The sequence below is a fragment of the Malus sylvestris genome, chromosome 11 (assembly GCF_916048215.2).
Source record: "Malus sylvestris chromosome 11, drMalSylv7.2, whole genome shotgun sequence".
Lineage (NCBI taxonomy): Eukaryota > Viridiplantae > Streptophyta > Magnoliopsida > Rosales > Rosaceae > Malus > Malus sylvestris.
In genome coordinates this window covers 12,236,698-12,308,786 of record NC_062270.1, presented here as the reverse complement: position 1 = coordinate 12,308,786, position 72,089 = coordinate 12,236,698, and the positions used below count along the sequence as shown (strand labels likewise).

The window sequence follows — 72,089 nt, the reverse complement described above, 5'->3', positions numbered from 1 at the left end:
GGGTCTACAAAGTCAAAAGAGAGATCAACATGGTGTGATTTCCAGGTACAAAGCAAGGCTAGTTGCTCAAAGGTTCAGTCAAGAACATGGGTTTATGAAGACACATTTAGTTCTGTGGTAAGGCATAGTATAGTTCTACTTGTGTTAGCTCTTGCTGCGTCTCAAAAATGGATTCTTAGACAACTAGATGTGAAGAATGTCTTTCTTCATTGGAATTTACAAGAAGAGGTGTTTATGAAGCAACCACAAGGTTTCCAAGACTCTGAGCATCCTGATTATGTTTGTAAGTTAGTGAAGTCTTTATATGGTTTAAAACAGGCACCTAGAGCCTGGAATTCTAAGTTTACAACATATCTACCAACATTGGGCTTTGTTGTTTCAGAGTCAGACACCAGTCTTTTTGTTAAAACACAAGGTGTTGATGTAGTGATACTTCTACTCTATGTAGATGATATCATTATTATTGATTTAATTCCTCACTGGTGCAACAGATTATTGATTCTTTAGGAGAGGTTTTTGATATGAAAGACATGGGTAAGCTCACTTTCTTTATGGGCTTGCAAATTACATATCTGGAAAATGGAGGCCTGTTTATATCTCAGTCCAAGTATATCAAGGATTTGTTGAAAAAGGCTGGTCTAGAATCCTGTAAACCTTGGTTTAGTCTACTTCCTGTAAGCCTCTCACACAACTACTCAAAGATGAAGGCACACCATTATAAATAGTGAGTTGGCTCACTTTCTATTATAATGAACATTCTCTCTCTAGAAATACAGACAAGCTTTCGTTTGCTTCTCTCTCTAAACTCTCTCTCTACATTTCCTTGATTTCTGCTACCATTGTTATGAGCTGCTACTAGCCTGCTAGAGCACAATTTATGGACATGAAAGAATGCAATGTCTCTAACAGTTCGCTTCCACATTACAATCCCACAATTTTTTGTTTGGACTACAAATCTTTGTATTAAGAACTTCAATTCTCATTACAGTATGTGGATTCAGAACTTCTAGTTCTTACATATAAACCACATATTTTTTTAAAGAACTGTTATTGGCATTCTAAAAATCTCATTTTGCACTCTTCACAAATATATATTTTTTTCTAAATATAAAAAGTTGGAGTGCAAAATGAGAATTTTGGAGTGCCATAATAATTTTCTTTTTTTAATATCAAATATTAATGGACAAAGAACTGAGAAAACCTAACTCTTATCATCATTGGACCATTTTCTTATCTAATTTAATGGTTAGAAAGCATTTCCTTAATTCTTATTAAAGGTTTTGTACACCTTATGGGACTGAAGCAGTCCTGAATTCAATTTAGCCAGATCCCTTCAAAATCCTCCTCTTTCTTTAGGCCACGTGAAATACCTCGAGAAATCTGTTAGGTGTTACTCCACTTACATGTACAAAAGCCCACTAATTACGACCAAGAATCATCACACATTGACTAAGAGAAAGGACAAATGACGTAGGGTACAAGGGTACGTACGCTTGTAATTAAACAAAGAACGTGCACACACATGGAGATTCTTAAGACTTTCATAAACTGCAAATTTCTTTGGTATTGTTAGGTCACGTAAAACTAGCTTCTATTCTTGTTAGGGTCTACATTTTATGTTAGCTACTTGCGTAATTTAGTGATTTATCCTCGACGATATCATGTACATATATAAATCCAATGCAAGGTCGTGCTATTTTGGACTTGCATGCATGGTTTTTAACTCAAAAAAAAATCTCAATGCAATCTACTGAGTTCCACTTAATCTATCATTTGTAAATAATCGATCTTCTTATGTGAGACATTGTATTTCATCCATAACTCTTTACAAATTTGAGTTGATCAGGTTATAAAATCATTTGTAAAGAATCGAACTTCTTATGTGAGACATTGTATTTCATCTAGAACTCTTTACAAATTTAGTTGATTAGCTTATAAAACTAGTTAAGTTATAGTCCAACTCAATTTTTGTACATTTTGCTTATTTAGCTTCCACTAACTATATTTTTGTTTCCTGTCCAAATCTGATACACCTCATTCATACATGGCTGGAGTCAAAGAAGCGTTTTCTTCTTCAAGATTCCATACTGACAACCACTAAGGCTGACTTTTTTTAGTTGGTCTAATATATAGGGTTTTGACCTTGGATCATATATATGAAACAATGAAAGGGGGAGGGGGGGGGGGGGGCGGTGATAAAATATGCCTAAAAGTGTCAGAAGTTGGTGTATAAGTTTTGCTAAATTTGAGGTTAAGATCTAATCTAGTGAGAGTCAAATGCATGACGGTTAAAATAAATAAATAAAAATTGTCAGGGGCTTGTGCACGTCTGTGAGATGCTTAATTATATCCTCCGAAGAGCAGCAGATGGTAATTGATAAGACTGATCGAAGATAATAATATATGGGTGCTTTAGATTTTGGCCCTTACAATTCATTATTTCTAAATAAAAACTCATCTATCTTTAAAGATCTAGTTTAAGCTCAAATTTAAAATTTGCAAACATATGGGAACACTATTGATCTATTAATACAATTTATTTACACTCATGTCACTCATACTTTATGGTCTCTTTTCCAAATTCCTAAATTTATGCCAAATTAAAAGTAGTAGAAAACGTGAAATAAAATGTAAAAAGTGTTTGCATTAACCGTATCCATGTCAAACTAGAAAAGTTTTTTTTTTTTGGTGATATATTTTGTAGCAATTTTACCCATATTAATTGGTAGGTAAATTAGTTTGTTCCAATTATTTTTTAAAAAAAATACTACACCTATATTATATATTTTGAATCAAATAACATTCCTCTAACTTGTAGGTAAATTATTTTCTATTGTTATATATGTTAGACACGTTTTGTTGTTGTATAAACATGAGTGGAACATAATATTGTTGATTTTATACATCAAACTGCATTTCTTTTGTTATAGGTAAATTATTTTCCATGTACAAGTACTTATGTTAGGCACGTTTTGTTGTTGGTACATACAATATTTTGTATCATTGTAAAGAAAGATATTACATTACACCCATGGTATAATTGTTGTAGGTAAATTATTGGAAATTAATTTGTAGTTAGGTAATGAATATTTTGCATCATTAGAAATGAACATTTCAAATAGTAGGTAGGTAAATTAATTTGTTCTATATATATATATATATATATATATATATATATATATATATATATATATATAAATTACACTACACCTAGTTATATTTAATTTTTCCAATTATTAAAAAAAATTATACTACACCCAACCAAATAACATTTATCTAATTTGTAGGTAAATTATTTTTCATGTTAGGCACGTTTTATTGTTGTATAAACATGGGTGTAACATAGTATTTTTAATACTATGCATCGAACTACATTTCTTCTTAATATAGGTAAATTATTTTCCATGTATTAGTACATATGTTAGGCACGTTTTGTTGTTAGTATAAACATTATTTTGCATCATTGTAAAAATATTACACCCATGGTATAATTGTTGTAGGTAAATTAATGTGCATGTAGATAAAGAAATACAATGTTCTAATATATTAATAAAAAAAAGGATAAATTCAAAAGTATTCAAGAGTAGGGTGAAAAAAATTGAATCGAATAGTTTTATGAAAATTCAAAGCCTTTCTAAAAAAAATTAATATGCAATAAATTTTTAACATTAATGTCTTTTTTTCTTGTTGCAAAATCATTTACTCTCTCCTTACAATTAATTGTCTACATCAAATATGTAATAGGGGTATTTTAGGCATGTGAAAAATGTAAAATGTGTGAAGTAGTATGAAATTAATGAATTTGCTTATGTGGATCCTAGTCATTGGGTTTTCTTTGAGTAAAAAAGTTATATAGGGTTTTATATGAAGAAAATTGAGTTGGAAGGCTAAAATCATATTTTCAGTAATATTTATGTCCATTTATGTGTGTGTTTAGTTCTGGAAACAAAACTAAAGGGACCATGCATGCACGTTATACGTATCATTTTCAAAGTCGAATCATGCCCTTTGATGAGAGCGTAGAGAGAGGGAGAGGGAGAGGGACTAGGTTTTTTTATCATTAGTGTACTGATGGTTTGACAAAAGGGCAAATTGTGAACAAGCACAAATTTGAAAACTTTTTTGACAAATAAATATCAAGAATTTAATATATATATATATATATATATATATATATATATATAGGTTTCTCTCACTAAGGAGGGGAAGAAGGTTTGAACTCAAAACACAATGCATGAAGGAGGAAAGTTGTATCCATCAAGGCAATCCAACACTTGCATTATTAATAATTTTTAATAGAGAGATTTATCAAGAAAGTGAAGTCATATTATTGCCGAATAGTTTCATATTTTAATCAAGTTATAAAATACTAACAAGAAATTGATGAATATATTGGAAATTATAATAGGATGCATGTTTTACAACGTTTAAAATGAAAGCCATGATATTACAAAACTTGTCTTATTAATCACATAAAAAATGAAGAAAAATCTCAAAAATCAATAATTGATTTTAGGTTTAAGTGAGGCCAAAAAGAAAAACAGAACACCATTCCATTCTTCCTATTTTAATGTGAAGGTGAAGGTGAAGATAAGGTACTTAAATCTCAAAAATCAATAATTTGATTTTAGGTTTAAGTGAGCTCCTTATGTATCTGTAATTCAAATTTTTAAGCTTGTGCCAATAAAAAGAAGTGTAAATTAATTTTATATTGTTTCTCTTATTTGGCATATAAGTTTTGACCATAATTCACTCATATGTGTTATTGAATCGCGTTTATCTAATGAGAAAATTGCTATTAGTTGTTATTGGTCAGCTTCCACGGAAGAGGTCATCCATTTTGCACTCTTCTTATTTGCTTCATATCATATAATCTTCATATATGGTAGGTGATTAATTTCATCCTATTATACAACGTCGTGTACCTCAATTATACGGAGGAAGCTCTACCATGCCCTAATTTTTATTTTTTTATTTTTTATGATTACATAAGCAGATATTTCATTTTTCAATAGATAACATAATAGGGACACAATGCAAACTTTTTTTATTTTTTGGGGCCAATAAAAACACGGAATAAGTTTTTTTTTTTTTTTTCTTTTGGAAACAACACGGAATAAGTTTAAACAAAGAGGAAAAGAACAAATAATCTAGCTGGCTGGTGTCATATCCTCAATCTCTACTTAATAAGCGCCCCCCCCAAAAAAAAAAAGACCACCAAGCTCCAAAGCAAGCAGGGTTTATTATAGGGAGTTTTAACATAATTTCCTTAACTGAGAAAAAATAGACTTTCGAAAATATTCATTCTTCTTTCATCTTTATTTAGGGGAATAATTCGATAGTCCATTGTTGATCGTACAAGGTCAACCACCAATTACACGATAGTGGAGAAGAAATATTTCAAACCTAAACATATTATAATTGCCACCAGAGGGGTTTCTTTTTGGTAAATATGGTTTTGGTTAAAAGTGAATGAGTTCGAGTGTTTCATACTTTTATGTTATCTTTTTTAAGTTCGTTGGTACAGATGTTTTATGTTATCTTTTGTTTTTTTTTTTTTTTAACGAAAGTTGAGAGTGTTAGTCAATCAATACAGGTTCACCGTAATAGCCGCATGTTAACCTGCTCACAAACATCAAAGCGTCACAAGAGTGCCATGTGTCCAATTAGTTAGTCTTTTTTTCTTTTATTTTAAGTAATACTACTAATAAAAAACAACATTAATGAAATTTTCTTTATCAACTAAAAAGAGGATGAAAATATATTTTTATTTTCTATCATAACAAAAAAATTAAGGACAACAACGTAATTTCACAAGACAAAATTTTACTTTTAAAAAAAACTCACCTACATGTAATTTTATCATCTCTAATTTTTTTAAATTAAAAAAAAAAAGAAAAAAAACAATATCTCTTTCTCCTCACTCCACATTCTCTCTCACTCTCTTCCTCTCTCCTTCAATTTTATCAACAAAAGAAAAAAAAATTAACACACTTTATGTGTGGACATATACTAATTTAAACTAAAATAAGAAGAGGAGAACACTCGAGACGCAGTGGATTGATTAAGAATGCTCTATAGTCTAATTGTTAAAGAGATTGTAAGATGTGTAATGCTAGAAACATTTTAAAATTCTATTTTATATAAGGGATAGGATCAAGGGACAAATATTTTGACAAACATTTTTACACTTCCTTGTAGCTTTTAGATTTTATAACATTCAACGGTCTAAATTAAGAGTGATGCGGAGAGTTTTAAAATTAAATGACTTGGATGATGATGTGGATTATAACTAATAAAGAAAACACTAATCTAAATTAAAAATTAATATCTAATAGGATAAAATTGAAAAAAAACCAATAATCAAACTTTGAACCTAGCATAAAAAATAAAAAAAATAAGAAAAACAAAAACATAAAAATACTATAACCTCCATCTCCCTCCTTGCAATGCCTTGGATGAATTCTCCTCTTTCATTTTATAAAAAATGAACCCTAATAAATAACAAAAAAGGAATGACCAAAAGATTGATTGCCAATAAATAATTCAACAAAGCCATGAGTTAATTAATGAATTTGTTTCCACTACTTATGGTGATTCCCCTTCAACTAGACCTATACTCTCGAGTAAAACATCAAATCTATTAAAAAAAAATCTGAGAAAAGAACTACTTTGAGTCTACAATTGTAGAAGCAACACCGAAGGCAATACTGCAGATGATGGGTTTGGATGGATTAACCATCTTTCATGTTAAAAGTCATATGCAGGTTTAAAGGAATCCATTAAAAAAATTCTTTTTTTTTTCCTTTTCTAAAGTGTGATTTATTTTCCTCTCTCCTTTTTAATTTTATTTTTAATTACCTTTCATATTTTATGCTTTTTGAATTTTATTTTTATGTTTAATATTAGTTAAAATCCACTTAAGCATTCATGTCATTTAATGAATGAATATGGACCTTTGGATATTTTGTAATCTAAAGGTTTATAAGAAGTGTAAAAATATTTGTCAAAATGTTTGTCCATTGATCATATCCCATATATAATGGGGTAAGTAATATATACAATGAACATCCAATAAAATAAACTTTTTTGTTTTTTTTAGTATGTGCACATCACTTGCCAATGTAGTACAAAAATGCAGTTACCCTTTCTTATTAGAGTGTTACAAGGAAAACGTAAAGTAAAAATATGAAAAGTCCGTAATTATTATTTAAACAAAGAAAAAATGAAAATTGACTTTAATATTTTCTTTCCCTAAATTTTCATGCTCCCAACCCCTATTTTCTTGAGGGTTCTTATAAAAAAGTGCTAAAACTTGCTCTAATTACACTAAAAGAATAGATAATTTTTATTACATCCATTTTTTATCACCCGTTAATTTTGATAAAGCGTTACTCCCTCTTAAAATCGTGACACGTGTTTTTTTTTTTATTTTTTGAACAAATGATATTATCTACACTAAGGAAATGAGGTGGATTTAGCCTCATAATAGGCTAGCAATAATGTGGTTCAAATTTATAATTGGCTAGAATTGAACATAAGATATCTCACTTAAAATCATGACACGTGTTTTAAGGTCTAACAATGATTAGAATCTATATATTTAATATTATGTATTAAAATAGATTTTTATGGAAAATAAAAATATAGTAAGTTTATTACTTAACCAATTAATTATTGTTACGTTTCATATATATAACAGTATTGTTATAATGGTGTGAGTTTGATATATGTGAGTTCGATTGTGTCACCCATCTATTTTTGTTTCTTTCCCTAGTCTATGATTGGTTAGATCAATATCTCATTTGTTTAATTAGGTTGTCAATGGTAACTCTTCTTGATCTCTTCCTTCTCTTTGCATCCCTATTTCAGATAGTGGTCACTTGCTCGATTTGTCAACCTTTGTGGTTATGGTCGCTCTCTCTTTCTATTGAGGAGAGCCTTTTGTAGCAATTATGAATTGCTAGTCAATCTTGAATTTAGAGCAATGATAGTTGTTCAAATCCGAGATGTTTCTATGATTTGTGCTCTTGGCAAAGGTCTATGAGGAGGAAACTCGACATTTGTTAGAGCCTTGGAGGTGCACTCATACCATGGTTTTTTTCCCCCATTACTCAAACATCATCAAAGGTTGGTGCAGTTTTTCCTCTTTGGTGTCATTGTGGTGGCTTAAGGGGATTCATACCGTTCGGGTTTTTTTGTTGGTTAGTTTGTGATTTGGCATATTTTTTCCCGGCAAAGGACTGCGAGGACCTCTTCATTATGTCTCATAGCACGACTTCTTTGCCTAAGAAGCATCGTCTTTTACATGTTCATCAGAAAGTAATGTAAGGTTTTGTTCTCATGAGCGTTATCATTTGGTTTGGTTGGATATGATTACATACACTAATACAAAATTATCTATAACTGGCGGTTCAAAAACTGACAAAAAACGTATATTACTGTTGGATTTTAAGCAAAATCCGACAGAAAATGGATGCAGTGGCGGATATAATAAGCGACAGAATTGCCAGCGTCAGGAAATGAATTTTCCGACAGAAAATACTCTAAAACCGACAAAACTTGTGTCGGATAAAACCGATAGAAAATATAATAATAATAAATAAATAAGAGCATTTATATAGACTAAAACCGACAGAAAATACTAAAACTGTCAGAACTTGTGTCGGATATAACCGATAGAGAATTTATTAATAAGATTAAATAAAAGCATTTTGTCGAATAAAACCGACAGAAAATATATTAATAATAAAAAAATATAAACCATTTTCTGCATCATAAGAACCCTTCAAAGAACATTGGAGGGGAGAGAGACGATAGATTCAGAACAGCCCATCTTCCAAAAGCCATGGATTTCTTCTGCAGTCTGGACAACCCTGTTTCAAAAGCCATCTACCAGTAAGTGAAACTTCACACTCGAACTTTTTTTTTCCGCCATTTGTGTAATAATTTCAAGCTTCATTTTCCATATCAACACAAAGTTTTGCATTCAATTCATAGCTAGAGAGAGAAAGACATAAGTTGCTCCACAAATTTGTAAGATTATTAGAACCGAAATTCCCAAATCAGCAGCACTCACAAGTCTCGTAGCAGCAACAACAGCGGATCTAGAACCTGCTCAACAAATTTGTAAGAAATTGCCCTGCAAAACACAAATTCCCAAATCAGATACCTTACAACTGAAACTAAAGATTCCGACTTTACAAAAATTGCTCAACAAATTTGTAAGATTATTAGAACAAAACCCAGATGATTCATCTCGAGATATGGAATGCACAAGATTGAGCTCGAGTTTGGGGAAGGAGGCCTTATACATTTTCTTGCAGATCTAGAACCTCGATTTTTCTGCTTGTATCAGGCGGATTTGAAATTCTGCAGTCACTTTATTCGTGTTCTTGACCATTCCGCTGATTGTTGAACCTGCATTGAAAGCACACATGCACGAGGGTTTCGTCTATTTTCTAATAAAAAACGAAACTGGAAATGGAGATGTCTAAGAAAAGGAGGTTGTTTACCTTTGTGCATATGTATCGATTTAGATCAGTTTGTGGGTTGCTTGACTCTCTGATCTCTGAGCATATTTCTGCTCAAATGCGGCGCGGACAATATTGTGGGCTTGCATCGGTGATGGTTAAGCTGGGTTTTGGATTTCAGAACCGCAGGTACAAAGAGTACTTTCTCTCGGTTTCAAGACATGTTCGACGAAGCGAGAGGTCGAGATTTGCAGAAATGGGGGTGTGGATTGTTTTGGTTTTAGGTTGCAGGCCGAGAAGATTAGAGGGGAGGGATGACATATGAGACTGAAGATTATAGAGAGAAATGAAGAGAGAGGAAGAGAGCTCTCATGGCTTTAGGCTCGAGGCTAGAGAGAAGAGGGGATGAGAGCTCAACGGCAGAAATGGGAAATGAAGGAAGGGGGAAGGGAGAAGGCATTTATTTTGGAATCTTTTCATTAGTGTCGGTTAAAACCGACAGAAACATTTTTTAAAATTAAAACCGACAAAAACATTACAAAATGGTGGCAAAAATCCCACCAAAATTTCGTCCCAAAATTTTAAATTCCCTTCTAAAATTTTAAATTATGTATTTAAATTAAATACGTTTTTAAAAATTAAATAAATAATTGTTTGGTTTAATAGATAATAACTCATGTAAAATATGCGATAAAGAAACAAAAAGATAATTGTACAATGAAAATGTCATCACACAAACTAAATATTGTCTAATAAAAAAGTTAATTGTACAATGAAAATGTCATCACACAAACTAAATTGTTTGTTTAATGGAAGTATAATATTAACTCTAAGTGTTTGTTTAATCTACCGTTTTGATGCGATATGCATTCTAGGAAACTTTTTTCAACGATCCAACCGTCAAACTTATTTGTACATACTTCGAGATTGCATACATAAAAAATCGTAAAAAACAAACATTTAGAGATTACGTAACGAAACCAAAGTTTTCGACGGTTATAAACGAAAAATCACAATTTAACGGTTATTTTAGCTTCGATTTAAATGATTTTTTACAACTACACTCCTCGACCCTGTAAGAATGCAATGAATAAATTTGATCTTCAATTTAAAATATTTACACTAGTGGATACTTAATGGAAGTATAACATTAACTCTTAAGTGTTTATTTAATCTACTGTTTTAACGCGATACACATTCTACGAAACATTTTTCAATGATCTAACCATCAAACTTGTTTGTACACACCCTGAGATCGCATACGTAAAAAATCACAAAAAAGCAAACATTTAGATATTAGGTAACAGAACAAAAGTTTTCGACGGTTATAAACAAAAATCACAATTTAACGGTTATTTTAGCTCCGATTTTGATGATTTTTTACAGCTATACTCATCGACCCTATAAGAATGCAATGAATAAATTTGATCTTCAATTTAAAATATTTACACAAGTGGATACCACAAAATCTTATTTTATACTTAATGGAAGTATAACATTAACTCTTAGTGTTTATTTAATTTACCGTTTTGACGCGATACACATTCTACGAAACTTTTTTCAATGATCTAACCGTCAAACTTATTTGTACACGCTCCGAGATCGTATACCTAAAAAATCACAAAAAAAACAAACGTTCAGAGATTAGGTTACAGAACAAAAGTTTTCGACGGTTATAAATGAAAAATAACAATTAACGGTTATTTTAGCTCCGATTTTGATGATTTTTTACAGCTACACTCCTCAACCCTATAAGAATGCATTGAATGAATTCGATCTTCAATTTAAAATATTTACACTAGTGGATAATTTTTTTATACTTAATGAAAGTATAACATTAACTCTTAAGTGTTTGTTAAATCTATCAATTTGATAGGATATGCATTCTACGAAACTAATTTCAACAATCCAACCGTCAAATATGTTTGTATATACTCCGAGATAGCATGTGTAAAGAATCACAAAAAAAAAAAAAAAAACATTAAGAGATTAGGTAACGGGACCATGAGTGAAAAAGAAAATATTACGAAAAAGTGCTTAACTCGTTTGATATTTAGGTGAATATTGTATGGATTTACTTGCTCAATCACATAACAGATTTAAACGGATAACTCATATGTTTTCTTGCATAAACTTGTATGTATTGTATTTATCGAAATTCTTGCATAGAAAATCATTTTACAAGCTTCAAGAATCTGAGAAATTACTTTCATAATATTCTTTGGATTTCAATTAGATGATGTGTAATTTTGTGAGTATCTGATTAATGGGATCTTGTTATTTGTTCTTGTTTGTTTGTCTAATTACCTTGTTTTAACAGTTCTTGTTGGCAGGTATTAATAGTATTTTTGGAGGTGACATTTGAAGAAGAGACAAGATGGTACGATGCTCGTTTTGCTATTTTGGTTCAGTGGGTTGCTAAAATTCTTCATTGTTTGCATATTCTTAATTGAGAGACAATTTTTTGTATGTGCAGGTGAAGTTCACAGCTGAGGAGCTCCGTAGGATTATGGACTACAAACACAACATTCGTAATATGTATATTATTGCGCACATCGACCATGGTTTGTATTATATTGCACTTATTTTACACACTATTTATTTATTTATTTATTTATTTTTAATCAATATAACATTGTAAAATATGAAGCAAAAGAATTGGAAAATTTACAAATTGAGGGGAAGAGAAGATAAAGATTGAAGATGAAGAGAAAACGAGTAAAATGAAGATGAGGAAGAAAACGAAATCTGAAAGAACAACAAATTGAAAAGCGCTTGGCGCAAAGTGAATTTCTATCGGTTATAATCGACACAATACTAAAATAATAACCGTCAGAATACTAAAATAATAAAATAATCAATTTCTGTCGGTTATAACCGCCACCAGTAACTTAAAAACCGCCATAATCTGTCAAAAATATTTTTTTTTTTAAATTCAAAAATACTGTCGGTTATAACCGACAGGAGTTTTATAATATCCGCTAGTAATTATCTGCCAGGAATTTATGTCGGATATAACCGACAAGATTTTTCTAATATCCGTCACTAATTAAATAATGTGTCGGATATAATTTATCCGACAGTATTTTTCTAAATCCGCCACTATCATCCGCCACCTAAAGCTAATATTGTAGTAGTGATAGTTGAGATTTTGTATTACCTTTCCATTGTGTTTGTAATCGTGAAATTGTATTTCTTCATGATGATGTTCTACATTTTATTTGATTAATGAAATGTTTCTGAAGTTGGTGTATAAGTTTACTAAATTGAGGTTAAGATCTAATCTAGTGAGAGTCAAATGCAATTTTATTTTAAAATGTGCTTAATTAATAATTATGTCCTCCTAAGAGCAGCAGATGGTAATTAATAAGACTGATCGAAGATAATAACATTTCTTTGTGTGTTTAGTTTTTTTTAAAGGGACCATGCATGCATGTGATACGTACCATTTTCAAAGTCGAATCATACCCTTTCATGATGTTCTACATTTTATTTGATTAATGAAATGTTTCTGATTAAAGAAAATGTTTATGATTGAGACTCGTAAATTTAATATAGGGTGGTGCTATTCATACACTCATTCTTACTTCTTACATATCCTTTTAATTTCATGTTGTCGAATAGAATTAGATGTAAAAGATTAATGAACAAATAGTGTGTGAGAGTAAAAAAGAAGTGTGTAAATAACACTACCCTTAAAATACTAAATTCAAGAATTGAAATTCTTTCTTTAAAATTCAGATTTTCCGATTGGCTTATTATATTAACACCCCACAAATTGTTAAATAAACCCCACATTTTCTTTTTCAATGAAAAATTATCTTAATACACCCTACTTACTTCCCCATAATACCCTCACACCTCACATTCTCAATATACACCTTACATTTTCTACATGCACCCCATATTTTCTATATACCCCACATTTTCTATACACCCCACATTTATCAAATCTTATAAAGCTTTTAATTTGGATAAAAAAATGCCGCCTAGAATTTTGACAAAAGATGCCTCCTGGGATTTAAAGCATATGTGGTTTTCCACCATTAAACCCATGTCGTTTGTTTTTAATAATTGGTGGTAATTTTAGGTTTTTAATTCTTCATCTAATCTCTATGATCCCTAAAAGATGAATACGAACATAGAAGCTTGAATAATGCAGCAAAACCAATATTAAATAATTATCGATGTCGTTAAAATCACTAAAACAATAAAGAATATGAAGTCTTACCTCATGTGAAGCTTCCGAAATATTGATTTCGTGCTTCATTCGTCAAAAATAATTGTATTTATCTACCTATATTACAGATTTTTATAATCAACCTATATTACAGGTTAATTGTATTTATCTACCTATATGACAGATTTTTTTCATAATCTTCTACCTTTTAGTTAGGTTTCATATCTCACTTATAGGTATAATATACATTCATAAATTTGCTACTTGAGTTAGGGTAGAATGTTTTGTAGATAGATTTATGTTAGTATATTAGTATTTTTATTATAAGATATTAATTAGATATTTTGGAGTTGGAAAATGCATAATATTAAAAGATTTTAATTGATTTTTAATATTTTTAGAAAACATTAAATGAGTATAACAGAAATAAATACATATAATTAGATAACTGGACTTACTCATAAAATCACTCTGTGATTTTGGACCTGGATCTAAAAGCCTCTAAATTTTAATATGGGATGCTAATATAAAAAGCATTTCCACTTTATTGTAGGAGTTTGATTTTTATAAAATTGGATCAAGACTAATTTTTTTGGGCCCAATGGGAATGACTTCAGACAGAGTGAGCAAAAACACTTTTTTTCTTTACTGTTATTTTTTAAAAGACTTCCGTATGCAAAAGTAAATTTTGTCTGAAGGACTTCCATGTATTGATTAGGTATTTTCTCAATATAACTAGTTTATTTTCTCAACCCTTCTTCTTAACCGAAATGCTCTTTTATCATTTCCAAGCAGTAAATCTATTTTGTAGCACATTGAATGACCAGTGACCAACTTTGTCAAGATGTGTATGAGCAAACGTGTAAGCATAGCTTTCCTCGTTGCAAATGTTATGAAACCTAATATCCCATCTTCTTCTTAATTATTCAGCTTCCGCAATTCTAATGGCAATTCACCAACAAAAATACGACTTGACCAGTTTATGCAATACAGGAAATTTCTCTCTCTCAATTCATACTTTGCCTTCTAATTTCTAATTTTCCTTGAATAAAGGGTACAAACCCATTTGGATTATCCCCACTGCAAGCAAAATTCGCAGGAATAAAGGTTTCTTGCATTCAACTTGTCAAAGTTTGGCAAAAACCCATCAACAAATTACAGCTTGCTGCAATGTACAATTAGGTATCTTCATATGGTCAAAGTATATATATTTCAAATGTACATAAAGATTTGTTTAGTTATTTATGAACTAATTATCTCTATAGTACTCGATCTTTATGCCTCTCATGCACATGCATCATTCTCTGTAACCCTATGCGGCAGCTCTCGTTCAGAGTGTATGGTGGTGGTGTGAATTTCAGGTTTAGCTTTCGCCTGTTTTGCTGAAGGAGAAAAGCTGAAAGAGGAACTTCTCTCTTACCTCTACTCATTTCCTTCATCATCAAGGTAGCTTGTAGGAGTCTTACCTCTACGTTGTCTTCATTTTCCTTTGGACAAATATCAAATAAAAAATAAAGCACTGACACATTAGTTTGTATCTTATAAGTTATTGTATCTAGTACTGCTTTTTATTTATTTTTTTCATAATCAAACTAGGAAGTATGAGTACCAACATTTGTTACTAAATGATGTGCAAATTTCCAATTTTTATTTTTTGTGAATACATAATTTTTATAACCGACTAAGACCGAAAACAAATAAAATATTGCCACATCAATTTGTATCTTATAACTTGGCGTATGCACTACTACTTCTTTTTCTTTCCTGGTTCATGAACTCCATGTGTGGACCGTCTTAAGACAAAATCAGATACCAATTTTTCTTGGGAATTGAGATTTTGACAAATTTAATCTCATTAGTTTAGATGTTCTCTGCTATGTGAATTTTTGGGGATTTGGCCAATTGGGTTTCTATAATGTCCGTTAAACAATGATTATAGACTTCTAAGGTTCAGAATTTAAGGGCTTCGATTGTCTTGTGGGGTCTCAGTGGGCAGTAAATATGAGACAGAGAGAGAGGAGAGTGAGAATTTTTTGTCACATAGCAGTGCCGAAAACGCAGGAGGAGCCCTTATCTGCGGCAGCAAAGCCGGCTTTCAACGGTATGGGTGGAAATGTAAGGGTTGTAGTGAAGGGAACGCGGCTAAAAAAAACAATCTTCTTATAACTTAATCCTTACCGTCCCTTTAAATTATATGCGTTTTGCCCCATGTGACCTTTGCTGCATTTTCCATGGGGTGCTTCCCCTTCACTTTTCTTGTACTTTTCCTTCTAAACATATACATACATATGGATACATAGATATATATAAACACATGACCCCTCAAAGCTTGTCAACACAATTAGGACCAGCTTACCTGAAAGCCCCTTTGGCCTCTCCTCAAAACCTTTTCTCCTCAAGGTGGTTGGTGGTGGTGAGGTCCAAGTGTTTGATGAAATTTCGTTAATAATCTCAACCTCTACTTGTTTCATAGCTAGCACTCCAATAATTTCATATTTGTTGTTTTTGCTCATTTGGGTTCTTGTTTTTGGTGAGTTTCAAACTTAAATTGCCTCACAAGTTTTTTGTAGCTCAAGATCCAAGGCCGATGACCGATTTATGAATTGTTTGTTGATGATATTTTTTTTTCTTTCAGGTGTGAGATTGATCTGGACTTGAACTCAAATGATGGAAATGGCTCGAAATTCAAACACGAGAAGTGCGGACTACTTGGAAGGAATGCTAAATGATTATGTGGGAGGGAAGGCCAAATTGAAGTCTCTTAAGAGCACTTCTTCTAGGCTTGTAACTGCTCTCACTTGTCTCCAATTTGCCTTTGCAGTTTATGCAACATTCCTCCTTTACTACATGAGCCCTTCGATCGATTTACGAACCAAACCAGACTTTGCATGGGCTACCAAGATTGCACAGCAATGGAAACACTATATAATCCAACCCCACATTCTCAACCACTATCAAGAATCCGCTTCTCTTGTTCAAACCGAAAGCCTTCCAATCACACCCTCATTAGTTTGCGAGCATGAAAAGATTGATTTCATGCAGAAGAAGTCCAACGATGCCCAGATGATCAAGCTTAAGACAGAGCTTTACAATGAGGTTTTGGACTTTCAGAGAAAATCCATTGGCACGGAAACTCTTGCTCAGTTGATGGCAATGAAATCGAAGTGGGATTTGAAAGGCCCCAACAGACCAAAAGTCACAGTGATCTTAAACCACTTCAAGAGAAAAACACTTTGTGCTCAGCTGGACACCTTGCTTCAACAAACCCTTCCTTTCCACCATGTTTGGGTGCTTTCATTTGGTAGCCCAAATGAGCTTTCATTGAAGAGAATTGTCGAAAGCTACAACGATTCGAGGATAAGCTTCATAAGTTCAAGCTATGACTTCAAGTACTATGGAAGGTTCCAAATGGCTCTACAAACCGAAGCCGATCTTGTGTACATTCTTGATGATGACATGATTCCTGGGAAGAAAATGCTGCAGATTTTGTCACATGTAGCGGGAACGGAGAAGTACAAGAATGCGGTTTTGGGAAGCATAGGGAGAATTTTGCCATTCAGGCAGAAGGATTTTACCTTTCCAAGCTACAGAAAGTTCAGGTCTAAGGAGGCAGGGCTTTATTTGCCTGACCCTGCTTATGATATCACACTGGATAAAATTGTGCAGGTGGACTTCCTTTCCAGTTCTTGGTTCTTGTCTGCAGAGCATATCAAGACACTTTTCATTGAGAAACCCTTCACCTTTTCGACTGGCGAAGATCTACACCTCAGGTACATTTTTGACTGATTTTCATCCGTTTTTTAGAAAGCGATAATATTAACTGCTCTAATATACGGGGTGAGCACACTGCTCTACCCAACTGAACTAATCCGCTTGATTATTTTCATCTTAGTAGAGAAGTTTTTACCTTGATATAGGCTTATATTCTTAATTACTACAGAAAATTACTGTTAAATCTGCACGAAATGTTGTTAATTTCAGCCAAGTAGCCAGCACTTCTAAGTTTTTAAATCAGAAATTGGATTGGCTTAGCTGGAAACTTTAGACTCAAATCCTATAAGTCATCATATGTTTAAAAATCAAATTAATTCAGGCATACATTAGAAAATTGATTTGGAATAAACTGCGAACACAAAGTGTAGAAAAGGTTGAAGATTGACTCTGTCACCATTTGGCCCTTTCAAGTTTTAATTCCGTACTTAAATCAGATTTTCTTTCTAATTGGGATTACTTTGTGTGAAGGAATATAAACACTATTGCTCTAATAATGTGGTCAACTTGTCTGTTGTGGATATACATATTAATTATTTTATTTTAATATTTGGTATTTTTGTTTCCTTGTTTCCACTAATTGATTTTCTGCATCCACTTGCTTGTGTCTTGTACTTTACTTACTCCCACGTTGCGCATGTCGAAATTTTCCAGATCTCTTTTGCATTGTGGGGTTATTATTTCATTGCATTTGGCTTGGGAGGACATTGCCAAATTCCCTTTTGCATTGTGGGATTATTATTTCATTGCATTTGGTTTGGGAGGACATTGCCAACTACAGCAGTCGATTCTTTTGTATTAGGCTGATCAAACCAACAACTAAAATTTCAAATATTTCTTGCAAAAACATTGGAACATTGGTTACAAGTTAAACTCTGAATACCATTCTCCATGTAATCTAGGAGTGTTTGTGGCACCGAGCCTAGAGTAGTGGATTAGTAATTACGTAGGGCATTAAAGTGACTGGTCATATATGGAGGGCAGCCCTGTAGTTTAGTTCACACACACTAAGGCATTTATTTGTGCCTACAAGTTGTTAAGAGTTGTCCCACATTGGTGAGGGACAAGGTTTGCTATGTGCTTATATGATCTTGGGCTACTCCCCATATTACCAATTGGTTTTATGGTCGAACCTCAATTTCATCATGGTATTTTGAGCTACTCCCCATATTACTAATTGTTTTTATAGTGGAACCTCAATTTCATCCAAAGTCTAAATTTTGTAATACAAGAGAGGTAGTTAGATTTTCATCCTTCGACAAAATTGAATTTCGATCAAACCCAAGTGTTAAAATTTTACTGTTTTCAGAATTTTTTCTGAGTAATCTGTTATCAACTGGATATACAATTCTCAAATTGGATTATATTTAGCCATTTGGAATAGTTCTAATGGTTACTTTTTATTTTGGTGAAAATGCAGCTATCAGCTTCAAAAGTACAGAAATGCAGGATCATTTGTTCTTCCAGTTGACTCAAATGATAAGGAAACTTGGGGCGACAGTGAACATAGGCTTGCTTATGTGTCAGAAACCACTGTAATTTTCAAGGATATCGTTCAAGTCCGAGATGATCAATGGTGGAAAGCACTATCTACTGGTTATATCACTCAGTGGGCTGCAATGTATCCTCAAAAGGTTGATGCTCTCTTTTATGCTCATTCGGTTGATGAAGTTAAGGCACTTGCACCCCTTCTTGAGAAATTCAGGTCTACCGTTGGCAAGAAAGCTTACATTGCTGTCTCGGGCGGAAGTTACTGCAGTTGTGAAGACGCAGCAACTGCTCTCAAGTGGCCTATGTTGGTCTGTAAAGAGCGAAGGTTTAAGATATTCGATTTGGCTGTGGGAGCTCTTTCAGGAGTGTCAAACTCGGAGGTGGTAGTGCTGCAAGGAGTGTATGCTAGCATGAAAGGATTGATCAAGATTCACAACCCAAGTGTAGTGATCACAGTGGCTGACATTGATCCTAATGTGAAGAAAGCATTGAAAATGGCGACAGAAACAAATACGAATGCTACAACATTGGTTCATTTACCAAGGCCTTCGATTTCTAAGGTTCTTTGGATGGCTGATCTTAGAACAACCGCACTGCCAAGTAAGATAAATTGATAGCTTTTAACTCCAATTAAGATAACAAATTTTCTTTAAAATGTATCACTAACTTTCCGTACCCTTTCATACTTTCTTTTAGCATGCATCTTACCTACGAATTTCTCGAATGCAGATTGGAACCAAATGCGGTTATCCATCAACATCATCACCCAAAACAGAGTTCACTCACTTACAAGGCTGCTCAAATCTCTCAGTGATGCCTACTATCTTGGTGATGAGGTACCTATCAGCTTTAACATGGACAGTAAAGTGGATGAGGCAACTATTAAACTAGTAAGTTCCTTTGACTGGCCTCATGGCCCGAAAACCCTCAGAAGACGAATCATCCAAGGAGGGCTTATTCGAGCTGTCAGCGAGAGTTGGTACCCTTCATCCGACGACGATTTTGGTCTGTTACTCGAGGATGATATTGAAGTCTCTCCTTACTACTACTTATGGATCAAATACGCCCTCTTAGCCTATCACTATGACCCCCAAGTGTCCCTCCCAGAGCTCTCCTCAATCTCTCTTTACACCCCTAAGCTGGTTGAAGTGGTGAAAGAAAGGCCTAAGTGGAATCCAACCGAATTTTTCAAGAACATCCATCCAAACACACCATATGTCCATCAGTTACCATGCAGTTGGGGTGCAGTCTTCTTCCCCAAGCAATGGAGAGAATTCTATGTCTACATGAACATGAGGTTCACAGAAGACGCCAAGAAAAACCCGGTTCAAATTCCCAAGTCCAGGACTAATGGCTGGCAAGCTTCATGGAAAAAGTTCCTCATAGACATGATGTATCTCAGAGGGTACGTCAGTCTCTATCCAAACTTTCCGAACCAGGCAAGCTTTTCGACTAACCATATGGAACCCGGGGCACATATCAGTGCCAAGGACAATGTTGTGAAGCATGACAAGTCAGATTTTGAGGTGCCATTGTTGAAGGAAGACTTTAGAAACTTTTTGCCAGGTGGGAAATTGCCTCCAGCCTCAAGGCTGCCATCTTTGAACCTCTTCAACCAGCCAGTCTCTCTGAAAGGCCTAAAGGCAGCTGGGGCAAAGTTGGGGCAGGATGTAATTGGATGCAATAATGCCACAGAGATAGTGATGGTTGACCATCAAACAGGTCTGCCATCAAGGTGTGCCAAATTTTAAAAATTAAATTTCTGTTAGTTGATTATTCTTTATTTATTTCTGTAATTTCTGTTTTTATTTTTCTTTCGAACTTTATGTGAGTGGGGTTGGTGCTGAGAACAATTTGGGTGAGTGGAGGAAAAATAATGCTGAATTAGGTGGTGACTGGTGAGGATAGATTTTTGGCAAGGGAAATTGGGATTGTGTTGCTAATGTTGTAATGCAGCCGAAAGTTGGCTTGTAATTAACTTTGTAAGCAAAGGAAAAGATTGTTCAATGAATGTAAACTCTGCTCTCAAAATGGTTTGACGTCTCACATTTTCATTTCTCTTTTTGCCTTTCTCCTTATCCCAGATAAACACCTGATAAATACCTGATATTGTTTTTTTTATCTTTTTCTCCTTATCCCTAAACCCTCAATAGTAAAGAAAACAGCAATAAAGCCGCATTAAACATAAATAACACCAAAGAAAATAGGTAGATGGAAGATTCAAGAGGCCTATAACAATCAATATATAGACAAATGAGCTGACTTGATTTTTTGGCATTATAACCACAAAGAAGAGCTTTCAGATTTTATTCTTTAGTACTTTATATTTCACACATCCATTAGAACTAGTATTTAGGTGTTTCTGTTTGAGCCATACGAGATGAAATTTTCATAAACGGTTCTTCAGCGAGGGGGGGTTGTCCCCTTGATTTACCTATCTCAATAAAATCTATGATTGATTCGAAGAACGTCCTGAGATTTAGGCAATTTTGCCGATGATATAACTTGTAAATATGTTCCTCCTCACGTCAACATATGTTATTGTCTATGGGGAATTAGGCTTGTTTTTCAGTACAAGTAGCTACCGGGTTGTGTTCAATATATAATGACTGAAGCTAATTTAGGTTGGTTAATCTGATCAATTCATCGATGATCGGCAAGTATGATGGTCCTAATGATGATCCTGCACGTATTTAGCGTGTATCTCATCAGCAGCTGTAAAAAACCTCGTGAATTGACTTGGGTTACAAGTGTGGTTTTTGATGTATTGACCGTATCTTTTAGTGTAACTGGTTATTCCTTACCTCAAGACCAAATTGGTTATTAGGCAGTAAAAATTGTAACAAGCGTACCAGATGCTATTCTTGTAATAGGCTCGCCTCTGGTAGAGTTGTTACGCGGAAGTGCTAGTGTTAGACAATCCACTTTGACTTGTTTTTATAGTTTACACACTTTTGTAATGATACTCTAAGGGGTGGGTGGGGAAATAAATTGGTACCAAATTAAATATTCACGAGAATCAAACCTAAAACCTCTCACTTGCAAGTGAAGAGAAATATCACTAGACGATAGTACTAAGTGGGGATGTTGATTTCATTCAAGTTCCCACATTTTTTTACTTAAAAACCTATTGGAACAAAAACTAGTGCATATTTTGGCACACAGCCATGTGATATAACTAATTTAAGTGTTATAATATGTGTGAACATGGACCACTCTAGTTCCCCGGGTCCAGATGGTTTTGGCGGGTCTTTCTATTTTAGGTGTTGGCCCATTGTGGGTAATGACGTGGTTCAAGCAGTGCAAAGTTTTTTCTCCCAAGGGAATATTCTGCCTCACTTCAATTCTAACTTAATGATTTTAATTCCAAAGGTGGATGGAGCGAATTCGGTGAACCATCTTCGTCCTATTGCTTTGGCTAATTTTTCATTTAAAATTATCACTAAGATTTTAGCAGATCGTTTAAGCCCTATTGCTGCTCACATTGTCTCCCCCCAGCAGAATGCTTTTACGAAAGGACGATCTATTGTGGATCCCATCATTCTCACTTCTGAATGCATGAACCTCCTTGATAGACGTTGTAGGGGTGGGAATATTGCAATCAAGTTTGATATTCGAAAGGCGTTTGACACTTTGGATTGGGGTTTTCTTCTCCGGGTTTTGGATGCTTTTGGTTTTTCAGCAGGTTTTGTGGATTGGATTTGTTCTATTCTAACTTCAGCTCATCTTTCTGTCTTTATTAATGGTTCAGTTGAAGGTTTTTTCCCTTGTTCTCGTGGTGTTCGTCAAGGGGATCCTTTGTCTCCTATTCTCTTTTGTCTAGCTGAGGAGGTTTTCAGCAGGGGTTTAACAAGGATGGTGGAAGCTGATCTAATTGACACTTTTTCAGTTCCCATGGGTATTGCTCCACCATCTCATGTTCTTTTTGCAGATGATATTATGGTTTTCATGCGTGGAACTAAGCGATCTATGCGTAACCTAATGCGTTTTGTAGAGGAGTACAGCTTAAATTCGGGGCAATGCATAAATAAATTAAAATCTTTAGTTTTTCTTGGGAAATATGCAAGCAGTCGGCATGCTATTATTCAGAAGGTTCTTGGTGTAAGTCGGGGAAATCTGCCTTTTACTTATCTAGGTGTCCCTATCTTTCAGGGTCGTCCCAAAAGGATCTATTTTCAAGCCATTGCTGACAAGATTCGTTGCAAGTTGACGGCTTGGAAGGGTTCTTTGCTTTCGCAAGCAGGAAGACTCCAACTTATTAATTCAGTAATTCAGGGAATCTTGGTTTATAGTTTTCAAATTTATGCTTGGCCTACTAATTTGCTACGTGAAGTTCAAGGGTGGATTAGAAATTTCTTTTGGTCTGGTGATCCGTTAAAACGAGGTATGCCTCTAATAGCTTGGAGTTCTTGTTGTAAGTTGAAAGATGAGGGTGGTTTGGGTATCCGAGATCTTTTTGAATCCAACCGTTCTCTCCTTCTTAAAAGATGTTGGGATGTAATTTCTTCTTCCTCACCGGCTTCGGATTGGTTACGTAACAGATTTCTTAAAGACAACTTTCATTTGCTAAAGTCTTATAAAAAGTCTTCCATTTGGTTGGGGCTTAAACAATTATGGCCCTCCTTTTATAGTTCCCTTCAATGGAGTGTTGGTGATGGCCGTAAGATTTCTTTTTTGTATGATAACTGGCTTGGAACCACTTTGCTCTCTAATATTGGTGAGGTTGACATAATTCCCTTGAATTCGAAGGTAAAAGATTTTATTCAGGATGCAAAATGGTCTCTTCCCATTGTCTTTACTTCTTCTTTTCCTCATCTTTCGGAGAAGATTATGAAGACTCCATTGCCAATTGCACACATGGATGATGCGTTATTTTGGACAGGTTCATCTTCGGGCACTGTTTCAGCTAAGGAGGCTTTTCTTTTTTTCTCATCTCATGCTCCACATAAAAAATGGGCTAAAATGGTTTGGCATCAATCTATTCAGCCACGCAAAAGCTTAGTAGTTTGGAAAGCTTGTCATGGAAGATTATTGACTGATGATTTATTGCAACGCCGAGGTGTGGCTTTAGCTTCTTGTTGCGCTTTTTGTCATAATGCTAGGGAATCTTGTGACCATCTTCTTCTGCATTGTCCTCAAACAGTTGCTTTATGGAAATGGATTTTCATTCTTTTTGGCAAGCCTTATGATCCTTGGCAATGCATTGAAGATATTTTTTATGGTTCTTTGGTCTCATCTTTCCCCACATCTGTTCGGAAACTTTGGTTATTGGTTATTTGCAATTTCTTTTGGTGGCTTTGGCACAAAAGGAACAAGATCAGGTTTGAGAACAAAAGTTTCAGTATTGTCGAGTCTCAACGTTGTCTTTTACGGCATTGGAGGGAATCAGCTTCTACTTGTTTTTCTTCTTTCACTGGTTGTGTATCGATTCCCATATTCTCCATGTTAAGAATTTCATCCCTTTCTTTGGATGCTCTTAATTTCGTGCCTGTGTTTTGGCGTCCGCCTCCTGTTGGGTGGATTAAGATTAACACAGACGGGTCTTGTAAAGGGAATGGTCATGTGGGTAGTGGTGGTGTTTTTCGTGACTCCAGTGGTCTTTTTTTAGGAGCGTTTGCCTCCTCGTCTTCTTATCCAAGTGCAGTTGTTGCGGAGATTGTGGCTGTCATCGAGGCAATTCAGATTGCATGGGATAAAAAATGGCATAACATTTGGTTAGAGACAGATTCTATGCATGTCATCAGTCTACTATCAACTCACTCCATGGATGTTCCATGGTTTCTTAAAGTTTCTTGGGCAAATTGTTTATGGCATATTGCTCGCTTGAATTTGCGTTTTTCGCATATTTTCAGGGAAGGGAATTGTTTGGCGGATGCTTTTGCTAATTTTGGTGCAATGAATAGTAGCTTTACGTGGTGGGACTCGGTTCCTGATTTTGCTGATGCGTCTTATAGAAGAGATTGTGTCGAGCTTCCATTCTTCCGTTCGAGCTCATGAGGAGCAAAATGTTGCTATGGAAGAGGATTTCGGGAAAGAAATATAATCATCTGAATTATGGGAATTCAATTTTAGGTGACTGAAGCTAAGCACCCTTAAACTAGTCCATATCATTTTCAATAATTGTTTTTAGCGGGTTTTGGCCTAGTCCCCCCGTTTGTTCTACTTTTCCTTTTTTCTTCTTATTATTAATAAATTCTTGTAGAGGGGGGATGGGCGGGGGGTTTCTGGGTGCAACGGTCCTTTCTCCTTTGGGAGAGGGTTGGTGCCTCGCACGCGACTGTTGACGAAGAGCTTATCTCGCCTAATCCGTCTTTACAAAAAATTCAAAAAAAAAAAAAAAAAAAAAAAAATGTGTGAACTAGTTTATGATTTACTCTATGATAGATATAACCCATCAACGTGTTCTAAAAAAGATTTTAGTTAATCTCATCCAAGTGCCTTATCTCCCGACCCACTTTTTAATAAAAAATTTAATCACAAGTTTACCTATTTGTAAAATTACCTATAAAGACTTTGAAAGATATATAATAATAATTGGTTGGGCACGAAAATGTAGCAAGAGTCCTAGACTTATATTGGGTTGTGAAAAAAATTGACAATATTTACGCTGAATTCACAAAAAAGACAAATGATGGGGATAGAATGTGCATGCCTTTTCCAATTAAAGGGTAAGAAGTTAGCATTGGATATTGATGGTACTTATGGGAGTGCATAATCACACAACAATAGTAGTATTTGAAAGGTCATTCATTTGCTGGTAAATTGTCGTCGGAGAAGACTTCATTGTTGGGGAAATAACATTTCAATTTTCTAGGTATAATAGTGGGTGGAGAAATAGTATATTAGAGGTTATTTTAGTTAAAAAAAGCATTAGGGAGATCATGTTTTTGTACCACATTAGCGTATCATATTATGTGACAAAGTGATGTCTACATTGATGTCAATTAATGAATTTATGTCATTGGCTATCAATTGTACGCCTCGGTTGCCACATCATATAATACACCAATATAGTATAAATATAAGTGGCCTCATTTGCCCGACACTTAGGCAGACCTAACCACGTGTTAATATTTGAGGCATATTATTACAAGCTGATTTTCCTCTCAAATAATAACGAGAGGTGACTCTAATAAGTAATAAAGTTATTCCTCAAGCCCAAACCAAACACAAAACCCTAACGTAAACAAAGCAAAACATAAAAAAAGTAGACAAACTCAAGTAAACTGAGAGCTAATTTCCACAATAACATACGAATTACCAAAGGTTATTACTCTTAAAGCCACGCTGCTACTTGAGAAAATTACCACCATGTTCACCTGACATTTGAAAGAGGATTAGAGAATCTCAAAGGGACGTAGTAATAGGGTAGCAAAGTTAGATTGTTATCCCACGTAGAAAAAATGCATCTCCAACGGAAGTAAGAATTGAATTATCAAATTGAAAATTAGCAATTAACTTTGCAGATATACAATGTCGGTTGCTACTTCTTCAATTTAGCAAATTGGACCCTACAATCTATTTTATTCAAAGGCAGGTAGTGGTATTCCTCTTCACTTGTAAGTGAGATGTATTAGGTTCGATTCTCGCCAAAGATGAATTTGAACCACATTATTGCTAGTCTATTGCAAGGCTTAGCTCACTTCTCCATCATTTAGCGTAGATAATGTCGTTTATTCAAAAAAGCAAAAAAAAGTATTGTTTAGTACAGAGTTTTTTGAAAATAAAATTTGGGTCTCACAAGATGAGATAAACTTAATATATTAATATTTTAAGATGAAAAATAAAATTTAAAGAGTTGGTTGAATAGTGAATTTGAGTAACAAATTATTAAAATAGCATAAAAGTGCCAAATGGGTTAGCAAATAATACTTTTAAAGAAAAACTTTGTTATCTCTCTTGGAGATGCTCTTAGCATTACTCATATTTGAAAGTTTAGTTGCTATTTTTTCAATTTGCTAAGGAGCAACTGAAATTTTTTTTTTATTCAAAAAAAATTTCAATTGCTTCTTTCGTGGGAGATGTGTTTTTTCCTACGTGGCATAACTAATGTAACTTTGCTACCCCATTGTTATTTCCCTTGGAGATGCTCTAACCGTGTATTTAAAATGTCAAGCCAATGTGGTCACTGGCGAAGCTACACAGGGGCAAGGAGGGGCGGCTGCCCCTCCGCTCGTCGGAAATCTCCACCAAGAGTGAGGATTTCACCCCTCTGCTCTTTAAATTTGCCGAATTTCTAGGTTTGGTTATGCAGCGACTCTACACTGGTGTACTGATGGCTCTTGTGTTTTAATTTTTGGTGAACGGAATCTGAAGAAAAAAATATAGTTGCAGAGCGGTAGACCGGAACTTGTGAAGAAGATGAAGCCTTCATTTGTTCTTCCTATACGGCGTCGTTTGGCAAAAGTTCTGACCCCCACTCGTTTGTTTACCCATTTTTCACTTTTGTTTTCTCTTCTGACCCCACCTTTTCTCATTTACCCATTTTCCCCCCTTTTTTTTCTTCTCTTATGACCCCACCTTCTTTGAGTTTGTTTACCCTTTTTTACTAATGTTTTATTTATTCTTGTAAGTTTTATTTTCCATTTTTCTTTTTTCTTTTCTCTTTTAAAATCCCCACCATATTTACCTTAAACTGCACATTATATATAAATATTGTATTATTATTATAAAAAAAAAACATAAATACTATTTAATGTTTATTCATATGATGTATAATAAATTAATTTAAATTCGCCTAGTCCGCTGAGGCTCTCGTCTAGATCTCGCTTAGGCGCTAGACACCAACCCACCGCCGGCTAGCACCCTAACATCTTTTAGAACTTAATCTTAGGCGCTAGACACCAACCCACCGCCGGCTAGCACCCTAACATCTTTTAGAACTTAATCTTAGCCAATTTAAGCTTCTTACATTGGTTTTGATGTTACTGCTTATAGGATAATGCTACATGAACCAAATTTTTTAAACCAAATTCGGAAACCAAATGATGATTGGATTATTAGTTAGGTGTTGATTAACATGCTTATTTCCTATTTGTGACACATAATTTATTTTGCAATTTTGGTTTAAAATTTCGATATCCCTAACATTATTCCCGCTTACAACCGCTCCGGTGATAGAGCATTTTCTTCTATGAATATTGTCAAAACTCTGCACTCTTTAATGTGAAAGCAACCGCTTTGGTTGAACCTTGCACACTTTTGAATTTCGCCCTTTCCCTTGACAATTCCTGACTTCACCACTGAATGTGGAGGTAATCTTCTCAAAGAACCTCGAGGCTTTAATTAGTAATAACCCCATGTTTGGTAACTTCCGTGGTATTGTAGGCATTATGACTCCTTAACTTTGAACTATAACTTTATTACTTATTATATTTTTTTTATATAGACTTGTTATGATATGTCTCAAATAATAACGCGATGTTAGGCCTCGCTGTTAAAGAAAATGTAGAAATATAGAGAATAATCCGAAAGATGACATTGAGGTACAACTTGAATCGATTCTTTAAAGTGTTATTTGCCCCCACTCGAATGAGTTTGCTAAAGGGTTCTTGGCAAATCACTTCCAGTATACAACAAAGTATGGAATATTCGATTAGCAAAACCGAATTATATTCCCTTAGAAATAACTAGAAAGAAATTGTATGAATGTGGTGGAGAGAGAAGAGAGAGCAAGGAAATTGTGTATACAACAAATTTCTGAATAATTCCTTTTCTACTAATGTCACCAATATATATAGAGAGAATTGCACCTTTTAGACATATCTTTTGGTTTTGGGTGTGTCCTCTCACCATGAGATACAACTGAACATTGCAACAATGTTTCTAATGGATATGTCTGATACAAGAGGCGTAAAGGAATGCATTAATAGATAAAAGGTGCACTGTTTCATTTCAAAATGTGTGATTATTGGGTTGAATCCCATCTCGTCAAACAGCTGCACACACACACACACACACACACACACACACACACACACACTTGCATCTTCTTAATCTACAAGTCAGGTTCATTTTCAGTCTTTCAATCTACAATCTATCTTATCTGTTAATCTTCTAAGTATGTTTGTTCGGCTCCCCAACCAAACAGTAAGGCGTGTTCCAAACAATAAGTCCCAGGAAAGGCATAAGTGGATCACATGAGCGGGGAAAGAGTTTAGCTAATACGCGGGGAAGGTGACGCATTTAAATTTTATGTATTTTGTTTGCCTATATTGTGAACTTCATGAGTAGATTATTTAGATCTAATTCAATGGTCAGCACTAGCTCTAGATCCAGTCTAGGTATTATTCCAGACACTTTTAATGAAGAACAAAAACCTAATTTTCAAACTGATGACAGTGTTGAGTTTGGAGATTGGAATATCCCCAAGGTTTCATGTAAAAACATTTACAAAAAGAAATTGTCAGTAGCCTCATTTAGAAGTGAACATCATGTTAAGACGGTTGAAAAAGCTTATGCTCTTAGTAAAGAACATGAAACTTGTCAATTATTTTCTTCTGAACAAATAAAAACACACAGAAAAGATGGTCATAACTATATTCACATAGGCTTAGTTCAAATAGCCGAAAAACCTTTAGCACGTAGAGGCCTTAATACCTCTATTTTGTTATGCCTTCGAGATGCTAGATTCACTAACTTTAGTGATAGTATACTTGGAATGATTGAATCCAGTCTTTACAATGGACCTATCCATTTTGGTTGTTTTCCAGACCTTACCATAAGTCTTTCAGATCCTCATATGTTGAAAGCACTCACATTAAACATTAAAACTTCAAGATACTAAGTCCTTGAAGGAACACAGCATTTGGCATTAATATATCGAGTTTACTATAAAGTCACTGGCACAAACATGAATTTCCAAACCTTAACCAAAAGTCATAGAGACCATACACTCTTAATCCAAACCAACCAAGAAAATGCAAATATCAAAGTTCACAGAACCATTTGGTGGTCAGATATCAGTATACCTTCAGATTGGTGTTTAATCAATGAAAGCAAACCAGTAGCCATCCAAAACAGTCTAGTCAACCTCTACAATATAGAACAATACTTTGATGAGACTGTTAAAATTAACTTTGACCATCCAGCTAGAAAATATTGTGAGTTGGTCCACTCACATAGATCATTTGCTCCTAGCAAAAATTCTTTTTCTGGATCCATACCAACCGATAGGATGGGTCAAGATCAGGAATTAATCAATTCATTAGCCAATAGGAAATTAAAAGCAGTAAACACCAGTTCTTCCGTTACCCAACAAGAATTAATAAATGATTTGATAAATATCAAATTAAAATCAGTAGAAACCACATCCCAGGTAACACATCCCGTCTACCAACCTCATACTCAAGATCAAGGAGAACAAACTTCTCCAACAAGATTTGACTTTGAAGCAAGTTAGGTTAACCATTAACTTTTAGTTTTAAATAAACCTTTTAAATGGAACAAAAAAACGGCTCAATGCTGACATTGAAGCTACACAGAATGTTCCTCGAAGAAATATTTTCAGAAACAAATATACCAAAGAACAAAAATTAGAAATTTATAAGGAATGGACTTTATGGAAACCCATAGGTTTGAAGTATTTTTCTTCGATTATGTTGAAAAGTACTATGAGCCTGCAAAAAAATTAGAGGTAATAACCAAAGAAAATTGGCTTAAAGAAGACAAAACTATTGTCTCCTCCAGCCATCCCCCACAAGAAACAATTCTCATCAAAACGGCCAATACACAAATTCCAACTACTCCTTTTAAACTTCCCAAGGAAGATGCAGGAGTTAAGCCAGTCATTGAACAAAACAATTTTACTAACCAGAGTCTTCATAACATAGGAAAACAATTAGATAAAATTGAAACTAAAATTGACAAACTTTCTCAACCAAAATCAACGATCAGGGAAAAACCCCTGATTAATTTCCAGAATATTCCTCAAAGGCCACAGCCTTGAAAACAACCTTGACAAGCCAAAAAATAGATCAAATGTTATTAGAATTAAAACAAAAAAAAATAGTTCATGTTTTAAATCACCCAAATGAATCTCAATCAGAAATATCTTCAAAATCCTCTGAGTCAGAAACTGATTCAGATTCCATCCGAAAAGTTGAACAAGCTTTTCAAAACCTTGAACTTAAAAGAATTACAAATAAAAGAGTCAATCCAACATCCCTTACCAAAAATTGGTATCCCAGACCAACACCTCCGGACATTCAATTCGAAGAACGAAACATCCAAAATCAATTCTCAATCCCTTCTAATAAACTCTATGACTGAAATATAGATGGTTTATCAAAACAAGAACTTCTCAACAAACTTCAACATATCTCTATGGTTGCTAATAGCTATATTACCAATCATAATCTCAACCAATCACAAATTGTCGACCTTTTGGTCACTGGATTTACAGGAATACTGTATTCCTGGTGGGAAAAGCATCTCACTGAACAGTCCAGAAATGAAATAAAAAATGCTGTTAAAAAAGATGAAGAAGGAATACCTATTTTTGATGAACAAATTGGGCAAGGTGTCCTAGATGCAGTTAACACTTTACTCTTAACAATTATAGAACATTTCATAAGAACACCTAGTAATCTCACCTCTAGGATTCACGACCAACTAAGTAACTTAAGATATCCAACCTTAAGTGACTTCAGATGGTATAAAGATGTTTTTATGTCTAGGGTTATGCTTAGAGAAGATAGTAATCAACCATTTTGGAAAGAAAAATTCATTAATGGGTTACCAAACTTGTTTGCTCACAAAATTTGAAATGGCTTAGTAAACAAGGAAGGGATCATACTATATCATACCCTTACTTATGGAAATATAATTAATATTATCCAAAAGGAAGGATTGAAGATGTGTATCAATATGAAAATTTCAAAACAAGTTAATAAAGATAAAATCATCTCCAAATACGAATTAGGAACGTTCTGCGAACAATACGGGTTACCCCCAATTGCTCCCTCCAAGAAAAAGTAAAAATCATAAACTTACAACAAATACCCCAGCAAGAAATATCATAGATACAATAAATTCAAAAATAAGAATTTTGAAACAAATAAATTTTACGAAAAACCCAAAAACTCTAATTGGAAGAAGAAATCTTCCAAAAAATTCCATCCTAAAGACCAAAGCCAAAAGGGTAAATGCTACAAATGTGGTAAATTTGGCCATTACACCAACAAATGTAGAGTCAAGAAAACCATCAATCAGCTGAAAATCTCTTACGAAGAGAAATTACAGCTTATCCAAGTTTTGGAACTCAAAGACACTGACCATAGTCAATCCGAAGATGATTTGGTTTCTGATTCATCTTCTTCACACAATTCTTCAAGTAGTCCTTCTTCTCCCAACATTAAGATAGGATGTAATAATACTTGTTGTAATAACAAGATCTCAGTCCTTAACAAACAAGAAGAACAAGAAGATCTTCTTATTGAACTAATAAGCAAAGTCGATGACCCCGAATTAAAATCATTCTATTTAAAGAAACTCAAAAAATTGGTCTCCCAAGAAGAAACCAGTACCAGTCAACCCCAATCATCTCAAAAAATTAGCATTAGCACAACTTTAGAACGACTCAATAAACCTAAGAAAGAAATCACTATAAAAGATTTACAACGAGAAGTAAACAAAATCAAGGAAGAAATTAAATTCCTAAAGTCAGATAATACAGAAATTCACACTCATCTCACCAAAATTCATACTCAGACACTAGTCAACCATGAAAACACTAATTCTTCTTCTAGTTATGATTCAGACTCCCAGTCTAAAGAAAAATCCACAGAAGATCTAGTTTTAGGTCTTTTAGACAAAATAAGAATCCAGAAATTGTATTCTAAAATTAAAATAATCATTGAAGATTTTCACTTAGATACAATTGCCCTAATAGATTCAGGTGCATACTTGAATTGTATTCAAGAATGATTAATTCCTACTAATTATTTTCATAAGTCATCAAAAATACTTAGTGCTGCAAATCAATCACCAATGCAATTAAAATATGAAATTCCAAAAGCACATGCTTGCCAAGACAATGTTTGTTTTAAAACTTCGTTTGTTCTAATTAAGAACATTTTGGATCCAGTCATCTTATGACTCCCTTTGCTAGCTCTTCTCTATCCTTTTAAGGTTCATCACAATAGGATATCTACTAAGATGTTAGGTCAAAAGATCACCTTTGAATTCTGTACTGAAACAGACCTCAGAAAATTACACCAACTCCAAAGAGATAGTATCTCAAAATCCATCAATCTTGTAAACCACAAATCACAACAATTTAAATTTTTAAAAGAAGAAATTCATCACAGAAGAATTCAAGAACAGCTAACAAATAAATCTTTGTTAGAAACTATTGATAAGTTTCAAAAGAAACTTGTTAATGAGATATGTTCTGATATCCCTAATGCCTTTTGGCACAGAAAACAACATATTGTCAAACTTCCTTATATAAAGGATTTTGATGAAAAGAAAATACCTACTAAGGCCAGACCCATCCAAATGAGTCAAGAAGTTATGGAATTCTACAAAATAGAAATCCAGGAACTCCTTAATAAAGGGATAATTAGGAAAAGTAAGTCATCGTGGTCTTGCCCAGCTTTTTATGTCCAAAAAAAAGCCGAATTAGAAAGAGGAACTCCCAGATTTGTTATTAACTACAAACCTCTCAATGAAGTTTTGGAAAGGATTCAGTATCCAATCCCTAATAAAAGAGATTTAATCAAAAGGCTTAGTCAAGGAGTTATTTTTTCAAAATTTGATATGAAGTCTGGATTTGGGCAGATTCAAATTTGTCTCTGCAACCAAGATTAAGTTATTTCAAACCAAAATTAGATTTTTAGGATACAATATCCATCAGTCAACCATCCAACCTATAGACCGTGTCATCCAATTTGCAGGTAAATTTCCTGATGAAATCCCTGACAAAACCCAATTACAGAGATTTCTAGGATCATTAAACTATGTTGCAGAATTTTATCTACATCTCAGACAACAATGTAAACCTTGTTTGATCCCCTCAAGGAGAATCCTCCGCCTTGGTCTCACCTTCATACTTCTATAGTCCTACAAATTAAAACACATGTCAAGACATTGCTTTGCCTTGGCATTCCAACTCCCAACTCTTTCAAGATTGTTGAAACTGATGCCTCTGACATTAGTTATGGAGGTATCCTCAAGCAATCCATCTCCTCCGTATCTCCTAAACAAATTATTCATTTCCATTCAGGAGTATGGAATCCAGCACAAAGTAATTATAGTACTATTAAGAAAGAGATATTATCTATCGTATTATGTATTAGCAAATTTCAAGATGATTTATTAAATCAAAAGTTTTTTGTCAGAGTTGATTGCAAATCTGCAAAACATGTTTTACAAAAAGATATTCAAAACATTGCATCAAAACAAATTTTTGCACAATGGCAAGCCATATTAAGTATTTTTTATTTTGATATTGAATACATTAAAGGCAGCCATAACTGCATTCCTGATTTCCTAACCAGATAATTTTTGTAGAGGAAGAATGTCAGGACAAAAGCCTAATCAAAGAAAGCTTCCAACCACCTTACCACCACCAAAACAAGAATCGAGCTCAGATTCTTCATCAGCCTTAGCCATGACCAACCGATTCACACCAAGACCAAACTACCAAACGACATTCGTCAGTTAGTATGATCCATATTCATCCCACTACCCATCATCATCAAGCCAATCAATTAGTTATACTAAAACATCTCCATATGTTAATAAATCACCCAAGGAATACCTTTTCAACATACCTCCCAATATCTCCCAAGAATAAACATCAGCCAAAATAGCCAAAACGGTATTCTCGGCCAATTTCTATTATTTACCAAATGCACCACATAATAGTCTCAAATATTATAAGTCATTCTCAGTGAAACTAAATCCATTGCTATTAAGCCAATTTTTAATACAACTCATGCAAACAAAATTTTGTACCATTCCCTTCACATTGGAAAATTCCTAACAGAGACAGAATAGGGACTACCCCTTTACACATCCAAACCTCTTCATTCTCAGCATGTTCTTATTCCCAATAACAAATACAATTATTTTGATTATATCGACGCTTGGTCTAACATTTTTCTTCACCAAATAGAAGACTTTAGTCATTCATGGTTTACTATTTTTGATAAAAGTTTCAGATTGAATTTCCCAACATAGTTTCCCAGATGGTGGTCATCTTATGGCCCAACAACCAGCCTCCTTCCCGAGGATCTCATGCAAATCTTATCAGATAATTTTCAAAAGAAATTCAACAGAAGCAGATTCAACCACTTCATCACCCTTGTTCCTTCGTTCATGGCCAAATACAAAATCCTGTGGATAATGAAGTGGAATTATGAAGTTGAAATTGGCGAAGTCTATCGATAAAGAGCAGTCAAATGGTGGGACAAGTTCAATCATCAGAAGATCATCAGCCTAGTCCTCTCTAACTTTCCCGTCATTCAAGCCCAAGTTCAAGCCATTTCGGCACAACCAGTCCAGCAGAAAATGGCATTGCCAACAGTCCCAGAACAATCCTTATCAGACATTAGTCATTCTTCATCTCTCAAATGCACTTCTAAGTCATCCAAGTCGAGTTCGAAAAAGAAAGAAAAATCTTCCCAGCTCAAGGACCTTGCCCAACAATTACTTGCAGAAGTAACCATGCTCCACATTGAAGACTCAGACTCCAAATCTTCTGACGCATCCTCTTAACAACCAGCTAACACGGAAAAAACCAAATGGGCAGATTACCAGGATTCCCAAGACCCATTTGATTTGTAATCATTAATTGTAATAATTTACTCACGTAATCGAATAGTATTTTGCATGTAATTCCAATAGGAAAATGTCTCTCTCAGTACCAAAAGTAGCAGTCGTCATCACTGACAGAAATCATTCTGGATTCCAGACAAGTTACTGTTTATGAATAGTAAAATCACTTTTACTATTCATCCATCATTTCATCCCTCAATCATGGCCCGTGCCTCCACAGTTGTTTACTTTCGGCCCGTGCCTCAACAATCATTTACTTTAGCATCTTCCAGCTCAGAGACAGTTGGGTTTCTCACTTCAATCATCACTCCTGAGTCCATAAAAGAAAGTATTATCCATCAAAACGAAAGGGCTGAAAACTCTGCGAATTCTTTAGAACAAGAACAGAGTCCAATATTCAACTGCATACTGTATTCAGTTAAATTTTGTAAATACTTTTATTTTATGAAGTAATATGCCTGCGAGCATCATCATCTTTTCTTTCATCATCCAGCTTTGCTGAAACAATTGTAAGTTACAAAATAAGTTTTCAATAAACTTAATTTCAAATATATCCGCATCATTAATTTTAATTCATTATTTTCAATATGAAGAATATTTTTATCACAACTGATTTTGAATGGCATAAATGTCTTACTCCCAGTCAATTTATTGAGTATCTCATCTTCAAGGTAAATACCGATCAATCCTTTGTTTAGTTTTTCCTATATATTTATAATATTTGGTATGATATCTATACTCCCAATCATCATAATGTCTGTAGCCTTGGTTGTTGTCCCCATAACTTCACCCATTTTCAGTAGATAGTCGTTTTCCGTACCCATTATATATATGTTGCATTATATTATATTCTTAAAATATTCAACAACCCTTCCTTATTTTAAGAACATATATAGAAAATAATATTACAACAATTCTCTCTTTATAATTATCACAAGCATACCGATATAATTATGCATAAAATAAAGGTGTTTTTTGAATTAAACCTTTAATTAGTGTAAGTAATTCAAAGTTATAACAAATGCGATGGTGACCTAAGTTTAAACCAATTATTCTTATGTTAAAACTGGAATTACTACACACATGACTATGTCTTATTTCCTTAAAGAAATTTCTAAATTAATTAAGCACTATTATGGCCTTGTGCTTCATCCTGGTTTCACACACATTTACAAGAGAAAACCCAACTCTTGGTAGAAGCGGCACCACTTCTTATGTTTATATAGATGAGGTTCATTCCCATGTTCCTGCTACTATAGACATAACTACAAATAACCTCATTAAGAGATAAAACTCATCCTCCTAAACGTAGCAGTCTTGCACTGATCATCTTAGAATGAGCTATATATTAATTTTCAGTGCTTTCACAATCACTTATCAATAACTTGTTATTACCCATTAAACTGTTAAACTAGTGATGTTCTAGATAAAGTCGGGTTACCATTATTGGTGGCTAATTTTCAATAAAGGGTTTTAGCCCCATTCCACTAGATGTACTAACTACCAAAGCTCTTGAAAGTGCTTTCGTTAACGGATCCGTCAAGTTATTACTTGATTTAACATAAATAATATTAATAACTCCATCAGTTATTAATTGATAGACATATTCATGTCTTAAGCTAATATGTCTAGACTTTCCATTGTATACATTATTGTATGCTCTAGACAAAGTAGCTTCACTATGCTAGTATAAAGAAATGGATGGTATTGGTTGTGGCCACAACTCTATTTCCAATAATAAATTTCTAATCAATTCTGCTTCTTTACCTGTTATTGCTATAAATTCATATTCCATAGTTTAATGTGCTATACATGTTTGCTTCTTCGAAGCCCAAGAAATTGCTCCTCCGGCAATTGTAAAAATCCACCCTGATGTAGACTTATTATCATTAGCACTTGTTATCCAAATTGCATCTAAATATCCTTCAAGTACTGCTGAAAATTCAGAGTAAGTTAAACTTAGGTTAATAGTTCTTTTAAGAAAACCAAAAATTATATTTATTACTTTCCAATGAGCAGTACCTGGATGACTAGTGTATCTAGAAAGTTTGCTTACTGGAAATGCGATATTTGGCTTGGTACAATGCATGACATACATTAAACTTCCAATTACACTAGCATACTCAAGCTATGCAACGGACCTACCAGAATTATTAAGCAAAGTTTCATTAGGGTCATAAGGGATATTTGCTTCTTTTATTTGTAGATGCTTAAACTTAAGAAGCAATTTTTCTATATAATGTGACTGACATAAAGCGTAACCCCTATTATTCTTCTTTACTTTAATTCCCAAGATAGTATCCACTTCATTCAAGTCCTTCATTTTGAATTTTGAATTTAGATACTCTTTAGTTTCAGATACACCTTTCATGTTTGTACCAAAAATTAGAAAGTCATCAACGTATAAACATATAACAACACCATAATCATTTGTGAATTTAGAGTATATGCATTTATCAGCATTATTATGTCTAAATCCATATGATAAAATGACAATATCAAACTTTTCATGTCATTGTTTTGGTGTTTGCTTTAATCCATATAACAACTTGACTAATTTACAAACTTTCTTTTCATTTCCAGGGAGAACAAACCCTTCTGGTTGTTCCATATAGACTTCTTCATCTAAATCACCATTTAAAAAAGTCGTTTTCACATCCATTTGATGCACATGCAAATTATATAAAAAAGCCAATACAAACAATATTCTAATTGATGTAAGCCTAGCTACTGGTGCATATGTATCGAAATAGTTTATTCCCTTTTTCTGCTTAAAACCTTTGGCAACCAGCTTGGCTTTAAATGTCTGAATAGACCCATCTGTATTATATTTTCTTCTAAATACCCATTTACAACCTATTGCTTTTGATCCTTGGGGCAAGTCTACTAAAACCCATGTATGATTAGATATTAATGATTCAAATTCATCATCTATAGCCTCTTTCCAAAAGGCTGCATCTCTTGAAGTCAATGCTTCGCTTAGGCTTTTAGGATCTTCCTCAACATTCAACAATATGGGTATTTTCTGAAGAACTTTTGTTCTATTTCCTTCGACTAAAAATACAATAGATTGAGATGAAATAAAATCAGAGCCTAGAGTCTTTTCTTTTCTTACCCTTTGGCTTTTCCTTGGTTCATTAACAGTTTCAGACTGTTTTCTTTTCTCACCTTGAGAATGACTAGTAGACGGATTAGAGAAAGGTGTTTGATCATTCTCTTTTCCAGACACTGAGTAGTCATTATAGAATTTATTTTCTATAAATTCGACATCTCTAAACTTAACTACTTTGTTCGAGTCTAAATTAAGCAACATATATGCCTTTGAATTTTTTGCATATCCTACAAATATGCTATTAATTCCTCTTGGACCCAACTTGGATCTCTTAGGATCAAGCGCCTTATAAAAAGCTACACAACCTCATACTCTCAAATATGACAAATTTGATTTTCTTCCTTTCCAAATTTCATATGGTGACACATGTGTCTTCATAGATGTAATTCTATTGTGTATATGGCATGCAGTAAACAATGTTTCACCCCATAAATATTTTGGAGTATTAGCATTAATCATCATAGAATTAATCATTTCAGTGAGTGTCCTATTTTTTCTTTCTGCCAAACCATTTTGTTGTGGTGTATAGAATGCAGTTCTTTGATGTACAACACCATGCTCTTCACAAAAAAATATCAAATTCATGTGAAAAATATTCACCACCTCTATCACTACGAAGGTATTGAATTTTCCTTCCCTTTTGGTTTTCAACTTCAGCCTTATAGCGCTTAAAACACTCAAAAGCTTCATCTTTATTAGACAATAAATAAACATAAGTAAACTTAGAACAATCATCTATAAATGTGATAAAATATATTTTTCCTGCTCTTATTAAAATACCATTAAATTCACATATGTCAGAATGTATTAAGTCTAATAAATTTGTATGTCTTTCGGCAGTTGGAAAATGTTTCTTAGTCATTTTTGCTTGAATACATGTTTCACATTTATCATTATAATCATCATTGCAAGCAATTAAACCAAATGTGCGCATGTATTTTAAAGATCTAAAATTTATATGTGCTAAACGTAAATGTCATAAATAAGAGGAAGATTTAACAATATAAGCAGAAGAATTCACTTTATTATTAATACTTAGTTTGAACATCCCATCACAAGAATACCCATTCCCAACAAACATCTCATTTTTCGACATTATCAACTTGTCAGACTCTAGAACAGTCTTTATACCGTTCTAACATAATAAATTTGCAGACACAAGATTCTTTCTAATTTCTGGAACATGCAGTACATTAAGCAATGTCAATTTCTTCCCAGAAGTAAATTGAAGTTCAACGGTTCCTTTTCCTAGAACTTTGGTGGAATTATGATTCCCCATTAAAACTTCTTGATTGTCCGTTGATGCTTCATATGTCTTAAATTGTGTCTTGTCATTGCACACATATATAGTAGCTCCTGAGTCAAGCCACCAATCAGAGGATTTTATTGCCGCTGCCATATTCAGTTCGGTAATCATACCAATATGCATCATTGATACCATTGCAACAATGTTATCAATTCTAGAGTTTTCCACCATATTTGCATTATTGGTCTTATTGGCATATTTCTCACTTGCTTTTCTGTGTCTACAATCACGAATGTAATGACATTTCTTTCCACAATGGTAACAGACACCATTTGCATTCTTTTGATTGTTGTTGGAATTGATCTTCTTAAACTTCTATTTGTCAATTTTGACTTTGAAGTTCTTTTTATATTTGTTTCTTTCGACAATGTGAACTTTAGAGAAATCTTGATTTGATTTGCAAAATTCTTATCACGATTTCGAGTTTCCTCTTCAGTTTGAATACCCTTTTGCAAATCCTCCAAACTAATATCTTCCACCATGTGTAGAAGTTAATTTTAGCCCCCAACTATCATAGAATCCGGAATAACTATTTTAAGTTCACGAAGCTTTGAGACCAAGACCAATAATTCATGAACTTGGTCTAGGATGGGTTTGTCATCAAATATAGTGAATTCATAATATTTGAACATTAAAAATTTATCGGTACCTGTTTTTTCCGTTGTGTACTTGTGTTCAAGTGCTTCCTAAATTTCCTTTGGAGATTGAATGTGTGCATACAGGGCATATAAACGATCAAATAATGTGCCCAAGATGTGTCATCGACATACCAATTCATCTACTTCACGCTTCTTTCAATCACCAACTATATTGTCCGAGTCTTTGTCACTTGGTTCACAAATAGGCTCCAATTTTGGGTCCAACACATATATGACATTTAGAATAGTACGCATAAAACACATCTTGTCCTTCCATCAAGTGAAATTTGATCCATCAAATTTGTCTAACTTGTAGACATCGTGATTGATAATCTTCAAAGCTATGTTATCAGATTTGTTCTCCATGACGAAAATAACACTTTAAGATTGTTAGAGAAATTGGAGAAATATAGAGAATAATCCGAAAGATGACTTTAAGGTACGACTTGAATTGTTTCCTTAAAGTGTTATTTGCCCCCACTCGAATGAGTTTGCTAAAGGGTTCTTGGCAAATCACTTTCAGGATACAACAAAGTATGGAATATTCGATTAGCAAAACCGAATTATATTCCCTTAGAAATAACTAGAAAGAAATTGTATGAATGTGGTGGAGAGAGAAGAGAGAGCAAGGAAATTGTGTATACAACAAATTTCTAAATAATTCATTTTCTACTAATGTCACCAATATATATATATATATATATATATATATATAGAGAGAGAGAGAGAGAGAGAGAGAGAGAGAGAATTGCACCTTTTAGACATATCTTTTGGTTTTTGGTGTGTCCTCTCACCATGAGATACAGCTAAACATTGCAACAATGTTTCTAATGGATATGTCTGATACAAGAGGCGTAAAGGAATGCATATGTACAGAATGCATTATGTCTTTTCGCCAATAGATAAAGGTGCACTGTTTCATTTCAAAAGGTGTGATTATTGGGTTGAATCCCATCTCGTCAAACAATCGCATATATATGTGTTACATCATATTATATTCTTAAAATATTCAACACCTACCTTAGTGGTTGGGCATCGAATGTGATGACCATGGACCTCAAGTTGAGGGGGGCCTTAAAAAAATTATTTCTTACTTACAACTGAAGAGAAAAATCATTAAATTGTAGTACTAAGAGACAATTTTCTTGCATAAATTCAAATAAAAAACAAAATAGTCATAAATCATGTCCAAAACAACCCAAAGCCACTAACGTCACCAATACTAGTAATCGTGAATAGGCAGGAAGAGAGAAATATGAGAAACACATTTTGGGCTCGTTCGGAAGGACAGACACATATGATAGGATTTTGTATTTTGGATTAGTTAGGTTAAGATTGGGTATGTTGGGCTTTTCATTTATTGTTTGGATACAACAAGAGGAGGTGCGAGCCTATTAGACTTGTAACCCTTGTCAACAGACACGTTATGAAATGTGTAATTCCTGACTTAAATTCGAAATAAGAATCTCGTCCGCTATGCCTTTTAATCGCATCAAATAACGGCTTAGACACAAGTCTATTTTAATGTCCAGTAGCCTGTCCCATTCGGCCCACCAAATAGGCTAATCTTCATGGTTTGCAACATCACGCATTGTAACTGCCAAATAGCCATCCTTGAGGGATTTGGATCCTCTCCTGAGCTCATGGAGAGGATCCTCCTGACCCATCATCTTGGGCCGTTAGATTTTTATCCAACGGCTACAAACAGGGGGTCCCTTTAAAGTTATAATAATTATAGTCATTGGATAAAAATCCAACGGCCTACTATTATGGATCAGGAGGATCCTCTTCATTAGCTCAGGAGAGGATCCAAATCCATCCTTGAGTATGGGGGTGGGAGAAAGAGAAGAGAACCGAATGGTGCATCATTGGTGACTGCAATATCCACCATCCCATTTGTAATAATTGTCCTACAGATTTTACCACATGGGCCTAATTAGTTTTTGCCCAATGTGCCACCAAGTAGCCAAGGTCAACATTACATCTGATAACCATAATGAATGCCCCTACATTACACTTTGAAAAAAATATATATAGTTTTGGTTTACGATTTATAGAATGAAATTAATAAAAATGTCTCGATTCATGAATGCATTGAAAAGGAAAATAAAAAGGAATGAAATTAATGAAAATTTGCAAGTATTTTACTAATTCTATTTGTGTCCAATTAGATTTGACACGGAGAATCCATAGAAATGGAAACGTGGCATGTCATCGTATTTTTGGAAGTGTACACCTAAATTGTAATGTAAAATAATGTACGTGGCACGCATAGAAGCAGAGTATAAATAAAATCCCATGTACGTTTATCAAAGCTGGAGGAGCAAAGCGGGGAAAAAAATTGATCAAAACCAACAACTGTAGCCGTGGAAGTGCTGCAAACGCTGTGCCACTGCGTTCTCTCTCTCTGTGTCTCCGATACGATCTCCGGCCACCGCCGTAATCTCCAAACCCTAGAATCTCCGCAATGCCGTTCATGTTTTTCAAATATTTTTATTCCCAGTTTTCTGATCGTTAAACAAATTGAGAATGTGAATTTTAATTTTCGTTCAGGTTTTTTCCCTTTTTGTTTCGTTTCATAACGTTCATATGCTGAAATTGAATTTGGTTATTTAATCGAACGTTGGGATCATATGATATGAACTAATTTTGATAATATATAAATAAATTATGGGTTTGATGAAGAATGTGAAATGTGATGCGAGAAATGAGCAGGGGAGAATTATGGTATTGATTTTTTTTTTTTTTTTTTTTTGGGTCAAACAATTATGGTATTGATTTGGCTGTGGTTTTGATGTTGATTTTTTTAGGAGTGAAAGTTTGGGGATTTGTAGTTTGATAGAAGATTGTAGGACTGAAGAAGAATGCAATATTGGATTGAGAAGTTGCCGAATCAATTGAGTATTTTCTGGGAGTAAGCTCTTGAGTTGAGTCTCAGAGACAGCACCAATAATGGGCACTGTACAACGCAGGTAAGTGCGTATTGTCATGATGATCCCGAATACCCGATGCCTCATAAGATTGTTACATTTACTCTCTGTTCATCATTAGTTTTGTTTTTTTTGAATTTTTTTTTTTTTTCAGCGGGGTTAAAAAATCGAATGACAGTGCCAGGCTTATTTTCACTACAAGTTTGGGAGTTGTCTTTGGATTTTTCCTTGGTGTATCATTACCGTCAGTTTCTTTAAACAAGGTATATCGGCCTTCATCAGTATGTGCTTATGTCGAATTGGACGTGTATATGTATGTGATTTGTTTTGAATTTCACAGATTAGGTTACCTTCAAGCCTTATAACATCTCTTGATGATGTAGCCTTCACCCAATTGCGTAGACCTAGTACTCCCCCTTCAAACAAGAGTCTTGAAGATGAAGGATCAGAGGGTGTCCCTAAGGTACTTATTGTACTTATTGTACAAGATACTTCGCTTTTGTGGCATTTCAATTTTAAATTTGGTGACCGAATCCGTGGTTTTACATAATTTTGTCTATAATCCTACATTAATTAGTTCCCAAAATGTTTAGGATATAGTGTAGCCGGGGATTCCAGACCGCCATGGTCATAAACATTTATTCATAGTGCTAGTTTTTCACCCATAATTCATGTCCATCACATTCCAAGTAATAGTCCTTTCATATCCTTTTGTTAATTTTCTGGCAGATATATGTTCCAACAAACCCGCGTGGTGCGGAAACACTACCTCCAGGAATTATTGTTCCTAAATCTGATCTTTATATCCGGAGATTGTGGGGTGAACCCAGTGAGGTATGATATCTGATAGGCATAGTGAAAGTACCTGTACTGCACATATTTTAATTTTCAAAACATTATTAATTTTAGGGTAAATGGCCAAAATGGTCCCTAAGATTTGCATAACTCATCACTTTGGTCCCTGAGATTCCAAATCGATAAAAGTGGTTGTCCACCATCCATCATTTTGGTCATTCTGTTAAAAACTCTGTTAAGTGTCCCGGAGCTCTTGGCCGAAAGTTTGGGCAATTTTCAAAGCTTCGTAACTCAATCGTTTCTTAACCAAATTCGACCCATAATATATCAAAATGAAGATAGGAAAGTGTAGAATAAAATTATTCCTATTTTGAAGCCCAATGGTTGCCGGAAATTGCCGGAAAATAGCCTCAAAGTTGACTGGTCCAAGTGAAAACTTGAAAACTCGCTGGAAACTGGGTAAACTTTAAACGTTCATAACTTCTTCAATACTCAAGTGATTCAAAAACGAAAATCATACTTCTTGATGATACAAAGATAATGGTACCTTTTTGACGGCTAAATCACCGTGGTTTGGCTGGAAAACGGCTCGAAAGTGGCTGTTTTGGTCTCTAGTTTGCCACTTTCGAGCAGTTTTCCGGCGAGTTTTCAATTTTTCACTCGAACCAGTCAACTTTGAGGCTATTTTCCGGTCATCTCCAGCAATCATTGGGCTTTGAAATAGGTTTAATCTTATTCTACACCTTCCTATTTTCATTTTGATATATTATGGGTCGAATTTGGTTAAGAAACGATTGAGTTACGAAACTTTGAAAATTGCCCAAACTTCCGGCCAAGAGCTTCAGGACACTTAACGGAGTTTTTAACGGAATGACCAAAATGATGGATGGTGGACAATCTTAGGGACTACTTTTATCGATTTGGAATCTCAGGGATCAAAGTGATGCGTTATGCAAGTCTCAGTGACCATTTTGACAATTTACCCTTAATTTTATTGTTTATGTTGTATCCACATTTCTGAATGAATTAGGATCCGAGGGTTTTGGTTTAAGTAAAAAAGGCGGACTATGGAGATGGGTATTGGAAGGAAAGATTAGTTGGAGGAATATTGTGGAAATTTCTAGTCAAACTTTGTCTGTATGCAATGCACGATCTTGAAGTAGTAGTCTTACTCTTACTCTTACATGCCATCTTGGAGGCCGTTATGTATTTTGCATGTTGCTTAATAAACTTGGTCTGCAAAATGCTTATAATGACATTCTTGAACTCTGCAGGATCTGAAAGTAACGCCAAAGTATTTGGTATCATTTACTGTTGGTATAAACCAGAAAAAGAATATTGATGCAGCCGTTAAAAAGGTTGAAAAATGTGTTATCTCCTTTCTTTTTTTCTCTTAATTATTGATTTGATGTTCAAAAATACTGAGGTTCGATCTTACATTTGGTAGTTCTCCGAGAACTTCACAATATTACTCTTTCACTATGATGGCCGGACTAGTGAGTGGGAGGAGTTTGAGTGGTCAAAGAGGGCAATTCATGTTAGTGTGAAGAGACAAGCAAAATGGTAAGTCTCAATGGTGCTTTTCATAGTTTAAAGTTCTCATAGTGTGACCTTTTCAATTAACAAGCTTTTTAAAATTTAAACTCGTTGTCTTTTTCTTCTTATTGCTTTGTCATTTAGAAATGGATCCTTTGCAGCCAGTTGTCATACTGTCCATTGCTTTGCAGGTGGTACGCAAAGAGATTTTTGCATCCTGATATCGTAGCAACTTATGAATATATTTTCATTTGGGATGAAGATTTGGGAGTAGAACATTTCAATGGAGAGAAGTAAGTTGTCTTTCATCAAACATGGTTTCTGGTCTTACTTTATCCATTCATGTCTTCTTCTCATTCCCTTTTACCTTATTCTCCAATTAATGTTCCGTGTGATTACCAGATATATACATTTGGTCAAGAAATATGGTTTGGAGATCTCTCAACCTGGTCTTGAGCCCAATAATGGACTGACATGGGAGATGACAAAGAGGAGAGGTGACAGAGAAGTTCACAAGTACGCTCTTTCTCTTCTTTCACTCAATTCCCCTTGCCCCCTATACACTGACACTCAAAGCACCATGCAGATATAAATGTTCCATGTATTGGAAATTAATTTCCTTATGTCTGGATTGATAAACAGGGATACTGAAGAGAAACCAGGCTGGTGTAGTGACCCACATCTTCCTCCTTGTGCTGCGTATGATCTCTCTCTCTCTCTCTCTCTCTCTCTAGCATGATTTTCTGTGGACATGTATGTTGTTATGTGCATGCATATGGGTCTAACTGTCTAAGATTGTGTGTGTTTTCCTGCTCTCAAACAATATGCATACATCTTGGGTGCTTATAGAAAAAATTTAAAATAACATGGTCAATATTGAACATGAGCTGTATTCGGTCTAAGTGTTTACTAAGTTGTTCAGAGGGCATGCTTGTTATTATGGTTATACTTTTCGCAAGATTGAATGAACAACTTTAGCTTGAAGGAAGATTCAGTAGCTGGAAAAGGAGGGAGTTTGTTTTCTTTTAGTACTGGTCTCAGTTATAGTCAGAATGATTCTAACAGATCGACACTTCCATCTGAGTGTTCAGATTTGTGGAAATAATGGCCCCTGTCTTTTCTCGGGAAGCTTGGCGTTGTGCATGGCATATGATTCAGGTAAGGTGTATCGTTGTAATTTCTGGCTGGCTATTGATGTAGTCATTTACAATATCTTGCAGATGATATGATCTTCTATTTTGAAGGATTTTTTTTCTTTTTAAACTTCCCTGCAATGATAACAAAATGCTTGTTGTGTTCTTGTAGAATGATTTAGTGCATGGATGGGGATTGGATTTTGCTCTCAGAAGATGTGTAGAGGTTAGCAGTTTTTGCATTTTATTGTTCCTCTTCTTCGTATTTTCTTCCTAGGGTTTTTGCTGCTATGTTATTTTCCTTATATTGCTGGTTGTGTTTAAATTGCTCACTTCCAAACCTGCGTTTGATGATGCCTCTCACAGTTCCATTTAGTTGTCCTTTTATTGCCCCCCTCCATTTTCACTAGCTGAAAAATACTTTAAGAGAAGACTTTTAAAACTTTGTTAGTGATACTTATTTCTTTTGCATGAAAGTTCAGAGGTAATTTCATTTAATATCTGCAGAGGATTTCCATAAACGAAAAATCACGTACTGAGATTAAAAAATTAATTGCATAAAGTACAAGTAGGAGACTTTTAGTCAATAGGATTATGCCTAACCTCTTTGTTGGATAGATCATTTATGAGTTCTGCTCTCGATATGAGTGCCTGCGATTTACGAACATATTTATTAACATGTGTTTGAGATGTGGTATCTATTTCTGGAATTCAATTCATCTGGAGTAGTAAAAGTAGGCATGAGATAGCCTGTACCATTCTGGAAGCGTTGCAATTGCTAGATAAGCTAGGCTTTTCTATTCTTAAAAAAACCCTAATACTTTTGTTTTCTATGCTTTTTTTTGTCTCACCAGCCTGCACATGAAAAGATTGGTGTAGTTGATTCACAGTGGATTATTCATCAAGTAATTCCTTCTCTTGGGGGCCAGGTGAGTCATCGTTGGTATCTTTTCTAGATAGAGAATCCATGCATGTATCGGCATATTTATATGTATATCGTACATGGACTATGACCAAAACAAAAGTCATACATAGACGTCTGCCCTTCCCGTATAGGGTACAGTAATAGTTAAGCAATGCATACATCTTGCTTTGGTTAAGTGTTTAGAATATTATATGAAACATGAAACGGTTGATATTTGGTTATTATCTTATATAAGGATTGATACAGGTGTTGATGGGGAAGCTTATTAATAGTTTCTTGTTTTTTTACGCGATGTTTTTTTTTTTTTTTTTTTTTTTTTGTCAAAGCTTTTGACGTGATGGTGTTAGCACTCTGTCTGATGTGAGGTTATAATTGATAAGCTTTCTACTTTTAAATTGGTAACAAGCAATTTTCTACCTTGACAAGGAGGAAGTTATCATATCATTTTGTAGCTACTTGTTTTGTTGTTGTCGTGAATTGTGTTAAATCCTTATGTCATTGCTGTAATAAAATAAGCTGTTGATCTTGATCCTTCTTAAATCATCATGTTCAGGGAAATCAGGAGGATGGAAAAGCTCCATGGGAAGGGGTACGTGATATGGTAAAATAAGAAATCGTACTTTCTTTTTCTCTTATTGCCTTAAACTTTAGAAGTTTAGCTACCATCTCGATTATTTTCGATAATTTTTTCATGGTTGTGACCATTTAGACTATAATATCCCATGATTAGGCTTCCTTTCCATGTATTTACTGGATTAGTAAATCAACCTTTTCCATACTTTCTTCTGCTTTCAAATCCTTACATTCATAATTGTTGGGGGGAAAACTGCATAAACCTATTGTGTTCATTCCCATGTCATTCAATGCTACGTAGTAGTGGAAAAAATTCCGTGATTGTGACTGACTGGTTACTTTTCTTGCCTGGTTCCTTGCAGGTGAGAACAAGGTGCAAAAATGAGTGGGCTGAATTTCAGGCTCGCCTCCTTGGCGCAGACCAGGCATACCTTGCTCAGAAAGGAAGGGGGTAAATATACAATTATCCCGTTAAACAAAAGCCTTTACCCCCCACCCCCACACATCCCTCTGTCTCATTTTGTACATGTTTAGCTTGGACACAAAGGAGGGAGGGGAGGGTGTCGGAGGAGTCCAATTCCTATTGTAATGTTTTCTCCCTTTGCTGAGATGTATCTTAAACGTCGCTAGTTTTATCAGAGAAGAGAGAAGTTTACCGTCTGAGATCGACTGAGTCAAGTTTCTACCTTGTTCTTTTTCACCAAGGTACAGAAAATTTACCGTACCAGTTTCTTTCACCAAGGGAATTGTGGTCTGCGAAGGGAGTTGCATTCCAATTCTGAATGAATTCTGAAATTAAACTATTTATATACAGTACAGCACATCAATGCCATCAATTCCTCTGCGGCTGCTTGTTGGTTTTGCTTCTTCTCTAAACTGTCACTGGGTTAAAAGGCTGATTCATATGGTATCGATACGAAACGGGTGTTAAAGAAGATCTAAACTATTATTTAGATGTGTTTACGAGTTTGGAGATCAAATGATTAAGCTTTGGTTCATCAAACGATTTATTAAAATCGATTTTAAGGTCTAACTGGCGAGCAAGAACTTTTATTCTGGGTGCAAATGAAGGGAAAGCGTAAGATTTTCAAAGTATGAAATTCCGAGTAAATTTAAAATAAATTTGTTTGCAGAAATTAATCAAATAGCTTTAATATTTTTTAACATCTTACATATAACAATACTACTGAAGAAACGAAATTACAACCTCTATATAAAATTTAGTTACAGATTTTCAATGCCATCAACTAATTTGTATCTTAATATATCCATGATCTCTCCTCAGCTAATCATCAGTTGTTTCTCTTCTTCTTCCCGCCACTTTTGTCATTCTTCCGCAGCCGGCAAATCACAGAAGGAAATTCGTAGCGATCCTTTGAGGCCGTTTGAGCACGGCCGTCAGCACCAACAAGCAGACTATATTCATCTAAAATCCACCCTCCGTGCTCCTCCGACCCTCGATTCTCGTACAGGAACATTTTCTTCCTCCCCATAGGATTAGGGTGTCCGTCCTCATTGTAAACCAGCTTAGTGGGTTGTTTTTCGCTCCAAATGCCTTCCCCAATGTTGCGACGGATGCGCAAACCAGTCGGGGATAACCTCTCGAGCTCGCAGAAGAAATATAAGTCTTGATTAAAGTGGTCATCTCCTCCATATTCTTCCCAAATCTCCCATGGCTCTTTGAAGTCAAAGAGGTCCTCCTCATGCACATACTCGTTGTATGGCGGCAGTAACAGCTCACGCTTAACCGCCATCCTGTAAAGAAAGGAACGGATGATCTCTTGGTCCGTGGGTTGGAAGCAGAAAGCATAAGGCACAAGGGTCACAAGGGGTCCGACCATTGCAAACACAAAAAGAAAAGTGAAGTACGTGCGTGGTTCTTGTTTCTGTATATGTTTGCTTAAGTTTTGATGGGAAGAGAGAGCAAGAGACCAGTGATATTTATAAGCGAGTAGGCGTAGGAGTGGCCGAGTAGGAGTAGGAGTAGGAGTAGGAGTAGTATTATCCTAGGGTTAGTGAGTTGCTTGGAGAGCAAGGAATTGGAAGTAACTAGGGTTTTGGAATTTGAACTTAATAAGAATCTCTCCTGGTCGAATCAGGAAAGCTTAATTATTAGTGAAGTTATTTTTTTTTTTTTTGTCAAACGATAGAAATTAATAAAGTAGGATCCTCTGCTTATTTTCACGTGGTAACGAAGGAGATTTGTATTGTGCAGCTTATTTATATATATATATATATATATATATATTTCTATTTTTGCACCTTTACATGTTAATTACTAACATCAAATAATACCAAAAAAAATTGTATGAATGTAGAAAACCGATTTCGGGCACAGTCGAGTACTCTGCCATTAACTGTAGAAAGCATAGTGCTCTTTTGACTGATTTTGGAGCCGTTGGCGATGGAAAAACTTCCAACACAAGGGCCTTCAAGGCGGCCATTGATCATTTAAGCCAGTTTTGCATCTGACAGTGGAGCGCAGCTTATTGTACCACCGGGGAGGTGGCTCACTGGAGCTTCAACCTCACCAGCCACTTTACCCTCTTCCTCCATGCCGTTTATTCTTGCAACTCGGGTCTGAATTTCTTGCCCCTTTTTGTGTGATTTCTTCAGTTTTTTTTCTGCTTATTTTTGTATAGTTCCGTCTTTGTTTGTTTATATATGGTTGACATCATACGATCAAATTTCATGCTTTTTATGCGATATTCCTCTAATTTATTGTGTGTGTGTGTGTCTATATATATATATTATACGTACGACGATTAATCACCTTTATATCATAGAATTAGCTTATAAACTTAGTTTGATTGTAATTACAAATTTACAACCAATTAAGCATATATTTAAGTAACAAATACCTAAATGCATAACGCAAGTATATGTGTACATGCTATGTATATATTGTGAGTTGTGATGGTGAAGTTAAATGAAACTGAAGCATATCAACGTAATATGGTCTATATATAATTGGAAAACGTATGGTGATTGGACAATTGTGTAATCAATTTTTCTTCAAATTTGAATTATTAGATTGTAATCTTCCTTGATTTCCTTTCTTTCTATCTGACCATCTTTTTCATATAAATTTACGAACTATTTACTATTTACCTTTCTTTATTGAGCTTATTCTTTTCCCATCCTAATGAACAGGATGAGTCAGAGTGGCCTCTTCTTCCAGTACTGCCTCATATGGGAGAGGCAGAGATGCTCCTGGTAGAAGGTTCAGCAGTCTCATCTTCGGAACAAACCTCACCGACTTGAATTACCGGTAACAACTGCACAATTGACTGCCAAGGTGCTTCTTGGTGGGAAAAGTTCCGCAAGGGTCAACTGAACAACACCCGACCATACATGATTGAGATTATGTACTCTAATCAGATCCAAATTTCCAATCTTACTTTGGTCAACTCTCCTTCGTGATTTGTCCATCCCATTTACAGCAGGTTTGACCATTTTTTTAGCTAATGCACGTAATCAGTCACATCAGCACATGATATTACGTGAGAGTGTGTCCGGCACACTGAAATATTTCCACTGTACACAATGTGGCCGACATTGTGGTTTTTATCTTTCAGCAATATAATAATCCAAGGGCTAACAATCCTTGCACCAATTGACTCTCCCAACACAGATGGGATAGACCCAGGTTGGTTAAGTTGCTTATTCTTTGTTCTAGCTCTTGGTCATTAGTGTTTAATTGAAACTTAGACATAGTTAAATAACTATATATCTATCTACAATCCTTTTGTTTGGCTTCCTTTTTAGATTCTTATTCACAAACTAGAATCGAGGACTGCTACATAGTCTCGTGAGATGACTGCATAGCAGTAAAGAGTGGAAATAGAATTTTACGGCTTAATTTTCCATGTATTGCATAATTGGGAATATATTACATACAATCCTTGTTCTCCAAGGTAAAACTAAAAAAGGACAAAAGAAATATCCTTCCTAATAAAGGACTCTAATATTTACACAATATTTACATTCCTATTCTAAAACTAACTCACGCAACACTCCCCCTCAAGTTGGAGCATAGATGTCACACATGCCCAACTTGACAAGTGAGTCACCAAAAACTCTTCTACACACGGCATGAGTGAGAATATCGGCAAGCTGTTCTTCTGAGTTCACAAATGGTACTGACACAATCTTCTTCTCGAGCTTTTCCTTAATGAAATGTCGATCAACCTCCACATGCTTCGTTCTGTCATGTTGTACCGGGTTCTCTGCAATTTCTCGTGCCGACTTATTGTCACAATACAACTTTATAGCCTCCTTTGGTTTGAAACCAAGACCCCAAAGCAACTTACGTAACCAAAGAACTTCACACACTCCATGTGCCATACCTCTGAATTCGGCCTCTGCAGAAGACCTAGACACCACATTCTGTTTCTTACTTCTCCAAGTAACCAAATTTCCACCAACGAACGTAAAATATCCAGAAGTAGAACGCCTATCAGTCACATCACCGGCCCAATCAGCATCAGTGAACCCCTCAATTTTTAGATGACCAGAATTTCTATACAAGATTCCTTTCCCTGGGGCGGACTTTAAATACGCCAAGATACGCATAACAGCAGCCATATGATCCACACTTGGCGAGTGCATAAACTGACTCACCACACTTACTGCATAGGCTATATCTGGACGGGTATGAGCTAAATAAATTAGTCTTCCTACCAGTCTCTGATATCTGCCTTTATCCACTGGTTCTTGATCCGGATAAATCCCTAAGTGATGTTTCTCCACAATAGGCGTATCCACAGGTTTACACCCAAGCATACCTGTTTCCTTTAACAAATCAAGAACATATTTACGCTGAGACAAGAAAATACCTCTAGATGACCGAGCAACTTCCACGCCAAGAAAATATTTCAAATCTCCCAAATTCTTCATCTCAAACTCGGCGGCAAGGTTTTGTTCTAGCTTCATCATCTCTTCTAAATCATCACCTGTTATTATCATGTCATCCACATAAATAATTAAGGCTGTCACTTTACCACTTCCCCGTTTCACAAATAATGTATGATCCGAGTGACTTTGATAATACCCAATTCGTCTCATAACTTGGGTAAATCTACCAAACCACGCACGAGGCGATTGCTTAAGTCCGTAGAGTGACTTTCGCAACCTACATACTCCGGTTTTCCCTCCGGCATCGTACCCCGGAGGAAAATCCATATATACCTCTTCTTCCAAGTGCCCATGAAGAAAAGCATTTTTCACATCAAACTGTTTTAGTGGCCAATTCAAATTTGCAGCTAAAGAAATCAGAACTCGTACTGTATTCATCTTCGCTACTGGAGAAAATGTCTCCTGATAATCAACACCATAAGTTTGAGTATAGCCTTTTGCTACTAACCTTGCTTTATACCTGTCTACCGATCCGTCTGCCTTGTATTTGATCGTAAAGACCCATCTACACCCAACAGGTTTCTTTCCTTTAGGTAGCTCCGTTACCTCCCATGTATCATTCTTATGTAGTGCCATCATTTCCTCATCCATCGCAGCAGCCCATTTAGGATCCTTCAAGGCCTCCTCAACTCGGGTTGGTGCTTGGATTGCTTCCACATTGTTTACCCAGGCTTGACGTTCTGGTGCAAGGTTTGAGCATGACACATAATGAGCTATTGGATACTTCACTTTTCCTTCAGGAGAAAACCTGTCAGGAGGAACACCACGATTTTGCCTTGGCGGCAACTTATATGTACTCATAACATTATATGGATTAGTTACATGAGCATCAGTAGTACTTACCTCAGAAATATTCAGAGAAGACATATTGGGTGGCACTATTGAGCTTGAGAGAGAAGGGGTTGCGGGTTCGGTAGCTAATGGTTGCTGGAGCGGTGGAACTGTTTCGGCAACTCCCTGCTGACACTCTACATCGCACTCGGCAATATGTTGTTGAGAAGACTCAGCTGGTTCGGTGCTACCTGGCTGAATGATACTCACATTCTCGGCAGTTTCTTGCTGAGAGCTTTCACAACTGTTTTTGTCGATAAATACTCCCCCTGAGCTACATATTTCCAACCACCCAAGATCACCACTCATATTCTCCCCCTGGTGATCGGAAGGTGATGGAGTCGAATCATAAAAGATCTCAGATTCAGAAAAGGTAACATCCATAGTTACATACATATGATGAGTTTCAGGGTGGTAGCACTTATACCCTTTCTGTTGAGGAGCAAAGCCCAGAAAAACACACCGGTGAGGACATGGATCGAGCTTACTACGATGAATCTTGTGAATATGAACATAGGCTACACACCCAAACACACGAGGAGAAAGAGTATTAGTTGATACTACTGGAACAAATTCTGTCAATACTGGGAGAGGTGTACGAAAATCCATAACCCGGGATGGCATACGGTTAATCACATACACGGCATAGGTGATAGCTTCAGACCAGAACCGTTTAGGTACAGATGCACCAATGAGCAAGGCACGAGCAGTTTCCAGGATATGACGGTTCTTTCTTTCAGCAACCCCATTTTGTTGTGGGGTATGAGGGCAAGTAGTCTCATGTAGAATTCCTTGATCCCGAAGAAAGCCGGACAACTCGGACCCAATATACTCACCTCCATTATCAGAGCGGAGAACCTTAATAACAGAGGAATATTGTGTTGTAACCATTTGAGAGAATGATCGAAACACCATACCCACATCACTTTTATTCTTCATCACATAAATCCAAGTCATACGAGTGCAATCATCAACGAAGGTAACAAACCATTTAATTCCAGACAAAGTACTAACAGGAGAGGGACCCCAAACATCAGAGTGCACAAGTTCAAAAGGAAACAATCTTCTATTCATACTAGGAGGAAACGAAACGCGATGACTCTTCGCGAGAATACATACCTCACAATGTAAGTCTGATTCTTTTATTTTATGAAATAAACTAGGCAACATACGCCTCAAATACCCAAACGAAGCATGTCCTAACCGACGATGCAATAACCAAACTTCATGTAAATTATTGGTACGGGATGCTCGAACTGCATTAGCTCTGCCAGAAACGACATCATCCACATAATATAACCCCTCTCTCTTAATGCCACGCCCAATTATCTCCTTGGTCTGAATATCCTGAAGCAAACAAAACAGTGGATACATAAGTACAACACAATCTAATTGCTCAGTAACTTGAGGAATAGATAACAAATTATGAGACAACGAAGGAACAAGCAGGCAGTGATGAAGGGAAAGGGCTGGCGTGAGGTTCACAGTGCCGGCCCCCAAAACCGATGATGTTGTTCCGGTAGCAGTTGCAATACACTTCCGTGAACTAGTTGTCATACTAGTAAATAAATTCTTATCAAAAGTCATATGATCGGTTGCACCCGAGTCTAGAATCCAACCCGTATTCACCATTGTAATAACTCACGAGATAGTAATACACAGCAATCACAACACCACACCAATTATAGAACCACACGCTGCAAGAAAACACACAGAGTTCTCGTTCCAAAATTGCAATTCACACGGCAGAGCAGCAGACTATCCTCAAATTGCTTAAGTACAGCAATAATTCATGTCAAAAAGAAAAAAAAAATATTGAAAGTAAGAAGTCAAGGCAACAATTGAAAGCTTCAATTGCCACCAAGAATCCACGCTGCAATCCAGACAAAAGGCACAAAATCCAAGGTGCTACAATCCACACGGCATAGCCAGAAGCTAATACATGGCACGACCAAATTGTTACAGCAACTGAACACAGTACACCATACACGGAACAATTGCAAAAGCACACAGCACCACACACGACAGCAGCAAGATCTCACTGCTGCAAATCCAATATACACGGCACAATTCACAGCACCCACGATTTTTGATAAAACACAACTTACGGTAACAGCAAAACAAAGCTGCTGCAATTTGAATAGGCACGGCAGCAGCAAAACAAAGCCTGCTATAATTCCAACAGTCACGGCCCAACTGATTTCTGCAAGAGGCAGCGCAGGAACAAGTCGGACAAGCACAGCAACGGAAGAAAAATATCGTTTTACAGTTTCTAGGGTTACGGCAACTTGGCTCTGATGCCAAATAGAATTTTACGGCTTAATTTTCCATGTATTGCATAATTGGGAATATATTACATACAATCCTTGTTCTCCAAGGTAAAACTAAAAAAGGACAAAAGAAATATCCTTCCTAATAAAGGACTCTAATATTTACACAATATTTACATTCCTATTCTAAAACTAACTCACGCAACAGTGGATGGGACAAATACGGAATAAAAGTTGGTATCCCAACGGAGCACCTTGTGTTCAGAAGACTCACCTGCATTTCACCTGACAGTGCTACCATTGCTCTAGGCAGTGAAATGTCCGGTGGAATCAGAGATGTTAGAGCTGAGGACATCACAGCCATTGACACTCAATCAAGTGTGAGGATAAAAACTGCAGTAGGAAGAGGAGCTTATGTCGAAGATATCTATGTAAGAAGGATAACCCTGAAGTCTATGAAGTATGTTTTTTGGATGACTGGCTCTTACGGGTCACACCCGGATCCCGGCTTCGATCCTAAAGCATTGCCTTTGTAATCAAACATCAACTACAAACAAGTTGTGGCTGAGAATGTTACTTATTCGGAGAGACTGGAGGGAATTCCTAATGATCCTTTCAAGGGGATATGCATTTCTAAAGAGTGACCGAGAAGCCAAAGAAATTGCAATGGAACTGCACTGATGTTCAGGGAATTACAGGCAATGTGACTCCAAAGGCGTGCGATTTGTTGCCGGAGAAGCAAGAAGTAGTTGGTTGTGCTTTCCCTGATGATAGGTTGGCAATTGAGGATGTGAAGTTAGTGGCTTATTCTGCAAGTACCCCCTTATTCTGGGAGTTTTTATTATGAGTTTTTATTTTTTTTCTTTTTAACATGTTATACGTTCTAGCTACAATATGATGCTACATTGAGCTAGATGGTCAGAACACTAGCTTAAGATTCAAGACTGCAGTACCATGCATATACATATATGACTTTCATATTCATGAAATAAAATGCTTATCATCCCAAAACCCGCATGATGTTCTAAGATTTTGAAAGGTAAGTTTATTTGTCCATTTATATGCATGCCTTGGTGGAGAGATTTTTCAATGTAACCGGCACATAAGGTGGTACATCACATGTCACTATACAAGTGATGGGATTTGTGTGTTAAAAAGCTAATAACTTAAAAAATAAAATTTCCCACCACCTACATAAAAACATATGATGTATCATCCGTATTCCCGTCACAATGAAAAATTTCTCGCCGTGATGTGTGATGCTATAAAAAGGGGCAAATGATGGGCCAATATTTTCTTTTCTTTACACAAAATTTGGAGTAGGACTAAAGTTTCTACCTTCACCAAACACTAATTGAGGTTGAGAGTGCCAAACAATTTGCTTGCAATTGCAGATACCTCACCCTCATAAAAGAAACGTTTCAACTCACCGTCCTGGCTTGTTTGCCAAGACTTTAATAATATTTTTCCACCATTGTCATGGTGTGCAAAGCAGTTTATAAAAGAAAATCCATTTGGTCTAAAACACCCTTTCCCTCCCACCAAATATATGAACACGATCCGTCTAATTATAGACTTGATAAGTCAGTCGCCAATCATTACTGGCTAGCTAGAAGATGCGCAACATCACGAATTGTTGAATAAAAGGTCAAAATGAATTGACCATGGTAATTTTTGAACTTACGTCATGCCAAAATTCATATGAATTCGATCAATGAGCAAAAAAGATTTTTAGGTTCATTTTTTTGTCAAAAATGGGATTTTTAATTTGGTTAAAACATGTTTTTTTTTAATTAAATTATTCAAATTACTTGATCAGGAACATAATGAATCCTATTCATAACGTTCAAGTTAAAAATCATCTTCACATATGTAAAATAAATTACATAAGAAATATGAAACACGGTCACATTCTATGGTGAACAAAATTTCATATGTTCATCAAGGACTCTTTTCAACTCACTTTCCAATTAGGAAGTGAAAGGTTCATTTTGGAAGTTCATATTAATATCAGGTTGACATCTTAACGGTCGTTTTAATTTGACTGTCAGTTGCAAGGTTTGCTTATAGTTGCCGTTAACTTGCTTCTGGATAAACAGGAAAGGAACATGTTATAAATGGAATTTTAACGAAACACTTCCGGTATTGTTTACTTTTAACGAAAAACCACATTTTTACCTTTCCCTTGTACACTACACTTTTATTTGTCTATTTTCATTAAAACTAAAGTTTTTTTGAACTTTTCGTTAGTTTTCTTTATAAATAAAATATCCAAATATTGTTTTAAATTTAACGGAGTTCGGCACCAACGACAAAAGTCGTCTAAAATAAAAAGGGTGCAAAACCTTTGCATTCTTATAAAAATCCAATTATTGCCGCGACAATACTATTCTATCTCTCTTTTTCTCTCTCTTTTCCTTTCTCTCTGAGTTCGTGGTTTAATTAAAGCTTGGTCGTTCATATCCAACTCCACCATCAGTTTGTAAAGCTAGGGTTATATATATGTATCATTAGCAACTCATAATTGGCACATTTGATCATCTCAAGAGGTTGACCAGTAACCTTGATCACATTTGTTGCAATTGGTTTTCTTTGCTGAGGTTTCTGGGGCTCTTAGACTCCCATCAGGTTTTCTGGTTTCATTAGCAACTCATATCGTCTTTTTTTCTTTTTCCTTATCATATTCTAATCCAGTTTTTACTCATATAATAGTCAAAGAAGGAACTCTTATGGTCGTTTTCACGTTATGATCTCATTAGTTCTACATGTTTTTTTTTATTTGACAAAGTGATATTACTGCATATAATTCAGAAGTGTGATGAAGATGATGGTGTAAATTAACCAAGTTGATCAATATTAAATTAAGAAGGTAGCTAAAGCTTACCAATTAGTATTATCATTAGACCGTGTAGGTTGGCAAGTCATACATTGTATTAAAATTTCCTCATTAGTGTACTTTAGAAATGATAAGTTTCCAGCAACCGTTCATTAGTTATATAAATTTCAATTGCAAGCAGCACTTGACATAGTTTGGAAAAACATATTATATTAATACTGGTACGTAATTAGTTCTCAAAACTATATCATAATCCTCTTTTTCTTTTCATGATAGAATATACATCATCACTGAAGATCATGGGAGAAATGGCTGGATTCCAATTGGGCGTTATTGGTGCACTGTTTCTTTCAGTGGCATCGTCCGTCTCTATTGTTATATGCAACAAAGCTTTGATGAGCAATCTCGGCTTCCCTTTTGGTAATAACTCAAATTTTCTTTTCTCATTTGATGATAAACTAAATTTTCTTTTGTCATTTCAATAATCTTTTTTTTTTTTTTTTTTTTTTTTTTTTTTTTTTGTAGCAACGACGCTTACCAGTTGGCATCTGATGGTAACATTTGGCACCCTTCATGCGGCACAACGTCTCAAATTTTTCGAGAGTAAGTCAATTGACATGAAGACTGTCATGCTCTTTGGCATTCTTAATGGAGTTTCCATTGGATTGCTAAACTTGAGCCTCGGATTCAATTCCATTGGATTCTACCAGGTAATTTAATTTAGTTTTAATTTTAGGTCACCTCGAGAGTGTCATATGTTCTGCACAATTGTCTTTGTTATAACATTTTGGATTCTGTTTTTGCAGATGACCAAGCTTGCAATTATACCCTTTACTGTGTTATTGGAAACTCTTTTCCTTAAAAAGCAATTCAGGTATTATGCATTTTTAAATGGAAGGTCCACAAGTTTATATATATATATTTCAAAATTAGTAACCCTTTTACTTTTATCTAATTATTGCAGCCAGAAGATCAAGTTTTCTCTCTTCTTATTAGTTGTTGGAGTTGGAATTGCCTCAGTGACAGACCTCCAGCTCAATTTTGTTGGAACGATTCTCTCTCTTCTAGCCATCGTAACAACCTGTGTTGGACAAATTGTATCCTTCGTATTCTTTATTTTATTTTATTGTATATCAATTTTTTTTTTTTCCAACTACCATCTATTTTCCAAGTCTCTTTTGGGCAGGTCATCTGGCTCAGTTGCTTGTAGAACAAGTTAATTCTTAACTAAGTTTCCAATTTAGCTAACAAACACAATACAGAAAAGGCTCAATGTCTCCTCTACTCAGCTTCTCTACCAATCAGCCCCTTTTCAAGCAGCTATTCTTTTTGTATCAGGCCCTGTGGTGGACCAGTTCCTTACCAAGCAAAATGTTTTTGCCCATAAATACTCTTCTATAGTATTGGTAGGTACATTCTCCTTTACATATATTAATTGCAATTTATATTCCATGATTGATTTCAATTAAACATAGTAACTCTTCTTATTTGTAATCTGGCAACATATATAATATGTCAAATTGATTAATATAAGAGGAATTATGATTATGATTGATAATGTGGCAACATATATATATATATATATAAACATCTTAAGGCTGCTTAAGAAGAAAATGAGCTAATGAAACATGTTCACGATTAATGGTTCTAATTGATATAAAATATGACACTGTAACATGTCAACCTATTTAACAAGAGAAGTTGCTCATCTAGATGATAAAAATACATACGATTGAATGTTCTCTTGATAGATTGTTTGATATTATAAAATTGACAAGAAGATATTATTCTCACATATTTTTACATTATTTTTTGTTTTTTGTGTGCAGGTATTCATCGTACTTTCATGCCTGATAGCTGTGTCTGTGAACTTCAGCACCTTCTTAGTAATTGGCAAGACATCCCCAGTTACATATCAAGTGCTAGGTCACCTCAAGACATGCCTTGTTCTAGGGTTTGGCTACACATTACTTCATGACCCCTTCACTGAGAGGAATATAATTGGAATTCTGGTTGCCATTTTTGGGATGGGATTGTATTCATATTTTTGTGCCCAGGAAAACAAGAAGAAACAAGCTGGTGGTGACGTCTCATTGGGATCTCCGATTAAAGGAAAGGATGGCACTCCACTTTTGAGCCAAGATAATGATACCCATGAGGTTAAGAAATCAACTAAGAACTCTCTTGTTTGATTGATAAGAGTTTTAGATCATATGATTTCATGTATGTGTATTATTGCACTCTGAATTTTCAGTCTTATTAAAGTAAGACATTTTGATTGGTGTAAATGGTTTTTGTCTTTACTTTTTTTGGTCCAGAAATGGGGGTGGGCAAGTCCCAAACCCTTGTCATTGGCGTAAGGTAAAGTGCTCTGCCACTAGAGGTCGTAAGTTGTTTTATTCTTTGAATTAATAAATTTACCCTTTACATATCAATTTTTTCTTCTTCTGTTTTTGTTAGGGAAATCGTTTTCGCAGGTCCTTCAATTCTGAATTTTTTAAATCAAACATGTATAGCTTTAAGACTTTTGATTAAATATTCTTTTACAAATTTTTAATTAAAAAATATGTTCTTTGTTATATTCAATTTACCAATTAATTCACAAATGAATTAATATCACAAAACTACCAAAACTCCTCAACAAGACTCACTCGGATTCATCGGCCTTGGGAATGATTTGCGGACGATGTGCTAAAAATTGCTCCTGTTTTTTCAGATTTGAAGCTTAATTTTGGTCCTTGATTATGCAACGGGGTTACCCATTGTTTAGCTAAGTTTGCTTTGTCTATTAATAATGCACTAATTTGGACTGAGGAGCCTCCTACTCTTATTCAGAAGCTTCTTCTCCAAGACAAATGTAACTCTCACTGAGTTTGCTTCAATATAATCATTTCCTTTCAAAAAATAAAAAATAAAAAATCTTATCTTATAAAAATTGGTTTCAAAAGAAATTTTTACTCAAATAGAAAAGTTTTTAAATTCTAAAAAATTACAACAAAGATTCTATTCACATCTAATTATAAGAAATGATAAAAGCACGCACATATGTCTAAATATAACGTCCCAATACCAAATTATTGGTACGTTATACAATATTCCTAAGTTGGGTACGTATTTGTATTTTAGTATGTTATAAAATATTAATTTAGGTACACTATGTAATTCTTTATTGGTAAATACCAATACCAAGCTATTGGTACGTTGTGCTATCCTAATTTTGATACGTATAAAAATATAATGGTACATTATGTGTAACCCTAAAAAATATAAGTTTTCATGTTAAAATGTTGTACTAAAAATATTCTATTAATTCTTTCTTTTAGCACAACGATATATTAATTCTTAACAACTAATTCTTGGAATAAGGACTCATATTTTACAAAAACGAAAAAGAGAAACAAAAGAAAAGGAAAGGAGTTAGTTCACAGTTTTCTCAATCAATTGTTACACAATTCAAAAAAAATTCAATTGCCATGAATTTAGGACGATTTCTGTTTTCATACGAACTCTTATATTCTTTAATATATATATATATATATATATATATATATATATATATATATATATATGTATATATAAATGTTTAGTTGGAAATTAGAAAAATGACATGAATAAAGGTGGAAGCACTCTAATTAAAAGTTGAAAACCCACAAATGTTTAGAAAATGTAAATTTTGAATGCTTATGTCTAATTTCCTCTATTTCTATTTCTTCTTTTCTTTTTGAACAATCTATTTCTATTTCTGGTACTTGAATTGCATAAGTTTGAAGGTTGTTGTACCTCTATCTCTATATATAAAGCCAACACTGTTGTGAACAGTGTTTTTTGGGGTTACAAGTTTCACCAAAATAAGTGGATAAAAATGCCCCCAAATAAAAAAATTCAAAAGCAATCCAAAAAAATGCACCAAATATTGCATGGGTATTTTCGTCATATAAACAGTGTTTTTTAGTAATTAATTCTGTTTCTACAGTTTTTTTTAATAGTTTTTTTTTTAATAATTAGTACCTCACAATAGGTTATCAATAATGTGATTCAATCAGTTGTTTATTAAATATTATTTTCTCTATTTTTAAACACGTTTAAAACATCTTAAGAGGCGTGTAGTGCCGGTTATAAAAAAAAAGGTATTTCGCACGCACATAATAATGTGATTCAATTAGTTGTCAAATGATTTTTTTTTTCTGAACAAACGATATTATTTACACTAAGGGAGAGGGGCAGGCACCTCACAATGGGCTTGCAATAATATGATTTAATCAGTTGTTTATTAAATATTATCTTCTCTATTTTTAAACCTATTCAAAATTGTTGGAAATGTGCCCTAAAGTCAATCATATGATGATACTTTACGGACATTTCACATGTTAAACTAATATAGTTTAGCATAAAGGGCAAAGATTATTATTTAAAGCCGTCTCATATAAATGTTTATGTTTAAATGATAAGTCTAAGGAATATGTAATTGGGAGAATGTGATATAAAGAAGTTAGATTCATGAGGTCATTCTCTTTCGTAGACATATCCTAAACATTCATAATCATAGGATTGCCAATTGGGAATTGACTGTCCGTTAAGATCAGTACATGGAGAAAGTGACTAGTCTCGAGTCATTGGTGTGACTGACACCAAGACAAGCATGTAGGACGCGATCAACAAAGTTCTCATACTCATGTCACATGAAAACTCATGGTTGGGATAATGCAAAGTAGTCATTTGACCTGAGGCATCATAGTTGTCTTATGGTTAAATCATTGATCTTTGACTATGTCAAGGTCACTTCGTCAAAGGGTGTCCACGACATAGTTGGGGTTAAGCCACTTAGCCATAGAGGCAAGTGAATGCACAACAAGGGATCTCTAACCTTCAAATCGTTTGAGGGAGAATACACTACAAGAAAACATGGCTTTTGTGACGACTAACATTCGTCACATAAATATGAAAAATCGTCACATTCGACTATATGTGACGAAATTTCAGTGTCACAATTAGCGTCACCTATACAGCGTCACTGATAGTTTAAGTGACGAATATTGGAGTTGCCACATATTTTTCTTTTACGTGACGCTTCTTCCGTCACTTATTATTCTAATATGTGACGAAATTAGCATCACAAAATACAAATTTCAATGACCTATGTTTTTCGTCTCATATCAGACTTATAAGTCATGCTTTTTGGGTCACTCAATATGATCCCAGAATTATATAATTACACTAAGTGACGCTAAAATCGTCACATATTCTTTTGATGGGTGAAGTGGCTTATGTCACATATGTTATAATCAAATAACTATTTAGGAATAATATTTGAGGAATCCATTACTTATTCGTGTTTTCGTAATCTAGAATAGCAACTCATAACAATTATAAGGTAATACTTCCCATTTTCATTAATCAACAATTAAACCACATAAGTTCGAATATGTTCAACAACTATACATCCAACAAAATAACATAAACATCCCAAAAACAATCTAACCCATAGTGACCTATCTTAATAATAGCAATTTGTGAAGAAGGGTACCAAGGCCTATACATGGACCGTTTAAGGTACTAACTAACAAAAGAAAAGTCTAAGACACATTGAGGTGCTAACAAAAATGTCTACCATGTGCATACTTAACTAATAACAAAAGACATAACTATCGAAATCATTCTTTTTCCGAGTAATGTTTTTCCAGTTCAGAATAAACATTTTCACTAGATGAGTTATTACCATCAGATTCCTTCAAGTTATTGTTGGTCTGCCCCTGACTTGCAGCCAAAAAAGCCATAATTTTTTATGCCAAGGTTTCATCATCATTTTGTAAATCCAACCGAGCTCTCAATTATTCATTTTCCTGTTGCAATTTGAGGAAACCATTTGATAGAATCTTGATCTGATCTCTCATATCAGTTAACTCAGAACTTGAAGACATAGAAGAAACACAACTAAAGGTATACGTACGAGGAAAAAGACCTACACCATTAACAGATTTTCCCTTCCTTCCAAGGTTCTTAGCCATGATTCCAAATTCATCTTCCAATGGTACTTGTAGGGAATCGAATATAGTACCTTCAAGCGCTTCTTGGATTAGCTTCTCCTTAACTTCATTCTTCTTTTTCTTCATGTTATCCTTTCATATTAAAATACAAACAAATAAGTTTCTTTTGTTTCAAACATATCAGCCACAATATGCTTAAGAAAACACCACTTAAATACTTGGATGTGATCCTGAACTGATGTAGAAGCAAACCATTGGGTATAAACTGTCTTTACATATGATTTTGTAGTTTATGGTTCAATGTGTTTTACATAAGATTAGGCAACATACAACGTATAACCTTTAAAGTAGTTTATGTTTGAATGTATGTTAGATATAACCTTTTAGCTTCTATCTAGTTATATTTAGTTTTTTTTCAATTCAATCTTGCATGTTCACTTTATTTTTGTTTCCTAAATTGTATCATGTCAAATTTGATTTTTTTTTTAATCTCCATCTCCCTTAAAATGACACAAATGATAAGTTCGTGAATGACTTACATATTTGTCCCGGGCAACATCATTTATCCACTAACCGTTCTTGTCATTATGGAGAGCCCCCCAATTGTCAATCACAGATAATGGATTTCCTTTCTGCTCAATAATGCAGAAACATACATTAGAATATGTAAATTCCATAATGAGTATAATAAGTAATTTAATTTCATTACCATCTGGGCCTTCCTAACATGTTGGATAAATGGCCTTGCCCCTCCATTGTGGTGATACTTCTGTGTCTTCCTATTATCAACATTTTGCCTTGAAAGCTCCTACATTACACATTTGGTACATGACATACAAAAGAAGATTTAGTTAGCTATACATGTGTACAATTTGGAAAGTTTCAAGCTCTCAAACTTGTCATATATAACGTCATGTATTTCAGTTGTACATATTCATTCACCTTAGATGGTTATCTCACCTCACCTTCTATATTCTCTCGGTCAACAATGTTAGAAACATCACAAGCTAAGTAGAGAGAAACATATAAACACCAAGCTTAAGGAAATTGAATGGAAGATACTCTTTCTTCTACCAAGGGCATTAGGCTAACACAGTTAGTCAAATGAGTATATGATAATCATTTTCAAACATTAAATTTTAACTCCAAATTATCTAAGTTTCAAGAAGTAACAGTCAACAAACTTCAGATTTTAACTCAAAATTACCCAAGTGTAAAGAAGTAACAATCAATTTAACCACTAGGTGAAATTCATTAATGCATGTTAGGATATTTTTATTTCAAATATGGCTATCGAAACAATTAGATGATACGGGGTGACTAATGCTGCATATAACTTATGTTGCATGACTGATGATGCATACATATGGGGTGACTAATTATTAGACGATATGGGGTGACTGATTATTAGACAATATGGGGTGACTGATGCTGCATACTGACTGATTATTAGATGATATGGGGTGACTGATGCTGCATATGGATATTAAAAGATATGGGGTGACTGATGCTGCCAAATTTTATGTTTCCTCTTTCTATGGGATTCTCTATTAAGTCTAATCCTTTAATTTGAGGAAGTTTGACATCTAGATGACCTGTTGATAGTTGTGTGCTAGCTACTTGCTGCACTTCCTTAATTTAAGGAGTTATAGCTTTAGGGTTTATCAGGTTAGTAGGATTTGCCAAGGTAGGGTTGCTTGTAACCTTCTACCTCATTAAATATCCCCCCTTGTACATTCAATCAATCTATGAAAAATACATTCAAACAAACTTAAAATTTCCACAGAAATAGAGGTTATATTACTTTTGCCATATTCCTAATTCTAACCTAATTAAATAGGTGTTTGAGCAGATTTGAAAATTACAAGTAAAAAAGTGTGTGGCTGTATAGCCAAGTACGCTAAGATACATAAATCCTATCCTAACAAAATATAAATGTTATAGACAAACAACATGAGATCTTAATCACACTCAAAGAAACAAAATTCATATAAAACAAACAATTGAAACACTAATCGGTGGCCTGCAAAATGACACTAAGCAGATGAGTTCCATAAGAACAAATCAGATGAATAAAGCCACCAACTACAAGACAAGGAAAATCTCAATAAATAAAGGGAAAATAAGAAACAAAAAGTAACAAAGCCAAGATGTAGAAATTTTAGCCATAAATACTGAATTTAAAGAACGAACACAAAAAAAGTCTATGCATTTCACTTTGTAAGGATTAACCAGCCTACAACTAAAATGAAAATGAAGAAGCATATAAGGTAAGAGCTAGAATGCAAGAGTTATAACTAGAAACACTATGTTCGAAGAACACGACAAGTCACAATTTCACATTGGAAAATTAAGCAGATGACAACCAAAATAAAAATGAAGCATAAAAGGTTAGAGGTTCTTACCATAAAAATTGAATTTGTAGAACACGACAAGAAGTCTTCATGTTGAAAGAATTGGTTTCTAACTTGGATTTATACTAGAAAAGATTGTATAGAATACATACCAACAAGAGTGTAGTATTGTAAACATTATCACATAACCAATCCCAATGACTCTTTGGTCTCCCATTCCATATCATATCATTTGGAAGCTTAGCTCGTCCTCTTGCAGGTGTTCCACATGACAAGTAGTGTAGATGCAACCGGTGCCTAAACTGAGAGTACAACTTTGCCATCTTCTTGTCAACATATTTAATAACCTTCGGATGGGATAAGTCCACAACAAATAATCCCTATTGTTAAACATAAATATATGCAAGTGAATGCTTGAAATTACAATGAATTAATTGAATTAAATTCAAAACTCACAAGCAAACTTCTCTTGCAGTTTCTTCTTTTCTGAAGCTTGGACCTTAAACCATCTCTCATAGCAAACCGGTGAATAAGTTCGAACAATATTCCTTATCTCGGACGTGAAAAAACCTAACACAACTGGATCACTTGGAACTTGATGTTTAAAATCAAAGATGATTGGCATCTTCAGCTCGTTATTGGCCTCTGAAATATCATGGACACCTTTCCCACATGACTTTCCACGAGTCATCTTTTTTGCAAAAAAATCAAAATCTGTCTCTAGAAAAATATACGTATCTCTAATCAATGTAATGTGTTGTTGAAAACTACGTTAATAAGGAAAAAGTAAATAATTGTAACTACCTTTCTTACCTGGGTTCTTTCTTACCTGGGTTAGTGTTTGTTGGCGAAGGTGCAGGTGGTGATGGAAAAGGTGTTGGTGGAGGAGGTGGTGGATGAGGTGCAAGTGCATCATTTGTAGGAGAAGGTAAGGGATCCCTCACCCACTTCACCCTCTTTCCTCGCGGAGGTGCAGGTGGTGGTGGAGAAGGTGGTGGTGGCGGAGGAGGTGGCAAAGGAGGTGGTGGTGGCGGTGCAAATGCATCATTTGGAGGAGGAGGTAAGGGATCCCTCACCCGCTTCACCCTTTTTCCTTGTTGTGTAGAAGTTGCCATCTAAATATGAAACATAAAAGTAAATAACACAACCAAAATAATAATATATACAAACACAAACCATTATAAGCATAGTGACTATTTGTAAAATGATAGGCAAATATATTTACTATTGTAGGATAATAAACATTAATTTATAATGCATAGATCTCACCATAGTCATCAATTGTAATCATCATTAGTATCATTGGTTCCAACATTCTCCTCCTCATCCTCTTCCTCATCCTCATCCTCATCCTCTTCCTCTTCATTTTCTTCCTCCTCCTCCTCATCCCTCGCCCTAGCAATCTTCGAACCTCCTCGTTGTTAATATCAAAAGATTCAGGATCAACATCATCTCTACATAATGATATATCAACTTCATCGTCATTATGGACCCGCCTTGTAGAATTTTCAGTTTCATCTACATACTCATCATTGTCTTCGTCAGTGGCATTGTCCTTCTCCTCCTCATCATCATCTTTCTCAAGAACATCCCAAATGTGTATATGTTGTATCTTTTGCACAACTTTCCATGGATAACCCAATTTTAAGTCATCAATATAAAATACTTGATGTGATTGTTTAGCTAACACATACGGATCACCATCGTACCAACGATTATTTACATTTAATGATGTAAGATGATAATCTCGTATAACTTTTTTACCTCTTGTTTCTGTATTGTACCAATGACATTTGAAAAGAATCACCTTAAAACCTCTAGTAAATTGTACTTTAATGACATTAACTAAGATGCCATAAAAGTTACATGTTTCACCATTATGCGTCCCCGGCATCATAACCCTATATTTTGTGTTGTACGGTTTTGATCAACATGTCTGACCAAATATCGAATGCCATTCACAATACAACCTGTGTATTGGACAATACGTTGATTTGGACCTTGGGCTAATGAAAAAATCTCTTCACTAACCAATCTAGGCTCTTGATAATACAATGACGTGACCCGTTGCCTAAACCATTCTGGAAACAATTGTCTATGCCTTTGTTGTACATTAGCATGACTATCTCTTTCCAAAATCTCGATATGCTCACTACATAAATAAATAAAATGTAAGTGAAAGTTGTGGAATTATAATTATTTAAATAAATGTTCAACTATTACTATCACATACTTTCTAAAGTCTTCTATTTTGTCGCAATTATCTAAGATATACCAATAAGCCACTTCTATATCTTCCCTTGAAAGTTGAACCATTACATGAACACCAAATGGATGTGCTTTTTGAGCAAACACTGAAATGAGCGCATTGGGATTACTACCATCATCGTTTCTTTTTGGTCGGGTGAATTCAGTCTCAACTTCACATAAATACATTAAGCAAAAAGTTGAAGACTCGTATGCCAAGTGTGCTTCCACAATAGAGCCTTCAGGACGAGCTTTGTTACGAACAAATTTCTTGTCCAAACCCAACAATCTAGATAAATGAACAATTGTTAGTACGTAGAAATAAAAAAATTATGCAACTAACAAAAACATCATGGCCATTTACCTTTCTACAGGATACATCCATTGATATTCGACTGGTCCTGCCAATTTTGCTTCGCGTGGTAAGTGCACTGCTAAGTGAACCATGGGAACGAAGAATGCAGGCGAGAAAATTTTTTCTAGTTTGCACAATATGAGGACAATGTCTTCCTCCAATTTGTCAAGATCAGTAACAGTCAGAGTCTTTTCACATATTTGTTGAAAAAAAAACTAGAAAACTCAACAATTGGACCATATATATGTTTTTTTTCAAATATTTTCGAATTCCCATAGGAAGCACATGTTTCATCAACACATGACAATCATGGCTCTTCAAACCAAATATACTTCCTTCATCCACATTCACTTTATGTGATATATTTGCTGCATAACCATATGGAAATTTAATTGATTTCAACCAATGCAAGAAATCTTTACGCTCATATGGCTTAAATACATACTGAGCCAAAGGCTTATCCAATGTATTATGTGCATTTAGTTTCAAATGCAAACTCTTTATAATATTCATGTCTTGTAAATCCATCTGTGCCTTTAAGGTATCCTTTGACTTCCCTGTATTCAGCAATGTCCCAATCAAACAGTCAAATATATTCTTCTCAATATGCATAACATCAAGATTATGCCGAATCTTCAATTTGGACCAGTATTCCAACTCGAAAAAAAAACTCTTCCTTGTCCAATTTAATTCTTCGACATTCCGCTTCCTCTTCTTATCTTTATTAGTAAGATGCTTGCCTAGTGTATGAAGTAAAAGGGAATCAAGTTGATCAAGTATGTCATCACCTGAGAATTCTCTAGGACGATGTCTCATCTCTCGGCGACCATTAAAAAGTTAAGTATTTTTGTGCCATAAGTGATTCATAGGTAAGTAACGACGGTGCCCAATATGGTAATACTTGTCTCCCAACTTAGTGTGAGATCCATCATCATTGCACACTGGACATGCCAACTTGCCATGAGTGCTCCAACCTGATAAATTTCTACAAGCCGGGAAGTCGTTAATGATCCATATAATAGCTGCACACAAATTAAATGTACTCCCAGTCATCTTATCATGGATTGGAACACTATTTTCCCACAGTTCCTTAAGCTCATCAACCAATGGACGCAAATAAACATCAATCTCATTTCCAGGTGCTTTTGGTCCAGGAATTAATAAGGTCAGAAAAGAAAAAGGTTTTTTCATGCATTTCCATAGGGGCAAATTATATGGAAATACAACAACTGGCCACATACTATACGACTTACTTATATCTGAATAAGGAATAAACCCGTCACTCGCAAAGCCCAATCGGACATTTCGTGGGTCTCGAGCAAAATTAGGGTACATTTGGTCAAATTCTTTCCAAGCACTCGAGTCTGCTAGATGCCTCATTGTGTTCCCATCATTGATTCTTTTCTCCTTGTGCCACCTCATGTCTTTGCTTGTATATCTCGATAAGAACAACCTCTGTAGCCTTGGCTTAAGTGGAAAGTATCGCAACACTTTTCTTGGAACTTTCTTCCTCTGCTCATAATGACTATCCTTATACCTTGGCTCATTACAAACTGGACATCTATCTTTGTTTTTGTGTTCTTTATAAAATAGTGCACAATCATAGTAGCAACCATGTATATTTTCACACCCCAATCCAAGACTTTTCAA

At 34.8% G+C, this 72,089-nt stretch overlaps 4 protein-coding genes and 1 pseudogene across 9 annotated transcripts; 4 read left to right on the top strand and 1 right to left on the bottom strand.

The window, feature by feature from the left end:
• The first annotated feature begins 14,634 nt into the window (after positions 1-14,634).
• On the top strand, positions 14,635-20,961 carry LOC126588534 (uncharacterized). Of its 5 annotated transcripts, XM_050253638.1 has the most exons (5): positions 14,635-14,835; positions 14,977-15,099; positions 16,289-17,423; positions 18,845-19,515; positions 19,645-20,961. In XM_050253638.1, exons 3-5 carry the CDS (start codon positions 16,318-16,320, stop codon positions 20,664-20,666), a joined length of 2,799 nt encoding a protein of 932 aa, XP_050109595.1. In that variant the 5' UTR covers positions 14,635-14,835; positions 14,977-15,099; positions 16,289-16,317; the 3' UTR covers positions 20,667-20,961. The 5 variants fall into 5 exon arrangements, with proteins under 5 accessions (XP_050109595.1, XP_050109593.1, XP_050109592.1 ...); XM_050253636.1 differs by lacking the exon at positions 14,635-14,835 and having other exon boundaries at positions 14,942-15,099; XM_050253635.1 differs by lacking the exons at positions 14,635-14,835; positions 14,977-15,099 and adding an exon at positions 15,965-16,066.
• Positions 20,962-43,075: 22,114 nt separating this feature from the next.
• Positions 43,076-49,386, top strand: LOC126588658 (uncharacterized). Of its 2 annotated transcripts, none has more exons than XM_050253758.1 (15): positions 43,076-43,192; positions 43,564-43,725; positions 43,838-43,946; positions 44,024-44,146; positions 44,413-44,517; positions 45,753-45,836; positions 45,926-46,041; positions 46,206-46,307; positions 46,417-46,530; positions 46,657-46,713; positions 47,106-47,172; positions 47,320-47,373; positions 48,002-48,076; positions 48,626-48,661; positions 49,008-49,386. In XM_050253758.1, the coding sequence occupies exons 2-15, from the start codon at positions 43,706-43,708 to the stop codon at positions 49,098-49,100; spliced, it is 1,155 nt and encodes a 384-aa protein (XP_050109715.1). In that variant the 5' UTR covers positions 43,076-43,192; positions 43,564-43,705; the 3' UTR covers positions 49,101-49,386. The 2 variants fall into 2 exon arrangements, with proteins under 2 accessions (XP_050109715.1, XP_050109714.1); XM_050253757.1 differs by having other exon boundaries at positions 48,626-48,673.
• Positions 49,387-49,937: 551 nt separating this feature from the next.
• LOC126590239 (NAC domain-containing protein 101-like) lies at positions 49,938-50,486 on the bottom strand. Its single transcript, XM_050255742.1, has one exon. It carries the CDS (start codon positions 50,484-50,486, stop codon positions 49,938-49,940), a length of 549 nt encoding a protein of 182 aa, XP_050111699.1.
• A 475-nt stretch (positions 50,487-50,961) lies between these two features.
• LOC126590238 (probable polygalacturonase) lies at positions 50,962-57,510 on the top strand (annotated as a pseudogene).
• A 1,516-nt stretch (positions 57,511-59,026) lies between these two features.
• LOC126588431 (UDP-xylose transporter 1-like) lies at positions 59,027-61,934 on the top strand. Its single transcript, XM_050253516.1, has 7 exons — positions 59,027-59,291; positions 59,776-59,919; positions 60,025-60,209; positions 60,306-60,373; positions 60,464-60,596; positions 60,744-60,905; positions 61,329-61,934. Exons 2-7 carry the CDS (start codon positions 59,799-59,801, stop codon positions 61,689-61,691), a joined length of 1,032 nt encoding a protein of 343 aa, XP_050109473.1. The 5' UTR covers positions 59,027-59,291; positions 59,776-59,798; the 3' UTR covers positions 61,692-61,934.
• The last annotated feature ends 10,155 nt before the right edge of the window (positions 61,935-72,089 follow it).

Coding starts and splice junctions, on each gene's coding strand:
- LOC126590239 (XM_050255742.1), bottom strand. CDS start 50,486: ATGGTCGGACCCCTTGTGACCCTTGTGCCTTATGCTTTCTGCTTCCAA.
- LOC126588658 (XM_050253757.1), top strand. CDS start 43,706: ATGGGCACTGTACAACGCAG. Junction 46,042..46,205: donor GTGAAGAGACAAGCAAAATG/GTAAGTCTCAAT, acceptor ATTGCTTTGCAG/GTGGTACGCAAAGAGATTTT. Junction 47,173..47,319: donor GTGCATGGCATATGATTCAG/GTAAGGTGTATC, acceptor GTGTTCTTGTAG/AATGATTTAGTGCATGGATG.
- LOC126588431 (XM_050253516.1), top strand. CDS start 59,799: ATGGGAGAAATGGCTGGATTCCAATTGGGCGTTATTGGTGCACTGTTT. Junction 60,210..60,305: donor ATTCCATTGGATTCTACCAG/GTAATTTAATTT, acceptor CTGTTTTTGCAG/ATGACCAAGCTTGCAATTAT. Junction 60,374..60,463: donor TTCCTTAAAAAGCAATTCAG/GTATTATGCATT, acceptor TAATTATTGCAG/CCAGAAGATCAAGTTTTCTC.
- LOC126588534 (XM_050253638.1), top strand. CDS start 16,318: ATGATGGAAATGGCTCGAAATTCAAACACGAGAAGTGCGGACTACTTG. Junction 17,424..18,844: donor GGCGAAGATCTACACCTCAG/GTACATTTTTGA, acceptor GTGAAAATGCAG/CTATCAGCTTCAAAAGTACA. Junction 19,516..19,644: donor TAGAACAACCGCACTGCCAA/GTAAGATAAATT, acceptor TCTCGAATGCAG/ATTGGAACCAAATGCGGTTA.